The sequence below is a fragment of the Dysidea avara genome, chromosome 11 (genome assembly GCF_963678975.1).
Source record: "Dysidea avara chromosome 11, odDysAvar1.4, whole genome shotgun sequence".
NCBI lineage: Eukaryota > Metazoa > Porifera > Demospongiae > Dictyoceratida > Dysideidae > Dysidea > Dysidea avara.
Genome location: NC_089282.1, coordinates 26,030,744 through 26,102,832, shown reverse-complemented (window position 1 = coordinate 26,102,832; position 72,089 = coordinate 26,030,744). Strand labels below are relative to the sequence as shown.

General features: G+C 37.0%; 4 protein-coding genes and 1 long non-coding RNA gene across 8 annotated transcripts; 2 read left to right on the top strand and 3 right to left on the bottom strand.

The window, feature by feature from the left end:
- Nucleotides 1–2,670: 2,670 nt before the first annotated feature.
- On the top strand, nt 2,671–36,403 carry LOC136238545 (uncharacterized). Of its 3 annotated transcripts, XR_010693029.1 has the most exons (15): nt 2,671–2,782; nt 4,694–4,990; nt 8,547–8,909; nt 8,964–9,317; nt 27,612–27,764; nt 27,812–27,844; nt 27,897–28,016; nt 28,067–28,105; nt 28,155–28,421; nt 30,447–30,713; nt 30,762–30,806; nt 30,862–30,933; nt 32,986–33,174; nt 34,083–34,431; nt 35,919–36,052. XR_010693029.1 is itself a non-coding variant. In XM_066029092.1 (14 exons), the coding sequence occupies exons 4-14, from the start codon at nt 9,260–9,262 to the stop codon at nt 36,203–36,205; spliced, it is 1,530 nt and encodes a 509-aa protein (XP_065885164.1). In that variant the 5' UTR covers nt 2,671–2,782; nt 4,694–4,990; nt 8,547–8,909; nt 8,964–9,259; the 3' UTR covers nt 36,206–36,403. The 3 variants fall into 3 exon arrangements, 2 of the variants coding, with proteins under 2 accessions (XP_065885164.1, XP_065885165.1); XM_066029092.1 differs by lacking the exon at nt 34,083–34,431 and having other exon boundaries at nt 35,919–36,403; XM_066029093.1 differs by lacking the exons at nt 2,671–2,782; nt 34,083–34,431 and adding an exon at nt 4,244–4,628 and having other exon boundaries at nt 35,919–36,403.
- A 6,452-nt stretch (nt 36,404–42,855) lies between these two features.
- LOC136238543 (uncharacterized) lies at nt 42,856–71,808 on the top strand. 2 transcript variants are annotated; one of them, XM_066029090.1, is made up of 18 exons: nt 42,856–43,154; nt 47,274–47,555; nt 50,503–50,799; nt 53,099–53,461; nt 53,529–53,882; nt 58,908–59,045; nt 59,092–59,142; nt 59,196–59,267; nt 59,731–59,802; nt 59,849–59,887; nt 59,938–60,204; nt 64,226–64,507; nt 64,554–64,598; nt 65,099–65,173; nt 65,376–65,564; nt 67,338–67,418; nt 68,385–68,429; nt 71,381–71,808. In XM_066029090.1, exons 1-18 carry the CDS (start codon nt 43,097–43,099, stop codon nt 71,665–71,667), a joined length of 2,997 nt encoding a protein of 998 aa, XP_065885162.1. In that variant the 5' UTR covers nt 42,856–43,096; the 3' UTR covers nt 71,668–71,808. The 2 variants fall into 2 exon arrangements, with proteins under 2 accessions (XP_065885162.1, XP_065885163.1); XM_066029091.1 differs by lacking the exon at nt 59,196–59,267.
- On the bottom strand, nt 56,302–56,981 carry LOC136238980 (uncharacterized). Its single transcript, XR_010693305.1, has 4 exons — nt 56,919–56,981; nt 56,800–56,862; nt 56,689–56,751; nt 56,302–56,630 (listed from the first exon to the last, which is right to left on the bottom strand). It is a non-coding gene; the product is annotated as an uncharacterized lncRNA (long non-coding RNA).
- LOC136238979 (uncharacterized) lies at nt 57,346–58,591 on the bottom strand. Its single transcript, XM_066029701.1, has 6 exons — nt 58,291–58,591; nt 58,054–58,239; nt 57,934–58,001; nt 57,731–57,884; nt 57,615–57,683; nt 57,346–57,551 (listed from the first exon to the last, which is right to left on the bottom strand). Exons 1-5 carry the CDS (start codon nt 58,323–58,325, stop codon nt 57,647–57,649), a joined length of 480 nt encoding a protein of 159 aa, XP_065885773.1. The 5' UTR covers nt 58,326–58,591; the 3' UTR covers nt 57,346–57,551; nt 57,615–57,646.
- On the bottom strand, nt 62,448–63,865 carry LOC136239200 (NADH-ubiquinone oxidoreductase chain 4-like). Its single transcript, XM_066029927.1, is given in 2 exon segments — nt 62,448–63,169; nt 63,808–63,865. Coding segments are annotated over 2 exon segments (780 nt in total).
- Nucleotides 71,809–72,089: the final 281 nt, after the last annotated feature.

Genomic DNA, 72,089 nt, shown 5'->3' with positions numbered 1-72,089 from the left:
CAGGCAGAGGAATTCAAGTACCTCTACTCGCTATTGCGAATGAATTTATAAGAATACACATGTTTACACGTGTACACGGCCCCAGACCCCCGCTGTGGAGATTCTATACTTAGGGCAGAATCCCCCTTTTGGAAATCCTGCCTACGCCCCTGTGAATGCGTGCCCCAATAATCAATTATGCACTGAAAAGTGAGGTGGCCTTTACACTTCGTTTCTAGCTATGTTCCGCTCATTACAAATGAAGAACAGTACAAGAAACTTCTCTGCAGTGAATCCAGTCGCTACAGAAAATGTGGGCAAAAAGCATGACACAGCCAGACAGAGGGAAGCCGTATCGCGCTATCGCAAATCGACACCTTGTGTTTTCAGCGCCAGAAAAGAACTGGAACACAAAGGAGGACAAAGGTAAGTCCATGATACGTGCATTGTACATAATTGCTCTGGATAAAAATCCAGGAGTTCGGCCAATTGGTGTTGGTGAAGTTGTTAGAAGAATCATACTGAAGTAAAACTATCCTTTGAGTGACTAGTGTGGAGATACAAAAATCTGCTGGTTCTCTTCAACTATGTGCTGGTCAACCATCTGGCTGTGAATCTGCTGTCCATGCTTTGAGACACATTTTTGATGACAGTTCTACTCAGGCTGCTTTATTAGTGGATGCTTCTAATGCCTTTAATAATTTGAATCGCCACTTTGCTTAAGTCAACATTCCATCTGTTTGTCCTGTCTTGTCGAATATTGTCATAAATACTTATCGTACTGATGCCAAACTCTTTGTTGGGGGTGAGACCATTCTATCACATGAAGGTACTACACAGGGAGATCCTTTGGCCATGGCTATGTATGCCTTGGCCTTAGTTTCAATGATTAACCATATTAAGCAGGTGTGGTATGCGGATGATGCTGCAGCAGCAGGTCTTCTTACTAATTTGAGATCCTGGTGGGATATGTTATGTGATATTGGACCCCAATATGGCTATTTTGTTAACTCATCTAAAACATTTCTGATTGTTAAGGAGGAGCATGTTGTGCAGGCACATTCAATTTTTACAGACACTGGCATTCAAATCACTACTGAGGGAAAACGCTACCTTGGTTCTGCTTTGGGATCTCCTGCCTTTGTTGAATCATATGTGAATGGGAAGGTTAAAAAATGGTCTGATGAACTGTCTAAGTTGTGTGAATTTGCTACTTCACAGCCACATACTGCGTTTTCTGCTCTTACCCATGGAAGATGGATTTATCTCTCCAGAACTTTGCCCAATATTTCTGAGTCACTTTCCCCTTTGGAACAAAATATTCGTTTGCATTTCCTGCCCACCTTAACTGGTAAATGTGTATTTGGTGATCTTGAGAGACAATTATTGTCATTGCCTTCACGCTTGGGTGGTCTTGGCATTATTAACCCATGTGTGTCATCTGTTGCTCAGTTTGATTCTTCACAGAAAGTGACTGGCCCCCTGGTGTCTCTCCTTATTGAACAGATAACTGAGTTCACTGTCACTGAACTTAATTGATAAGCAATTTGTTTTGAAGCAGGAAATCTATCTCAAGAACCATCACAGCTGTGAAGAGTTGGCTTCTGCTCTTCATCCCCAGCTTTCTCTGGATCTGCAGCGTGCTAGGGAATTTGCTTGTTTGAAGGGAGCATCAGTCCAGCTGGTTGACTGCTTTACCAATTGATGAGCATGGGTTTGCTCTGCATAAGAGTGATTTCCGTGATGCTGTTTGCCTCCGTTATGGCTGGCCTATACTCCATCTGCCTACTGAGTGTATCTGTGGGACTTCGTTTACAGTTGAACATGCTTTTACCTGTTCCCATGGTGGTTATCCAACATTATGCCATAACGAAGTTAGAGATATTACAGCCCAGTTAATGTCAGAAATTTGTCCAAATGTAGCCACTGAGCCTACTTTGCAGCCTGTCTCTAGTGAACGATTTTTTCATCGCTCTGCAAATACTGCATGAATGTGGTGCTCGTTTGGATGTGAGAGCTCAGGGATTCTGGGGTGTTCGTCATCAGCAAGCTTATTTTGATGTTCGTGTTTTAATCCATTTGCCAGCACAAATCACTGCAATTCTCTTGCCAGTTGCTTTCGGTCTCATGATCGAGAAAAGCGTAGGATTTACGAACAACGTGTGCATGAAATTGAAAGGGCATCATTCACACCTCTTGTGTTCTCAGCTTTGGGAGGAATGAGCAAACCTGCAGAAACCACCCACAAAAGATTAGCCTCACTCCTTGCTACAAAGAAGAATCAACAATATAATGTTATGATCACCTTTATTCGCTGCAGATTATATCTTTTTCCCTACTACGTTCGGCTTATTTGTCTTCGTGGAAGTCGTTCTGCTGCTGGTCGGCCTCATAAAGATCTCACTGACTTTTCTCTTGCTGTGAGTGAGGGAAAGCTCCCTCTTTCTGACTGATGAACTATATGCAATTTTTGTGTGTGTGTTTGCCTGAATAAAAAAATAATTTAAAAAACCAACTGCGGTTGGCGAAAAGGCACGTCTCGGGACGAAGCGACGTCGAACAGTGAAAAAATCAAGCCCGTAGCCTTATCCATTGTTATGCTTGGCTGAAGGCATCACTTAGTTAGTCAGAATAAAATTCTGGGATAGTGAGCGACTGTCAAACAAAAAATTTCAAGTATTACGTAAAAAAAAAAAAAGTATTACGTAATTAAGGCGGGCTTGGTGTTGTTGTGTTGTGTATCAGCTGGTAACAGGCTTAAATTGTTGGGAGAATCTTAGCGTGCTGACTGGACAGTTACAAGGTACAAGAAAACACACGTAACACTACAAGATAACATAGATACAACACACTTAGCAACTGGCGCATCTGTAAGCGCATGCGTAGTTTTGCTGACTAATGGCGATATTTTGCTGAACCAAAAATCAGGACTGTCAAATTAGTTGTTAACATTTTATATATACAGACTATTAGTCTGGCTTCTTGTCTAGGTCCTGACAGAGCCATTTGTTAGAAATAATGTTTCTAGTACTTGTGGTATCAATTTAAAAATTGATTTTGTGATCACCATGTCTTGCTTTAGGCCATATTGTAGTCATATTTCAGCAACTATACACATTATTCACAGTTCCTCTTGTCAGTCCCTCACAAGTGATATTCTTCAAACCTTAGAATTGTTAGTAAGTTCTCATGGTTCTTCATTGGTCTGATTTTTGGTTCACAGTTTACACTAATTGGCATGGGGACAACTCATGTTTCCATAACAACATTTGAATTCCATGTTGATTAATGAGAAGTTAAGAATGCATAAATATTTGGTAACAATGCATTAAGAAAAATCAAACCCATAATCATGAAAAATGATCGATAGTGTACATGTGGGGTTTACGGTATCCCGTAACCTTAAATAGAAAATTTTTTAAAATTCCGTAGAAACTTGTTTGGGATCACTCTGAAGGCAATTTTTGGCTTGGCTATGCCTAACCAATACTGCTAAGCTGTTATGAAGGAAATTTGAGACTGGTTTTAGGGTGATATTTTGGGAAAGAAAGCCCAAAACTGCATGATCCGTAATATACAGTACGGCTCTACTACCGTACTGTCACTACTGTGTGATTAAGACTTTACAGCACAAGTGCTGAAGGTCCTACAGCCTGTTTAAAGTTGTTGCATAAAGTATTTTTGAAAAGGTACATTAAATGGTAAAAGCAACTTTTACGTAAGAAGTAAAAGTGAAATGAAGTCTGTACTAAACTTCCACACAGATAAACTTTGCTCTGAGGTGGTTTCTTTTCGGCAGTCTGAAATACGGGTGTGGCGACTCTTCTCAGACTTTGTGAATTACGGGTTTTACAGGCATTTAACAACTAAAAAACAAAGGTGCAACCCTCGTAGACTACCAGGAATAGCCGATTCTTTCAAGTTGAAAGGGAGCGTATCCCCTACATAAGTGAACAAAAATGAAGAGCAGCTTTGAGGCTTTGTTGAGAGAATTTGTACTATAAAACAGTTTAGAAGATACTTCCGTGCATAGTACGTTGTTAAAAGTGGTTTATTTAATAAGCGCTTCCTTAGCAGTGCATAGCAACGTAATTGAAGAATTATGTAAATTTCGAATTCCAAATGAGTTAGCTAGCTGCATGGCACCTGGTTTTTAGAAGTAGCACAACATCAACTTGTTTGCTTAGCATAATGTTCTACTGACAAACTAACTGCCTGCCTTCCTGATGCCTTAAGACAAAGGTAACTCGAAAGCTATGAGCCAGATTTTTTTTTTACTGTTAGATGTTGCTTCAATGGCATATCGTAGTACATACAACACATGCTTCATGGACTTACCTAGCTGTGTCCTCCTTTGTGTCCCATTTATCTTGCTGACAGTGAGGGTGTCAATTCATGGTAGTGCGGCATGATGGTTTCCTATGTAATGGGAATCGTCCAAGTTTTCCATTATAAGTGGATTGATGATCCTTCATGTAGTTTGTACTGCTGTGTAACGGGCTGAACATAAGCTAAAAGCGAATTGTAATGGCACTTAGCTTCAGCATGCGTTCAGATGCGAAATTAATTTAATGGCATAACTGGTGTCATTCTTCCTTTTGATGTGGTATGTACAAAAGAAAAAGAGTAGTTTGGCTATGCAAGACTACGTAAGTGTGTTTATCTAACAGAAATATTTTACTGCAACACAGTGAACACACTGTATTCTCTATAGGCACAATTCCGTATTTGTATAGAGAGAATTTCAATGAGGAGGAGATCATAATGGAAGGAGGATCTGTTAATCTAACAGTAGTTAATAATCATTCTATAACTAGTCACTGGCATATGACACATGCTCCATTACCTGATGGTCATGTGATCAAGTACTATTCTATTGGAGGAACAAACTACAGCTCACTGACCTTTAGTAATGCATCATATTCTAATGATGGTGGAGAGTATGTGTTTGGTGGATCTAATGATTGTGGTGATTCTGATGTCAGTGTTGACCTTAATATAAAGAAACCAGGTAATGTGTGTGATTGTAGTGTGTGTGTGTGTGCGTGCGGGCACGGGGGAGTGCGTGCATGGGGGCGGGGGCATGCGTGTGTGTATCTGGTGTGTGCATGTGTTTGTGGCAGAATAGCCAAGTAGTAGTAGTTAGGGCATAGGCCTGGCAATTGAAAGGTTAGATGTGACAGTGCTAACATGGTGGCTGAAGGCTTTGCTGCTTTGCCGTGTGGTATCTAGCGCTATGCTCTTGTAAAGAAACATGTCAATACATGTCAATGCCAACAAATTTCACATGTTGATAAAACAATTGGAAGTAATCAGTAAAAGCAGAGTAGATATTCATCTCAGCCCCTCTACTGTAAGGAGTCTTTTAATCAGATGGATACAGTATTTTACATCTTTAAACAGTTTGTAGGACCACTGACCCCTGCAGACCTTCAGCACTTGTGCTGTAAAGTCTAAATAAAAATTATATACATGCATACATACATAAGTACAGCCATTTAAGTTTCAAATGCAAAAGTGCATTAGGAAAGCAAAGTGTGGTGTTAAAAGTGAAGATGTTTACCCTCTCTTTAGACTCTATTTATAGGCTGTTTTGAGTGGGTAATAAATCTTATATACTCCACCTTGTTTTCTAATATACTCCACACCTTCAGGCATAATATAAAATATGCTCAAAACTAGGTTTATCCAATCAGTATGCATTTTCATGTGCAGTGATGTAATGAGGGTGCTTATTTTGTCACGCAAGCATGCATAGTTTCCATGGCATTAGAATTATCACAAGAAAACCAGCCGCTTTTGCCGATCCTACAGCAGAAACAGCTGTGGATGAGGTAAGTAATCTGAGTGTATAAACGTTAGTATCTAAATGCTAGTTCAGTAATGTAGTATACACTTAGGACCTGCAGGTTGCTTGCAATAGTTTGAATTCATGCAACTCAGTGGCAGATTTAGATGGATTTCTGGGGTTTCGACAGAAACCCCCTTTTAAATTTAGCTCAATGGCAGTCTCAATGCATAAACATTGTTGTACTGACAATTTGTCATATCAGACAACTATATACCACTGTATTTCAGTAGCATGCATGCAGCTGCACTTAAATAACACCATAAAACCCTTAGCAACACTTCACTTTTCATCTCCCACTGCGTTAGAATGATCGAGATACTCTAATAGAGCAGTCAAGTAACTACTCTAATAGAGCAATCGAAGCTACAGCTTGTAGTCACCATATTTGCCCTATAGTATTTACAGTTTAAAGCATTGGATTTATTGTAAGTGCTAACTAAAAATAGCCTAAAATCCAATCTCAGAGCTTCTAAAACCTCTAAAATTTCTGGAGAAATGTCATCAAATGCCTTATTCAGCTATACCAACTTACAGAAACTCCCTTTTAAAAATCCTAGATCCGCCACTGCAACTGGGTGATAACTAGATGTACAATTACATCAACTTCCAGTATCTGAGTGTTTTAACCCCAGCAATTTTATGCCACGTTGGTTCTTGCAACTCTGTAGATGTCACTATGATTTCTTTACATCTCAGGTATCCAGTTAAGCATGACAATCAGTATACTTTGAAAATATAGCACCACAAAATTCATGCATGTGAATCAATCCTGGGATCTCTTATGGATGTGAGGTCAATGTACTACCCACTGTGCTACCACTGCCAGCTACCTGGCTCCCTTTAGTTTCTACCTCAACATATTGAAGAAATGCATGCATAAAATTAAGCACATAACTCAAGTTACTACACTATTTCCCAAGGGCGGATTTAGGGGGGGTGCTTGGGGCACTGAAGCACCCCCTCCAAAATTTTACAATGAGCAAGCTAGGAAGCTTCTAGAAGCTGTAGTACAGGTGCAGTTGCATTTTATACGCATGTATGGGCAATGAAAGATGGAAAGAACATAGAGAATAGCTAATCTTATCCAAGAATTACTAAGAGGGGTTCAAAATTATACTTTTGGAGTAAGTCTTACCTTAGAAGTTGCTAAATCCGAAATACTCTAATAGAACAGTCAACTACTCTAATAGAACATCCATCATTAAAACTATAATTTTCAAGAAGTTACCAGAGTGTAAGCTGAAATTAAACCTATTCTTTTAGACCTGTGCACTGCTACCCTCACCATTGTACCAAACATCCTGCCATATACCAATCATTTCAGGTAAAAGATTTATACCTTTAATGTACTATAAATTGTATAAAACATCATTAATTGAAAATCTATTCTGAAAAATAACCTTTTCTGTCAAATAGTTTAAGTTTTTTTAGGCTCTGCTACAAACTTGATTCTTGGGTTGAAATGCTTCTCTTGCAAATAAAACAGTAGTCTTATATAATAGTGAATTTCTTAGCTTTTATAAAGTTCACAAGGTTGCAACATCTGAGAGCTGTTCGTTTTTGTTTCCCTTAATTGATCAAATCCCATGCTACATTTGTATAAATCTAGCAGCTTTGGAGTTTGCACTATCAAATCCCTTGAAGCTCAACTTTAAGCTTAAATGATACTGCAGCATTTATGCTGTCATGATCATTGTGTGCTAAAAAGTGGTTAGTTGTGGCCAAAAACTAGTTGTATCTGTAGACTAGTTGTAAAACAATTATAATGATGGATGGATCCATCATTTTAAAAGTTAGATTGAAATAGCAACCTGCACTTCAGAACAGTGGCTACATATGAAGGTAGATCCAATCCTGTGTTTTAAATATTCTCCTTGACCTTACATTCAATTAACTATACACTCTTATTCTCTTTGACAAGCCATTATTATACATTTTCTTAAAATCCAATAACAAGAAGCAGAGTGTAGCTATAGTTCTGTTTTTTAATTAAAATTACTGCCAACTGAACTCATTCAAATTAAAACTACTTCCAACTGAACTCATTTATCTTGTACCCACATTTGGTTAAAAATAGCTTCTAGATTCAATGTTGTGATAGCCATTTTCCAAAAATTTCCAGGGGGTCTGGGAGTATATATGCCACTAGATCTAGAGCCTCCTTATAGCTAGAGAATTATATACAGCTGAGTGCACATGCATTCCACACACTGGTGAGTCAGTTTACTTGCCCTCTCCACTCACACTTACCCTCTCTACTGTTTGGACAGCTAGTGTAGTTTGAGCCATGAGACTGTAAATTATGCTATACTTCAAAACACTAAATTTGATCATGTGCAGCTGATACCCATATGCTTCCACTACTAGTTCTTTAAGGTGTTAGTCTAAGATTGAATTTTAGCTACATGGCTGCGTCCTTTAGTTATATTGACAAGCTGTATGGGGAATAATGGTATCACATAAACAAAGTGACATCATTTTTCACTCAAAAGTACTACCAAATTCAATCTCAATAGGCCAAATTTGCAAAATTTCCCTGTGGGGGCATGCCCCCAGACCCCCCTAGATAAAGCATGCTCCGCATGCTGAGTGTGCTTCTCACACTGATTGTATCAACTTTCTTGCCACACATATAAATGTCCATGTTAGCACCCCCCCCTTCTGAAATCCTAGATCCGCACCTGTTTCCATCACCATTTTTATGTAAATGTTACAGATGTTCATTGTTTTCCTCCTGGGATTGCTGTCCCTTTGGTCAGTAAAAGTGTCAACAAGAGTATAGTAGAGGAAGAAGTGGTAGAGTTTAGTTGTGTATTTGGAGGGAATTATGACCCAACAGATTATACAGTCATATAGAGTGTTACACCTCTGAATGAAAATGCTACCTATATTGATGATGAAAGTAATATAGCTGGCTTTGAAGTGACTAAACCAAAACAGGATTGCCCTCACAACAATTATTCGTGTTGTAGATTCATTACAGAACTAAAGATCTATTGTAATATGCCATTAAATGGAGCTGCTGTAACTTGTCTTGTGTTGGTACTGGAACAACCCACCTCAGATACTTCTTATCTAAGTTAGTTTGTTTGTTTTCTGTTTTGCCACAACTGTCTCTTTTATTCATGTTAAGGTATTTACAAGAAGCCCACTGCTGTGAAGGGCCCTGATAGTAAAACACTGCACAAACATGACAGAGTGGAGTTTACCTGCAAGTTTGTTGCATCATCACTGGATCACTTCACCCATGCTGCTTGAAAGAGAAATGATGATCCCAATAAGTTACCCAATAAGGCTATTTTTACCAACAAAAGTTTACCTGGAAATGACACTCTATTTGTTTATTCACTAATCCTAGAAGACATTACTGAGAGTGATGAAGGCACTTACTCCTGTTATTCTTATTACAACCAAACTATACTGAAGAGTATGGGGATTGATCATGTTATCGAGTCTGAGTGTAAGTCAGCTGATTTGAAGATTAAAGGTAATCAACTTAATGTATTTGTTAGGTCACTGAGATTGTCAATTTAATTGTTTAGCCCACTAGCACAACTTGTGAGGCTAAAACCTAACTATAAGGTTTGCGTTTCCCATAAAATATTGACCAGAAACCAGCCTTGTAATATGTACCCTGGCAGTAGTGGTTAGGTACAGTGTATAGCCAAGCCCAAAACTGCCTTCAGTGTGGCCTGAGATACTTCCCATAAGTTGCTATGGGATTTCTAAGTGAATTTTATTGACTGACTGACTGGCCGACTGATGCCTTCAGACAAGCACATCTCAATAAGTACTAGTAATAGCATGGGTAGCAGTGAAATTTGGGATAAATATCACGAGTGTTGTATTGGAAATGGGGATAAATTTCACGAGGCGAAGCCGAGTGAAATTTACCATTTCCAATACAACAAGAGTGGTATTTATCCCAAATTTCACTGCTACCCATGCTATTCCCAGTTAATACCATACTCGCTGCATATACGCATGCTGTGCATTAGCGTTGCTATATACGCAATTTGTCACTATGTACTAAACACGTGTCAACACTAATTGTTAACATAAATTCTAGCCAATGAAATTGCAATTACAACTTTTTCACTGCTACCAGTGAAATACGGGATAAATTTCACTGCTACTATTGAAACTTTTGTATGGGCAGAGAAACAGGTATGGTATTATAGCTAGAACTGCATACAGACTTGATTTATTGTTTTCTCACTGTTACTATAGATGTCACTTCTTGCCTTTTGGAAACTGCAGTGTACAAAACAAAACGCATGCATTATGGTCTAGTGTTTTGCCTCCTTTGTGTCCCATTTCATTTTGCTTGCAGTGTGATGGTGTCGATTTGTGGCAGCACATTAATACGAAACCATTCATAACATTAATTGTCCCTCACACAAAATAAACAGGTTGCTTCTTCATGTATTGTTCTTCTTGTGTATAGGGCTGTATAAGCAGAATAGAGTAGTAGAAAGATTACCGAAACAACTACAGCAGCAAAATTGAGATACTGTATATAATGCAGTCATGGACTTGTACGTGGAGTAAAGTTTCTCTGAAATGGAAGTTAAGAGTTATTTACCAAAAGAATGTTAGGGTGGTAGCTACACAGTAATTGGTTATACATGTAGTGTTGAAGGGTTGCACATGCTATTAATAGAAGTGCACTGAAAATGTATAGGCCAGTATTTCAGTCATATTGCATGACTGTAAGCAATGCACTATAACTTCTGTACAGTAAGCGCTAAGGCTACACAATTTGTGCCATTCTATTTGTGATGTAATAAGGAATAAAACAGTACCTAGGGTTTTACCCTTTGGTGAATGCATGAAGCCAAAAGTAGCTGTGAATACAGGCTGTCACAAAACATGAAAACAAACCATTACATACAGGTATCTTCAGAAAATGGTTGGTAACTTCTTCACAGTGGGTCCTGTGGAGTTCTGGTAAAGGCCATTCGATTCTCCTTTCAATGACAAATTATGCCATATAAAGCTCACATGAGTCAAACATTTTATAAATGGCTACTGTGTGAAATAACAGGAAATACAGTCACAATTCTTCGTGGTGTCGTAATTAGTGAACGATTCTTATTACAACAACTATTTATATAGCCTAATGAATAAACTTACCACTGACATAAGGTTTTCAGTTGTAACATTGTCTGTGTTGGCATAGATAATTTCAGTAGGTATATTATCTATGGTGCTGGTTGTTTAAAAGCCATTGTTTAGGTACACATTACCTGTAATACAGGGCTTTTAAACCTATGCGGCTTTAATGAATGAAGTGATGTAAAACTCTATGTTAGAAAAGTTAGAAATAGCCCTTAGGCTTTACCTTGCTCCTTCAGTACTTATTCAGTAGAAGTATAAGCTTAAAGAATAATCGAATATTTGGTCATTCTGTTCACAACTATTTGAAAAGTAAAAATCGCTATTCGTTTCAGCACTAATAAGTAGTTCAATTATGAGCCATGTGCATTTAAATTCCTACGTAGCTGGCTATTACTGGAAAATTGTGCCCATGGGATGGTACTACAGATGTCAGCTTGCATATACACTCAGCAACTGTTAAGGATTCTTAATAGTGTTACGTACTTATGCAGAGAATGGTACGTACTTGCCTGACTGTTCTATTAGAGTTTCAAGGCTGGCTGAATACAGTGTACAAAGCGCTAATGATTATTCGAATAGTGTGTTAATGAATTAAATAGTGTCATGCCGACTGAATAGTCAAATAGCTGAATAATTGTTGTAGCACTGCTACTTATGGTCTTCATTTGTAGTCTCCATAATGGGCTGAGTATAGCTGAAGGTGCATGAAGTGTAATGGCCACTTTACTTTCGAGTCAGTATTTGATAGTTGAGGCATGCGTTCAGACAAAACATGAACTCTGGCACTATTCATTCTTTTATGCAGTATGCACAGGTTCACCAGTCATAAGGGTGAGTCTGAACAAGCCCCACACTAACAGGTTGATGGTACGTACGTCTCAACAATTACAAGAAAACACGGATTTACTGATGCTCCATATAAAGCTGGTACGTATGTATTTCTTATTTTTTGTGCATTGTCCTAATGATGATACAGCTGAATTACTTTGTAGGCATCACAGAGAACTTAGATTGCAAATGGAAAAAGAAACACCAGAAGAAGCAGAACTGAGAAGAGCATGCAAGAAGAAGGGAACTTGACAGACATACAGTTACAGACAAATAGAAACACCAGAACAAGCGGAATTAAGAATAACTACAAGACAACAACACGGCAGGCACAGGAAAGATCACTTATATACAGAACAGCATCTGTTCATCATACAACAGCGAAAAACAGTTTACAATGCTAATAATCCCCAACTAGATGCTCAAGAACGTAGTATATAATAGTAGTGGTAGCTACTCAAATAGATCATGACACCATCACTGCACAGTTCCCTGGCACGGTTTAATCGACCAAGTGTCATTGTTAAGACAGAAGTTCATGCACATATAGATTCGTTGCAATTTAATTAAATTGAAGTGTGTCGGAAATAGCTCACCCTTTACATACTAGCAAATTATCTTTTCCAATTTTGCACAATCTTGTTCTTCTCCACCTGCAAAATACCAAAACAAAACATAGCATTCGTATACCTAATCTTCAACCATGCACTAATACAGTTATACAATTATATGCAACTCAACTTGCTTAGGCTCACCCCATGTAACTACATCATATTTCTTTACTCTAAAGTGCAGTGGCGGTTCTAGAAATTTGTAATGAGGGGCTCAAGTGTAGCTATAAGGTTGACATGTACATGAGTGTGCAAACTCACCATGCATGCTTTGCATACATGTTCTAGGGGAATCTGGGGGCATGTCTCTCCAAGGAAAATTAGAGATTGCATTTGATATAACAATATTAGTGTAAAAGTATCTATAAATGACTATAGCTACACAAGAAATTCAAGGAAAATGGGAACAGGAATGGGATGGGAATGGAAAGCGGAATTGGAATGACCCATGGAAAATGCTTGATAAAAGTCATCATGCAATATACAGGTTGGATTTTGTTACAATGTTTATGGTTTCAAAGGAGTAGCTAACTTATTGATGACTAATCTATGTCAGCTATAGTCCATCAGTTCAAAGGCTAACAAAACATTATTGACTGCTCTATTAGAGTATTTTAATGCAGGTGACTTCTCTATTAGTGTTTTGGTCATTTTTGTGAAAGGATCAAAACAATGCTGCAAAGAAACATTGTACTGTAAACTCCAACCTGTATATTGTATGATTACCTTTATCGTGGGTGGTTCCTACCTTCCGTTCCCATCCCATTCCCATGTTTTTCGAATTCTACTTACCCCTACACAAGTAGTTGTGCAAACTTTTTGATCAGCATAATTAACTGCTATATCATGGAATTGACACTTATACTGCTTGCTGATCTATCAACAACTTTATTATTTTATGAGGTTGCACATGTGACTTAGATATGCAACATTACTGTGCCACAACAGCTGTTCGGCCTCAGTAATAAATAAACTGATCTTTCGTGCCTGAGGTTTGATGTATGAATAATTTTACCATGCAGGAATAAATAGAACTGTGGTACACCATTACTAGTTGTGTCATGTCCATAACTTGATTAGCATAATTATTATTATTACAATGTACTCTCACTTTATGGTTATTATCACAGACCATATAATACAGCTGTCAGATTAATGATTGCTGAAAATTTAAGAACTGTGTATTCTGATCATCAGAACTTTTATATCAATGTTTTATTGTTCTGTTCTCTATGCTTGCCCTGCATGTCCTTTGTGTGTCTTCTGCATGTATCCATGTCAGACCAAACCATGCAGGAAATGGAACTCAATTTTTTAAAATAGATTTTCATGTGATTTAATCATGTTGTGAAGAGTGTGCATGTTGCATGTACAAATCTTGATTGTACACTTGTTACATGTCATTAGTTGGTTTCACATCATGACTCTGTCACTGTTATTCCAAAAGAATTTGAGCTATGTTGATTAACATATTTACAGACTGAAAACTTATTCCAATAAGTGTTATACATGTCATACGACAACAAAATTGTCTTTGAAGTAAAAGGTGTTGTTTTCACCAGCAAAGCGACTGTAGCACAAAGCAGATTCCACTTTTTGGAAATTAATTTTATGGTAACTATATGTGTATGATTAAACACATACATATACTATAGTATAATAAATCAGTTTCGTTATTCATTAGGTTATAGGTTATCCTTTGTAAATTTTAACTTTTCTTTTATGCTTGTATCATGTTTTGTGTTGCTTTTGTTACTGAGTACTGGTTGTTCTGTTTATTGTTTTTTTTTTTTTGTACTCCGACAAGGAGGAATAGCTACAGCTGATTGTTGTGAGTTTAAATAATAAATAAATCAATCGATCAATCAGTAAATCATGCATATTGTTTTCATCCGAACATGCCCCAGCTATTGTTTGCTGAAATAGCAAAGTGACTGTTACACTCAGTTCTCACCCATTACATAGTGGTAAACAAATTGAAATTAGGTTAGGTAATCCTAAGGCTGCAGCACATGTTGCTGTAGACCTTCATTGCTGGTCACTGTAAAGTGCTAATAATAATAATAATAATAATAATAATAATAATAATAATAATAATAATAATTGTGGAGAGGTTACTATTATGAGAGGCATTTACCAAGGAGATAGCTTGTCCCCGCTGTTATTTGTTCTGGCCTTAATGCCATTATCTGATGTATTAAACAACACTGGCAAAGGGTTTATTTTAGAAAAAGATGGGCTAAAGCTGAATCATTTGTTATACCTTGATGACCTTAAACTATTTGCAAGGACAAAGAATGAATTGGAATCCCTGCTGAATATTGTCCATATATTCAGTACTTCCATTTGCATGTCTTTTGGATTAAACAAGTGTGCCACAGCCTCTGTTGTAAGGGGCAAACTTACTGAAAGCAGCAATATTGCTCTGCCAGATGATGTTACCATAAAAGGTTTAGATGTTTTTGAGTCTTATAAGTACCTAGGAGTGTTTGAAAATAATGTGATTAAGGACTCTAAAATCAAGTCAGTAGTCATCACTAACTACAAAAAGAGAGTGAGGAAAACCCTGAAATCTGCCCTAAATGGGAAGAACATCATCATTGCCATCAACACTTGGGCGATCCCATTAGTGCGTTATACTGCAGGAATAGTAAAGTGGACACAAGCTGAAGTGAGAAGTTTGGATGTGTCTACCAGGAAATTGTTAACAATGTACAAGTGCTTCAGTAAAACTGATGATGTCCATAGATTGTATGTCCCAAGAAAATTAGGAGGCCGTGGGCTTTTAGCTGTGGAAGAAGTGATGTACCGGGAGAAGTTAAATCTGAGTAAATATTTGGCATCTAACCCTGAACCCTGGCTTCAAAAAGTTTACATTAGCAGTGAGTTTGAGCTTAATGAAACCCCAGATGATTACAAGCACCGTTGTGTTCAGGAAAACCTTGAAATGTGGAAAGACAAACCATTACATGGACAATTCCTTCGTGAAACATTGGACTCTGTTGATATGAATTTTCAATGGAAATGGCTTTCTACCAGCAATCTTAAAAAGGAAACTGAAGGATTTATATTTGCTTGTCAAGATCGAGCGGTTCCTACTAATTTAATTAAAGTTAGAATTTTTCAGCAGCCCGGGTCTGTTAATTGTCGTCTTTGTGGTTCACAGCAAGAAACTGTCGATCATTTGCTCACAAGTTGTAGTGTCATTGCCCAGTCTTTCTACAAGAAACGGCATGATGCTGTTGCTAAGTTGGTTCATTGGGAGTTGGCAAAAAAAGGTGGCTTTGAAATCAATGACAAGTGGTGGGAACACTGCCCATTGCCCGTTCTTCACAATAATTCAATGAAACTCTTGTGGGACTTTACAGTTCAGACAGATAAACATCTGACACACAACCGGCCGGACATAATATGCCTTGATTTCACAATGAACTGCTGTTTTTTGATTGATGTTGCTATACCAGGAGATAGTAGAATTTCCCAAAAGATTTCTGAAAAACGGCAACGCTATAGTGACCTGAAAATTGAAATTCAGAAAATGTGGTCTGTAAGAGCATCTGTGGCTCCTGTTATCATTGGTTCCCTTGGCTCTGTTCCTGAAGGTTTAAAAGATCAACTACAAACATTACAGATTTATCATGCTAACCTCATCCCGAAGATGCAGAAGAGTGTCTTACTGAGTTCCTGTCATATTTTACGTCGGTTTGTGACAGAACATTAAAATCCTAACCTTTTGGCTAAAGTGTGGGATATAACTTATTTACATCTAGTTGTAATTCCAGCATTGCTGTGTGTATATTTAATAATAATAATAATAATAATAATAAATAACACTGTGAGAAGGAACTCTACAACCAATCCAGTCGATTCGGATGATTCCTGTAGCAAACATAGGGATGCCATCATGTGGCAGCAAGGAGAAATGGGATACAAAGAAGCACATTGATGCATGTATTATTGTGGTATGCCAAAAGGCACTTGTTGGAATGACATTATAACAGTGAAGTTATTATATACTTGTAGCTTTAGCCATTATGCTTGTTGGAAGGCATCAGGCAGTTATTCAGTAGCAAAATCTGTTTTTAAAATTTCTAAAATCCACATAGCAACTTATCAGAGCATTTTTGGTCACCCTGAAGACACCTTTGGGTTTGATTCTATGTACGTACCTAACCAATACTGCCAAGATGCCATAAAGGTATTGTGAAGCTGGTTTCTGGTTAATATATTATGTAAGGAGGTACAAACTTCCATGATCCCAGTACTACATTACTATACAATGAAAACTATTCAGTGCTATGTTGGTAGATCACACTGAGACTTTGAGATGGGTCAAGTGTCTGATGGTGACAACATGGAGCTCATAGGTGTGGGCAATAGAGATGCAACGGTATATCGATATATCGAGTATTGTATCATTTTAAGACAATATTGATGTATCGATACAAAGTCAAACCATATCGATATATCACATATCGTGATATATCGACATATCGTGGCTTGTTAACATGGCTTACAATCAAATTATTGTACATTGTGGTTGTATGTAATACTTCTCAAAGAAAAAAAACTAACTTATTTCCCTTAAAAACGACATAGACTATTGTTTAGACTCCACTTTGTATGGTGCAATATATCTCTGTATCATGATACACTAGAGGCAATATATCGATACATCTAAACACTGTATCGTTGCAACTCTTGTGGGAAATGAAGTAACCTACATAAATGTGTCCTAAAAAGAATTTGTCATATCCTTTCCAATTTCTACGAAAAGTTGTAATAATTTTATGGTCTGTGATAAAAATAATTTGTTACATCCTTTTGGGTTTTCTATGAAACTGAATCTAAACAGAAGTTGTAGAAGCTGTGAAACTAACATTATAACTGATTGAGGTAGTGATCATTTACAGTGCTTCTAAAAGAATTTGAGCTATGTTGATTAACATATTCACAGGCTGAAAATTTATTCCAATAAGTGTTACACATGTCATACTACAACAAAATTGTCTTTGAAGTAAAAGGTGTTGTTGTTTTCACCAGCAAAGTGACTGTAGCACAAAGCAGATTCCACTATTTTGGAAATTAATATTATGGTAACTATATGTGTATGATTAAACACATACATATATTATAATATAATAAATCAGTATCTGAGTTTAAGGATCATAAATTGTATTAGTGGACAAACAAACTGTTGGCAATGTTGTAAACAATTTTGTGGTATGGTAAGTAGTGACATGGATGATAGCACTTGAAGATTAATATTTTTACATTTCTCAGGATAGTTGTGTAACACACTATGTAATAACTACACAATTTCGTTATTCATTATTATTGACCATACATTACCCTATATGTTTGCTTTCCATATTACTACATACTATCACATTTGGCATAAGTTTCCACTACAGTCAATATAACTACAGTACAATACATCATACAGTCACTGCCTCACACTCCAAGTTGTATTGTTTATGGAGAGTACCACTATGTATGGTACATACCCACATTTGTTTCCCATCAGGAAATCTGTGATGTGATGTTGTGGCAATTAATGGTACAGTGTATATGAGTAATGCATTGTATACTACATTTCACACTCATAGACATTATCTGCAAAAACATCATCTGAAATCACTCTAATGTCCTCCCAGAGCCTCTACAGTGATGTATTGGCCTTGACATGTTTTTCTCCAGAAAGCACACTAAGACACAGTTTCTGTGAAAATTGTTAGCCAGATAGTGTAGCTTTTTTGTGATGGTAATTGACCTAACAGATGTACAGTTCCCTCTCTTGTGAATAGGTGTAATGTTAGCAAGTTTCCAGTCAGATGGTGCCGTACTGGTTTCTAATGAATTTCAAATACAATGACTGACCAGGACTATAGTGTGTATTAGAGATGATAATGAACTTGCAATTGTTGTTTGTTGTCAAATTAGTGGTTTATATGTATGACTGACACTATACCTAGAAATTACTGTTGTCATATCAATTATTATTTTTATTTAAATGATATTTAATCAGGGAAAATAGCGTCAGCCAAAGAAGGCTGTTTTTCAGCTATGCCCTGAGAGCACAACAAAAAAATACAATACAATATAAGTACATACATACACAACAAAACAGAATTACAGTGTACAAAATAATGTTTTAAAACCATTCACAGTTTTAGCACTGTATAGTGCTTTAGGTAATCTGTTCCATATGGCCGTACCCCTGTACGCCAAAGACTGTTTTCCATAATTAGTTCTAACACTTGGAACAAATAATCGGTGTAAATTTCTACCAGAGCGACCAGTAACATCCACAGCATATGAAAAAATCCCATGTAAATAAGGAGGGGAAATCTTGTTGAGAATTTTAAAAACCTGTACAGCTGTGTGAAAGGTACGCCTTTCAGTTAAAGATGATCGGAAGTTAAAGTTATCAGAGGAATGGAAAGATGATGTAAACTTAGAATGGAGTCTTTCCAAACGACGAGTACTACTAGAATTTGATGGTAACCGCACAGTATCACAATAATCCAACACCGGTAAAATATAAGCTTGATATAGCAACTGCAGAACTCTAGAGGAAGCCAGCCTAACCCGATTCATAGCAAAAAGTTTCCTTCTAACTCTACCAAGAACATAAAGTTTCCTTCTAACTCTATCACAGTATCACAGTAACTCTACCAAGAACAAAAAGTTTCCTTCTAACTCTATCACAGTATCAAGAGTTTGTACTGTGATACAAAATTTTAAGTTTGATTAGGGATCAAAGAAAAGTATGCCAGTGAAACAATACCTGAATATATATATCTGAACTGAATATATACAGTGTATACTAGTGGAAATTTAATCTCTACTTTGGTATATAGGATTAAATATCCACTAGTATATCTGCAGGTGTAGACAACTTTCCTTGTTTTGTCACCTTTCCTTTCTTTTGATCCCCAATCAAACTTAAATTCCTAATTCTTCCTTCTACTTGCTTGTATAGTTTTTGTAACATTATTGTGACTACTATAGTGAACCCATGCTAGAAGAAGCAATGGTGCCAGAAATATTGAACGCGCCTCAGCTATCATTTACTGAAATAGCACAGTGACTGTTACACTTAGTTTTTAGCCATTACACAGTGGTAAACAAAGAACACTATGAGAAGGAATTCTACAATCAATCCAGTCACAACGGAAGATTTGGATCATTCCTATTACAAATGTAGGAATGCCATGAAATGGCAGCAAAGATAAATGGGACTCAATGTAGCGCACATGATCAGTGCATGCATTACTGTGGTATGCCAAAAGGTACCTGTTGGAATGACATGTAACAGTGAGATTATCATATACTCGTAGCCTTAACCATTGTGCTTGTTGGAAGGCATCAGGCAGTTATTCAGTAGCAAAATCTGTTTAAAATTATTTTTTGTAAAATTCCACATAGCAACTTATCAGAGCATTTTTGGTCACCCTGATTACACCTTTGGATTTGATTCTATGTACATACCTAACCAATACTGCCAAGATGCCATGAACGTATTATGAAGCTGGTTTCTGATCAATATACAGTGGTGGATCCAGATGGGTTTCTAGGGTTTCGACAGAAACCCCCTTTTAAAATTAGCTCAGTGGCAGTCTAAATACATAAACATTGTTGTACTGACAATTCGTCATATCAAACAACTATGTACTACTGTATTTCAGTAGCATGCAAGCAGCTGCACTTAGCTAACACCGTATATAGCTATTAAACCCTCAGCAACACTTCACTTTTCATCTCCCACTGCATTGAAAATGATCGATATACCCTAATAAAGCAGTCAAGTAATTACTCTAATAGAGCAATCAAAGCTACAGCTCATAGTCACAATCTTTGTGCTATAGTATTTCAGTTTAAAGCATTGTAATTGCTAACTAAAAGTAGCCTATAATCCACTCTCAGAGCTTCTAAAATCTCAAAATTGTCTGGAGAAATGTCATCAGGTGCCTTATTCAGAAAACCCCTTTTAAAAATCCTAGATCCGCCACTGATATATCATGTGAGAAGGTGCAAACCTCCAGTACTACTGTATTGTACAATGAAAACTCTTTCAATGTTATGTTAAGTAACTGGTAGATCACACTGAGACTTTGAGATGGGTCAAGTGTCTGATGGTGACAACATGGAGCTCATAAGTGTGGGCAATGAAGTAGCCTACATAAATGTTGTCTTAAAAAGAATTTGTCATATCCTTTTCAATTTCGATGAAAAGTTGTAATAATAATAATAATAATTTTATGGTCTGTGATAAAAATAATTTGTTACATCCTTTTGTGTTTTCTATGAAAATCTAAACAGAAGTTGTAGAAGTTGTGAAGCTAACCTTATAACTGATTGAGGTGATAATCATTTACAGTGCTTCTTAACTACATTTATTTAGACCATATTGATCACCAAAATTTAGTGGTTAATAAGTTTCACTGACTTAGTGGCTCTAACCAGTGGCAGCACACACAAGTCTAAGAATGAACTAATAAATCAGTAAATTATTACTTGTGTATAGTGTTTTATTACTTGTGTATAGTGTTTTATTACTTGTGTATAGTGTTTTATTACTTGTGTATAGTGTTTTATTACTTGTGTATAGTGTTTTATTACTTGTGTATAGTGTTTTATTACTTGTGTATAGTGTTTTAAAATCTCTTTATCATGTGATGACTAGAGAAGGAATACAGATAAAATGAATTGGTTTTAAAGATACAGATATACAGGTTGGCATACATACTGTATATAGGATCACAGCACAATGGACACATAATGGAAAACTAAAAACCTGCAGCTGGTACTGTTACAGTTATAATTAACTGTGGCTGTTAACTACAGGATTATACCCAAAAATCATTATGTTTGCACAGACCAATCGAAACACATGCCCTGGAAACTTCTAGAAACCTCAGACCCTGCCCCGCAATTATTAAAGCATTTACACTACTGTAAAAGTACTGGACACCCAATGGATACTTGTAACATCACAATAGGTTTGAGACCACTCCCATTGATTGATTAATAATAATCAAGCACGGAAATCACACTATAACAACTGTATGCTATACAAAAATACTTAATTATTGTATTGAAATTATGTAGGGATATCCAAGCAGTACAAAAATGTAATGAAACAAGCAATGAAAGATTGTATTATAGCATAGTTACGTGAGAAAATCCCTGCATTGGCATGTTAGTCATAAAAATTATAACGGTCAATGTCAAAATAGGGATTTTCCCAAGCTGGACCAACTTGAACTATATTACTTTCATGCAATCTCTGGACAACGTATATTTCAGATGTTATTGAAAAAGTATGGCATGGTTAGTTACCTATAGTTTCTCAGCCTAATTACAGTACAAAACTACATATACAGCACTTCCAATTACCTTACAGTACAGCTATAGTACAGCATAGCATTCGTTTTGTACAGAAATGATTGTGGGTTCTACGTATCACATGTGCTGACAGTTGGCATTGATTTATCACGTGTATGGCAGGTGCCTTCTTTGATTCCAAACCAGCACACTTATATCACAATTCAATCTTCATAAATAATCATTAGCATTTCTTGGTTTGGCTTCTTTTACTGGGAGAAGGGTTGGCAGTGACAAACTAGGCACCTCATTCCGTGACAGGAAGCTGTACACCCATACATTACGTGGCACAATATCCATCTGGTTCCACATGGAGTACTTTGAGATAACAAATCATTCTCTAGAGTTCCTTGGATACATATACATGAAATTGACAAGAAGAAAACATCCTGACCACCTAGCAGACTCCTGCGTTTGAGTGTTAATCAAATGGCTACAGGTTCAAGGCTGCTTAGGTCCAGTCATGGATTCTCCTTTCTCCACCTTTTCAAACACACTTTCTGTAACAACTTTCAAGAGGCTGTAGGGCCAGGTGTCCTACAGACCTACAGCACTTGTGCTGTAAAGTCTTAATAAATAAATAAAAGTAAATAAATAAAATGGTGGCCATCTGGATGAGATCTTGAGTAGAAATCACTCCTCTTCAACAACCTACTCATCCTGTTGAAATACTGAGCAAACTCTAAGTCTCACTCCACATCGTGCCATTTTCGAATAGTGATTGATCTCGTGACTGTCTACCAGTATATTTACTAGTCTCACCCCCAGACCAGGGGCGATGCTATATATTTACGTGATGATCCATTCACTTATATTGCATACAAACCAGTATAGTATACTGCATTTCTGTAGCTGTGTAGCTATTCACTGTATCCGGCTAGCTGCCTACTCGTAAATACATTAATCATAGGATAAGGCAGTTGCATGGGTTCCCTGTGAAATTTGGAGGGGAGTTGCAAGTTGCTAGCTAGTTTTACTTTAAATTTAGCATCAATTTTAAGGCATTTTCAAGCCTTTAAAAGTGCAAAAATCCTGCAGCTCCTGGGGTTGCACCCCCAGACCCCCTTGAACTTCAAATTGCTATAACTAACTGTACACTGCATGAGCCTAGCAAGTTTCATGCTGTGTCCCCTGTGTGTCAGGTCTACAATTACTTATACATAGCTATAATATAGTATAGAAAGTCTGAAGAGCAACAGATAGCTACAGGCTTGAGATTTATATTGCTAGCTAACAATGAAAATTGCATATCTGAGTGTCCAATTTTCAAAAATTTCCTGTGGGGGCATGCCCCCAGACTCCCATAGAAGGCTCGTGCCTTGCACCTCTCAGAGTGCGCTTCGCACACTGTGTAGCAACTCCTCCCATTGGCCGCACCATGCATAGTAGCAACTTCAACATATACAATGGCCTGACCGACTCAATTTTCCCTCCTCTGGCCCTGCTGATGCACAGGTTATTTTGAGGCACATGCCACACAAATTAAAATTGTGGCTGTTATGGAAGCAATTTTCAAAAAAGGGGGTTTCCGTGGAAACCTTGAAACCCCCTCTATCTCCGCTATTGATTAGTATGATATATGTTCATAGTCCAGTGTCCCTTGACTATATATGGCATCAGCAAACTGGCAATAAACACATGGTTGCTGTTACTATATGGCTTTGTACTCATTATTCATTGCAGGTCTATAATGGGATCAGTTATACAATTTCCTTTTCATGTGTTCTATATATATAGGGGAAATTTCTCCTTGTAGTGACTTCTTTCTTCTTTGTGTGCTGTTACTTTTGTCTTTGTTTACTGTTACATTTTATACCTATGTTTAATCATGTTGATAGTTATACATTAAACACCTTATAGGGTGTAATCTAAATCCCCCTGGTGAGTAAAGGGAGCAATTAGACCAAACTTCCCTGTTTTATCATTCACTAAATATTGACGTAAACATTGTGTGAGGCACATGATGAAGAGGAAAGGCCATGCAAAACTACACGCTGCATGTGACTTGCAGAAGTGACTACAAGTATAGAATATGTATAAGTATTGTGAAGGATATAAAAATCCTTGGATCGCCCAGCCCTGGTCCATGGTCCCTTTCTCCACTGTTTACACCTACCCCCATTGAGTGGCTTAACCAGCAGCTGTTAGTCTTTGCATTTGTGTCGCCAATGAGAACTTTAATCTCAACTTTAGTGTTGTCTTAATAGTAATGCATGCAAGTGTGGCTGTTATACTATCACATGCATACGTAGTTAATCTATAATTATATAGACATTTGAAACTATACAAATCCAGTTGCCAACAGTCTATGACAAATCGATCAATCAATCAATCAATCAATCAATCAGTGTACTGAGCTTAGTACTGTTTGATACAGGTACATGAATTTTGTTTTGTAATGGGGCTGGTAGCCTGGTACACAGTCATAGGAACTACCGCAAACTTTGTATACTGAAGTACTGTACATAAGTGTGTGTATTAATTTCTTGTTTATTGTATATATGTAATAAGAATCAATCAACTAATAATGTATATAAAACACAACAAGACACCGTTACAATGGCTTTCTAGGTATGTGCAAAAACCTAGCTACGTACATGCAAAGCTCAACCAAGGATGTGTGACAACATCATGTTGGTTGTTGAAAATCTACCGCACATATAGTTCTAATTCTTCTACCAAGACTGCCTCATCTGAGAATGCTTGGTTAGTGCACAGTCGTACTTCAATATCATCCTTTCTTTCCATAGTCATTTGACGGAAGAACCAGGGTTGGTCAGTGTTAGTGCAGCAATTGTTGTTTAGAAGACACCCATCACCATCCCACAAGGGATCTGTGGTGTAATATAAGTTATTGACGTATGTTCCAGTGTCACCAGCTTCACAATAATAATGTGTACCTACGAATGCAGGAGGGGATGGTCCCCGATATCTAGCACAAGGACAGTTAAAAGAAGGGTAATTGTAGTCATCGCTCAGGCCTACTGCATATGTCCAGACATGCTTACGAGGTCTGCCTAGTGTAATGGATATTCCCTCAACATAGTAATTATCTAAGGAAGGGTTGCTCACTTCTCCGAAAGCAGATGGTGACCCTTTTTGATAGCCTTTCACTTTCCCACAGATCTTATTGTACCCAACTGTGTGAACATGGAAGTGTGAGGAGTGGCAGCCAGCATTATCATTAAGTGATCGACATAAATCCAAGCCATTTACTTTAATCTTCTTCCATCCATTGGGACAATCATCTCCATTACTAGTATCAATGTCAGCAATCTTCATCCATCCTCCTTTGTGACCACTACACTCTAGTTCCATATCGCAGTAGACAGTGTGGACATGATCAGTTTTTATAACATAATATCCTGATTTGCCATGACTGGCTGGGTTCTTGTCATATATGTTAGCACAAGAGACTCCAGGAAATTCAACATCAAATCCATACCTTGCACAGGTCCCATTTTCAGCTGTTGCTTGTTCAGTTAGCAACAGCAACATTGCAGCTAGCACCAAGGCAGTGGAATAATATTCCATCATGTTCAGCTCACTGGCTATCAGACACTTATGATGATACCTGAATGACAGCTGCTCTTTTTATAAGAAATTTTAAACAGGAAATCATAATTAAATTGTGTATAGTAAAAGTCCCTTTTGTAATGCTGTTTTCCCAGGCATTGTGACTATTGTCAGAGAAGTTATGTAAACCTGTAACCTCATAAACACATTTTTGCGACCAGTTGTTCTTGTTAGGTAGATTATATTTCAATTTTGTGTGGTCTAAGAATGACATGCATGGACTAACTATGTAGTATGAAATAAGCCTAAGGATGGTGCTGCACACGCCCACTCAGAGTTAGTATCAGAAATTTAACCACTACACATTGAGATTGTATCATGTATGTTGTGCCTTATGGAACTATAGTGGAGTCATCACCTCTATCGATGTCACATATTATCAGTAAGCTAGACATCAGACTAGTAGCATTTGCACAAATTACTTATCACTTAAATGTCTGGCCTTTATAAATACAAGTAAAGTTCTTGCAGTGCTGGTCACTGTAAAGTGTTAATAGCAATAACAATAATAGTAGCCGCAAGGAGACTACATAACCAGTGACTGCAAAATGATGATTGCATGATTGCAGTAATTCACTCTATTAGAGGGGTCAGACATGTAAAACGTCACCATGTACATGCAGATATCAACTGTAGGTAAAAAGTTGCCATGTAGAGAGTTCAGCTTGTCATCCTGTAGAGAGTTCAGCTTGTCATCCTGTAGAGAGTTCAGCTACCTTTAAAGTTATCCTAGAGAGTTTTGCTACAAACAAGTCATCCTGCAGAGTTCAGCCACCTTGTAGAACATTCAGCTACATGTACATTGTAAGTCTCTCTGTAGTGAGTTCAGCTACACTATATAGTATAAATGCCCTTCAACTGCATAGCAAATCACTATGTGGAACATTCAGCTACGTACTTAACAAGACATACTGCATGTAGTACGTTTGATTACACCAGTAACTATTAGAACATTTATCTCTTTTTAAAAATCTTTTAAAGATATATTGTAGTTTAGTAGGTTCTTCTGTAGTCTTCTCATTGCTGTAATAAAGCAAAAAGAAAGTCCCAAAGCCAGCAATAGGCCAGCTTGGGGCTTGCAATAACAAAAAGAAGTGATATCTATAGCCAAGCTGCAAAAACGTTTGCAGTCCCCAGGGTGAAAGTGAAAGGTGGTAGCCAAGAAATGGCTGCATTGTGATAATGCCAATCATTTTAAATGATCCTCATTGTTAAAAATGATTTACATCATTAAAAAATGTACAGCATTTGTTGAATGATTTGAAGAGTACATCATTCGAATGGCATAAACGATGTTTGAATAAGTGCATACGCAAACTGGCTCACACAGGTTGTTTGAGTTTACTGCAGAAGATTGCGAGAAAAACCATTTTTTGCCATAGAGAATTACACTTGAGGCACTTGATTCTAGCTCTCTGTATTTCTTGGCTACCAACTTTGATTTCACAACTTTTAATGAGTTATACTTGTCTTATTTAGTCAGTAAAATTCCACTAAATTTTGCTTTTAATTTTAAGCAACTTATTTAGTTGCACTGAAGGCACTTATAGACTCGATTGTAACCAATCCTGCCAAGTGCAGCGAAGGTATTGTGATACTGAGGCTAGATAGCTTTTCATGGGAAAGTACAGACGTTGAGGATCCCTACAATAGAGTACTGCTGTACTGTTGATTATAATTAAAGCTACTGTTGTGGATTCTTCATGACTATAACTCATATTGCCTCATATTTATTACACTGTAAAGATGTTTGATCCTATGGTAAGTACAAAATAATCACATTTAATGAAACAAATTGAATGCTATCTTACTTGTACCTGTAGATCAAAGGGCAACATCAAGTTGTATGGAGTACGTACCCTCCCTCTGGTATTTTTTAGAGGATTTTCAATGACCATAATTTAAACTTAATTGGACCTACAGGGCTCCCTCGATTATCCGACCTCTTTGGGACCAAGACGTGTTCAGACAATCAAAAAGTTCAGATAATCAAAGCCCATTCACTTATATATATATATACAGAGCCCTGTTCAAACACTCTAATGGAACATACATCTTAGACAAAATACTCTAATAGAGCAGTCATTTCTACTGTTTAGATAACCAAGTGCTCAGATAATAGATGCTCGGATAATCAAGGCAGCAATGTACTTGGTTCCTGACATAAGTCAGCCTTCAGTCTCCCTGTACAGAGGGTTGTTTGTGTTCTTTTAGCTAATTGTAATTCCTACCCTTTTCTGCATGTTTATTTTTAGGAAACATTGTTACTCATCTGATGTATGGAGGTGCAGGTGCAGGTGCAGGTGCAGGTGCAGGAGTAATTGCCTTTGTAGCAGCAGTAGTAGCAATATTAGTTACGTTGTCTGTTCTTGTGTATAGAAGATATCGGATAAACCCAACTGCTCAAGGTACTAGCATTATTTATTGCCAATTGTTTTAGTGTCGTGTGTTGTAGAAGTGGCTCCACTGACTTCTTCTCCAATCCAAGGTACAATAAAATGATGATATAGTACAATTTATTTATATATCAATGTGTGCAGCGCAAGAATCTGACAGTGATACTGAAGTACCTGATGGTGGTCGCACCAAACAACATCGTAAGAAAAATTATGGAAGTGTTTCATCCCTATCTTTGCTTAGTGCTATGCCTAAATCAAATGGTAAATTAATACTATTAATGACAGAAATCATGTTACGTTCTAATACATAGTTTCTGAAGCAAAAGAAATGATAATACTCCATCCCACAGGTTAGCAGCACCTCCCTCACATGTTAACTTATTAGTGTACACATTACAGATACTAGACCACACATGCAGGCACTGAGAGATCATGTGATCAGTCAGATTAGTGAAGATAAGCTACAACCACTAGCATACAAATTGGAACTACCACAAGAAGTGATAGATCAGTTACCAGTGGGTAAACAAGGATTTGAAGTGATGCTGAATGAATGGTTGAAATCTGGTCAATGTACATGGAATGATTTGGTAGTTACACTTTGTTGTCCTCAAGTGGATGAGCAGCAATTATCAGATCAACTGATAAGGAAGTTACAGTCTACTGGTACGTATAGTATGATGGATAGTATCAAATATCAGGGAAGGTGGAACAGAGTAGATGGTGGGGGTGCTTTGTCAATGAAAGCTACGTTTCAGTTCAACAGAATGCATGCAGTTGGAAGTGTACACCCAGGTTGTAGAAGTGCTGAAATGGAATTATAGTTACTGTCACTCCGCTGATTTGTATGGTACTCGGATGTTGTTATGGAGCCAACTGTAGAAGCATGCAAAGCTCATTTGAAATTGAAGGGACCTGTAATTGACAGGCAGTACAGTTCTTTCTTTCTACTACCAATACCATATATATTCACTTATTTTCAGTGGTCTCCTCTAGCATACCATTTAAAGCCACAATATTACATATGCCACCTAAATCCCTAAAGTTCTTGTTAGTTAAATAAGTGAATGTTTTCTTTAATAATGTTGGTGTATTATAATAACATAACTAGTAGAGATAATAATAATAATATAATCATAATTTTATAACCTCATATTAATGAGTATAATTACATGATGGGGGAGGTAGGAAATAAAATCATCAATTAAAGTACATTCTAATCTTGTCAGATTTTCCACACATCTGTGTTGTTATACAGTAGACCCTCGGTTAGTCGAACTCCATTGTGTCTCAGGCAATGGTAAAAGTGTTCAGATAGGTGAATATCTTTGATAACTGAAACTCCTGCATTTATATACAGAGGTCTGTTTAAATACTCTAATAGAACATACACACGTACTCAAAATACTCTAATAGAACAGTCATTTCCAATTTTGGATAAATGAGGATCGGAAAACCGAAAGTCTACTGTACCTTCTCTTGTTTCACTACTTTTGTCCCTTGGATCCCATTTTTAAATTAAATACCCTAGTTTCTTTAATATGTGTACACATGTGACTGTTCTATTAAAATATCACTGTTGCAATAAGGTGACTGCTTTATCGGTGGAGGTATCCAGTGAGATAAATCTTAGGGCACCATGATTACCATGCCCTATTCTCTGCAGATAGTTATAAAATACAGTTACGTATCTTCTCCTTCTAATCATTGCATCAGCGTTTCAAAAAGATATTTGTGTTAACTATATACATGCCTATAAAGAAATGTGACAATACGAGATATTTAACTTCTTGATATGGTTTTCTCGCATGAAGAAAAAGACAAGAAGAAGAACAATTGAAGATGAAAAATAAAGGCAAAGGGCAGAGAGTGGGTAATTGTTGGAACTCTAAAGAAGCAAAAATTGCATTGTTGTCTCAGGTTGTGTACAATGCATCACTAGCTTTTTGACTGTGGTCATGCAGGAATGACTGTCAGGTAAACCAAAATATTCTGTAAGAGTCTAGTGATGCATGATACATATTGATATATTGGAATATCACAATACTCTTTGCAATATTATCGCATAGGCAATATGTATCATATTTTGCAATAATTATCGCATTTATCATCTAATTTGTGTCTCTTCTAGGCCTCATATTTGATACAGTTCGTGCATACTATGTCAGTTGGTTAACTTGTTAGCTAAGAAGTTATGTTTGTAAACTAATTCTCAGTAATAACATTCAGTCATATAATAATTGCATGTCACAAAAACAATATCAGCCAACCCTACATCACAGTACATAATAATAGAGGAATAGTCATGGCAATACCGACACCATGTTTGTGTATTGATATTTTGATTGCACGATCATGGAAATGCGAAGGTCTGGTTTTGTACAATTTAACGATGTAGCTTAGTTGTTTACCTTGTTATAGTAACAGTACTAAATATTGAAACATTATTGTTCCAGACATTTAATTAAATTTAATATGAAGGAGAATATTTTTGCACTATAACAGTGTAGCTGGGTTGCTAACTGCTTTCCTGGACTCTTTAAAGCTTGTTATATAACAGTGCAATGGAATAATACTGTCGCTGGTACTTGACTATGAATATTTATTGGTAGCCCATGCATTTAATAGCACTTGGACACATTCTAATATTGTTTGGGTGTGTATATTAATTATGATTATTTTCTGCTATAGTTATCGAGGAGGAGTTGTTAAAGCTGACCCCAACAGAGAGTCAATTATGTCAATATGTGGTTGACATGGTAGCACCAGATTGGTGTGCACTAGCAGCAGCATTAGATGTTAACATTGAAGGCATCAGTAAACCAGTGACTGAATCTTGTATGGCTATGTTTTGTGAGTATTTGAAAAGGTCAAGACCTAATTGGAGACATATACTAAGTGCTATGACTGGGAGCAGTAGAGAATCTTGTGCCAAACTCATAACACAATTGTTGCCAGGTTAACATAATTTTATCATTTACACAAAGTGATTATTGTGACCTGTAGAAATTGTTGACCTCGAACCATTAGAGTGGCGTGAATACCAATCAAGTAATATTGGTGGTTTTGCTATGATATGTATACAATTATCTTGATATTGCTTTAGGAAAAGTGCTGGTGGATATGTACACAATATTATCTGAGCTGCACATCATACAAGCAAGGCCTTTTCCAGATGGTATGCATCAATATAATGTACACTACCTTTGTTTTGTGCTTGCAGATATCCCCCATGCTATATGTATTGTGATGTATAATTGTTATCATACACTGACATGCAGTGTTGGGGGTAGCGAGTTACATAATATTATTATTACCTTTTGTGGTAACTATGTACATAATATAATGAAATATGCTGTAAAAGCTAGTAATGTAACTTAAGTTACTTTACTTATAGATGTAATGTGTTATCCAAGTAAAAAAAGTTATACTTAAACACCTCGAATATTAAGTAATTTTATTAATACTTAGTGGCCTGAAGTAATGCCTATCCACAACGAAAGCAATGAGCAGTAACAAAGCCCACCTCAAACTAATGAATGAAGTTAACTGATCAGAAGATACTGTTACTTTCTCTTGAATACAATTATAACCAAGACTTTACACATTGTTCAACAACATGACTGTGTTACTGATCAGACTAGTATATTAATTTTAAAATGAAGTAGGGATCTATGCAATAAAAAGAAGTGAAACAATAGATGAATGATGGTATTACAGCATAGCTCAGAGGGAAGACTCCTACATTTGCATGTTATAACAATCATTTTTGTTCAACACCAAAGTAGGGATTTTCCCACCGAGCTAACCATCATTCATCTCTTGTTTCACTACTTTTTATCGTTTGGACCCCTACTTCATTTTAAAATTTAAATTTACTAGTTTGGTTTTTATTGTTTTAGCATACAGCTATACACATGTGACTGTTCTATTAGGGTGACTGCTGTATTAGAGTTTCTTGTGTCAGCCTTCACCTACCAGGGGTGGGTCACTATTTCATATTTTCATTGTGCTAGTATTAACAACTAGACCAATAATAACGCGGTGTGTATTGTGATTGAGTAAATAGATTGTTAAGAGGTGTGGTCTCGGTGCTCGATTGTTACAATTAATCAACCTCCAAGATCACGTTAATAGGCATGGTACTGAACCTATCATGAAGTTACAGGTATCTACAAGCGTAAGTGCTTAAATAAGTTTGCGGCATCTAAATATGCAACTCAAGGAAAGTGTTGATAGGGAAGTTAATACCTCAATATGGTTTCACTGCATAAAGAAGGAAGAAGACAAGGCTGATAAAAGGAAAGACAAGGTGCAGAGGGCACACACTCATCACAACCCCAAAAAGCACATAACACAGATGAGTCTGTTATTGTGGTATAAAATAGTAACTGTGCACTGCTTTGTTTGGCCTCCAGCCTTATGACTGTGGTCAGGCAGGCAGACGGCAGATGAAAATTCGTGATTTTTAAAAAATTCTATATCTGGCTGCCTGTAAGTGTTTTCTTGCTTTTCCTGTTAGATGGACTAATATTATTCCATAAAAGTGATTTTCGTTGTGAAAGGTGTTTCCTGGATGATTTTTAAAGGTGAAACTTTATGCGGCAAGCATTATTTGTGGGTGGATCCCTACGTCAACAGTACTATACTACTGTATGATTAGAATTATTCACATGATAGCTTAAAGCTATTCAAACAAAGTACAATATAAGATGTAATATTATTATTGTTACTTTAGTAATGAGTAATACAGTAGGTTGCAAAATAAAGTTAACGTTTCGTAATTGTAATTACGGTGTGATTACTAAGTAATTACCATGTTTGTACTGTAATTACGTTTTGACCGTAATCTGTAATTATGCAAAAAAGTAGTTTTTCACCAGCCATATATACAATATACTCATAGTTACCAATAGAGCATAATTCGCAATTACGCTTTGTAATTACGCTACTACAGCGTAATTAAAATTACGAAACGTTAACTTTTTTCTGCAGTCTACTGTATGTTATCAAATAGTGCTGTTTAGTATGGAAAATTTTAATTCTAAATATTTAAGTAGTTTACTAAGTATGTTGAACTATAAGTATTTTAGTTATAGTAATACTAAAACAACACTAAATATGTAACTGTAACTAAATGATTTCTGTTGCAAGTAATAGTAATAAGTTACTTTAACTACTGTTAACATGCCTAGTGGACTTAGTCAGTATTTAATTTCTTGTGTATTAGGTTGGCTGGTAGATTCATGTACACTTTTGGAAGCAGTCAGAGAAAAAATGCTGCTTAACAAGGGAGAAGTTGATGAGATATTAAATACAGCATTATTATCAAAGGATCGAAGTGCAAAAGTTGTTCACTTACTACGGAGGAAACTTAATGCATCTTTATATACTATGTTGGCTGAGAGATACAGACCAGGTAATCAGGGTATATTCATTGTAACGTTATTCGTATTATAAGCCGACTTTGTGTACTATCAATGAACCTTCTGACCTGGAAATTTTAAAACCAACATTAATTTGCCGTAGTTCGGTGGGGTAGACACACTGGCTTGCTCACAATGGACAATCAATTGTGGGACTTGGTATCCGTATATCCCCAGCACTTGTCTGTGCATATCAACAGACATAGGAGCAATGTTACCTGCTGTCACCCACCATCGAAGTCATGGGGTATATCTATAAAATAAATCCAGTGGGTAGACTCTTTCTGGCTAGGGTGATGTAGGTCACCCAGGTGGGGCGGCCTATTAACCTGGATCGACTTGGGTGATTAACCTGGATTGACTTGGGTGATAAACTGACCTACCTGTTGTCTAAATTAGTTTCCCTAGATGAGGATGGTTTTGCTAAGTTTATGGGCTGCTTAAAAGATGCTGGTGGACATCCAGGTCATTTAGACCTTTATGAGAAGTTGAAAAACAAATAAAAAAATGTAATGCTGAGCATAATTTACTGTAATTGTTTAATGTGCACACTAAGGTGGATTTTTATATGAATGTGTTCATTGTAATTACTTTAATGCGTAATGATAGCTAACTATATGAAAGTTTTCTATTGGCAAGTTTACTGTAATAACTATGTAATGTAGACATTAAATGTATGCTATTAAGAACCAATAATCACTGCTGGATATTTTTATGAAAACAGTAATTATGTCAAATTTTATTTTGGTGGGGGTTAACCATAAAACATACCATATAATAATTATTATCACTTTCACAAGATGCTTAGCTATGTGTAAGTGTGACAGCCATGAATGTTGGATAGCTACATTAATATTTGGTATAGCTATATTTAATTGTTGTAAACTTGTACTATGTCTAGGGGGCTGCTGAAGCACCCCCTCCAAATTTTTACCAAATGCTTGCTAGAGAGCTAGAGGAGGGTACAGTACTGGTGGAATTACACATGATGTGGGAAATGAAAAGACATAAAGAGCAAGAAGGGAAGAACAGAATCAACAAGAATCAGTATTGAACTTCCTGTGTACTAGGTTGGCTGGTAGATTCATGCACACTTTTGGAAGCAGTCAGAGCAAAAGAGCCTCTTAACAAGGGTGAGATACTAAACGCAGCATTGTTATCAAAGGATCGAAGTGCAAAAGTTGCTCGCTTGCTACGGAGGAAACTTAATGCATCTTTGTATACTATGTTGGCTGAGAGATACAGACTGGGTATAATCAGGATATTATTATTATAATTGTTTCATTGTAATGTTAGTCTACTATAAAGCTGATTTTGTGCACATTTAACAAAACCTTCTAACCTGGAAATTTTACTAAAACTCCTCATTTCTTTCTCTGTAAAATTAAAATATATTTGACAGTAAAGCAATACCTCTGCATTTTAAATGTCAGCATTTAATTCTTTTGTGGATAGGCTTTGGTATGGCTATGAGGTGTAATTTAGAATTGTTTTTATGACCACGTTGAACAAAATTTTGTATCTAGTAATCTGTGTACGTACTCTGCTTTATGCCTGTATAGTAGATGAAACAAATCACCAAATTTGATTACTTGTAGTTCAATAATTGATCTACTTAATTAACTTGGCCACCAGTACAGGATACTGGTGGACCTTCGACATACTTAGAAAGTGCAACCATATAACTGTTGTAATTCTCTGTGTTGAAAAACATTTAATAGATAAATAAAAATAAATTTAAATGGTTAGAGAATCTATATTGTTTGTGTAACCTAAATCTGTAAGAACATGGAATTTTGCATCAAACATTTGTATTTATAGTGCATACGAAGGTCAAACCTACTGCTAAAATGAATAGTAGTTTCAAATAGATGTCCAAGTATTCAGTTAAGCATGATTCTTTTGTTAGGGGGTAAAGCCCAAAAACTATTTTATCTCATCTAAGCAAGAATGAATCTTTCACTATGTCCACTATCAAGACTTGAGTCTCATCCATCTGAGCACAGTTTAAATAGTGCAAACAAATATTTGGTAGTATGTAGGGACCCGCCGATTATGCTGGAATAATTATGAGCATAATAGGTACCTGAAAGCATTGAGCATAATGCTAACATATAATAGGTAGAATATTATGTAACAATATGAATTCTTGCTTATAAAAATAAGTATCACAGAAAGATCGATATACTCTAATAGAACAGTCGGTAACTCTAATAGAGCAATCACATAGCTGACTGTTCTATTAGAGTATATTGATCTTTTCTGTGATGTGCTTTTGATAAGTAAGTTTGTGCTTCAGGCACTTATTATTTACCCATAAACTGGAAATTATTAGCAGAGCATGAGAACTGAGGCATAAATAATTGGGCATAATTTGAGCATAATAGGTAAGTATTGAGCATAAATGTAAGCATAATAGGTAAATTTTTGAGCAGTGCAGTATAGCATAATAGGTAAAATTATGAGCATAATCGGCGGGTCCCTAGTAGTATGTTAATGAATCAAATATGTAGTCATGCCAACTGAATAACCAAATACCAGAATAATCCTTTTAGTGCTAACCTACCCCTAACTCAAACTAAGCCAATCCTTAATATTTTATGATTAAAATTTGGCAGACAGCAGAGAAAATGTGAAGATTACGTCGCTTGAAAATTTGTATGTGTATGGTATGAGATTTGTATTGTATATATGTTAAAGTCTACAATGTTGATGTATAACCTGGTATTGTTCACAGGTACTGAATGGGGTAAAGTGTTGGAGAAGCATCGGTTTGAACTGTGTGAACGCCTGGAGCCAGTTGTATTTGGAATTTTAAATTTTCTTTATGAGATTATTCCACTTGAAGAAAGAAGCAAAATTAATACTCCACAATATACATCAGATTATCAGAAAGTTTCTATTATTTTAGCTGTAATAATTAATAGTAACAAGAAGGAGTATTTTGATAAGTTTTGTGACAGTTTGTGTGAACTCTGTCATACGCAATTGGCAGAAGAACTGAAATTTAAACTGCCTTCATAATATCAGTTATAAATGTTTGTATATACACATACACAGTCTTGTAATATAAGTAGATTAAGCTACATGATCATGACCGGCTGTTTATTTATTTATACTGTTTGTTTAGAATATGTGTTTGAGGTACATAGTAAATACATTGTGTATTAACATAAAGCTATGTACTGCTTCATTCTTACAAAATTATATAAAGGATTTCAACTGGAAACACAAAAAAACCATCCATTGATACCACTGGAATAATGTGGGATTGCAATTATTAAATTATTATGATGGTGCAGCCCAGAAATTTACTCAGATTAATTTTATAGCTATCCATTTCGGTACACTTCATCAGTGACTCAGTGTATAACTAGCTATACTATTAAAAGTTTGTAAGGCTGACAACATACATACCACATAATTATTACAAAGTTTGTTTTAGCCACCTGTTCAGAGTAGACTACTATTTGAATTCATGATTAGTTGTGAAAAATGGCTCCTTGCAGTGAAAGTGTCATCTACCCTGTGGTCGTGTACACAGTTGACAACATTAATTATTTTGTGACCTGGATCAAGAATTTTGATTGTTGAAATTTTCCATTAATGGCATCTATAAAAGAGCCTAGCAATTCCCAGGGGATATTAAACAAATCTGGTATGCCGACGATGTTTGCGCTTGTGGTAAGCTTGGAAGATTGTACCAGTGGTGGCAACGTCTCTGCTCAGTTGGTCCATTTTATGGCTATTTTGTCAATGCTTTAAAGACCTGGCTAGTTACTAAGGAGAATCTGCTTCCTGATGCCAAACAACTATTTGCTGGTTCATATAGTAAATGTGACCAGTGATGGACGTCCTTACCTTGGTGGTGCAATAGGCACTTCATCCTACATTCAAACTTCTGTCTTTAATAAGGTTCAAATTTGGACTGAAGAAGTAAAACTGTTGTCTAAGATCGCTGAAGCTTAACCACATGCTGCCTATTGTGTCTTTTTCACACATGGACTTTCAAGTCAGTGTCTATTTCTTTGTTGTACTGTCCCTGGCATTTCCCCCTGTCTTCAACCACTTGACAACGTCATCTGCCAGGTTTTCATTCCTACAATCATTGGTTGTTCACCTCCATCTGACTCATTATGTAAGCTTTTCTGCCTTCCTGCTCAATGGGGTGGTCTTGGCTAACCCGAACCATCCTCTATCTGTGACAGTGAGTTTGCCACTTCCATTAACATTTGTGAGCCCCTTTGTGACTTTATTTGTACTCTATCTCTTTCCTATGCTGAGGTTTCTTCCTTCCAATTGAACAGGAAATTTTTGATTCGCAAATCAAAGGCTGAGGGATATTCTGCTCTGTCTTTGTCTTTGCGTGAGAATTTTGAGCCTTCATTACAGTGTGCTGTTGACTTTGCTTCAATTAAGGGTGCCTGTAGTTGGTTAACTACCCTTCCTCTGCAGGAGTATGGATTTGTCTTACTCAAATCTTCCTTTCAAGATTCCCTTGCACTGCGTTATGGTTGGTTTCCTCTTAGGGCTCCTTCCCTTTGTGTTTGTGGTTCCTTTTTCTCTGTAGAGCACGTGCTGTCATGTCCAAAGGGTGGACTCCTTTTTTTGAGAAACAATGATACCAGGGACCTTACAGCTTCTCTATTGATTGAAGTTTGTTCCCAGGTCATTGTGAACCTGAGCTGCAACCTGTCTCAAATCCAGATGAGTACTCTATCGCTACTTCGAATACTCAAGATGGCGCTCTTCTGGATGTTGTCATGATTGGTTTTTGGGGTGGTCAATCAGAGAAATGCTTTGTCAATGTCAGAGTTTCCAATCCTTATGCTGCCTCAAATAAGTGCTCATCATTGTCTGCTGCCTATAAACATCAAATGGCGTGCTTATGGCCAACGTATCCGAGAAGTTGAATATGCCTCATTCTCTCCCTTGGTTTTTTCTGCTACTGGAGGTCTGGCTCATGAAGCCACTATCTTTTACAAACATCTGGCTTCTCTTTTGTCCAATAAGTGGGGGGATAATTAGCTACTCGGTTACTCTAGGCTGGCTCCGTTGTTGTCTTTCCTTTTCTTTGCTGCATTCTGCTATTGCCTGTATCTGTGGTGCTCGGTCATCATCCGGTCAGTTTGACAGAACTCCACCTCCAATGGATCTGGTTAGGGTGGAGTCACGTTAATGAACTGATATTTACTCAAAGTTTTGTTTACTGTAAAAAAAATTTAATTAAAACAGCAACAAAAATCTATAGAAGAGTACCAACTACATAATCATATTCTAGAAGTAAGAGATGAGCATTTGTATTTGGGTGTCCTGTTACACTAATCCCTATCATGGTCTACTAATATTACTAGAACTACTGCAAAAGCATCACAACTATTCAACTTTTTAAGATGCAACTTGAGTAACTGTACATGTTCTCCCTCAGTTAAAGCCTCCGCCTACCTTACTATAGTTCGTCCTGTTTTAGAGCATGCAGTGTTGGGACTCGGTAACACGTTACGTAATATTATTATTTTTGTGGTAACAAAGTAATATAACGAAATACGCTATGAAAACAGGTAATATAACGCAAGATACTTCACTGACAAATGTAACGCGTTACCTAAGTAATATAATTACTGTAACGAGTCTAATATTACGAAATATTATTACTAAAAGTAACAAAGTTACTAATCTCGTCAGTAATCCTCTGAGTAACGCCTAACCACAACGAAGTAACGAGGCCTACTGAATGAAGCTTATTCACTAGCTTCTTACTTATAACCAAGATTTGCACATTGTCCAACAACGCAATCATGTCACGTGATAAGGTGGTAGTTTCACACGTGACAGCTTAAGGCTGTGGACACAAAATAATGTAATATGTAATATTATTACAGTTACTTTATTTTATGGGTAATATGTAACTAGTTACTTTTACAAAGTAACTTGCCCAACACTGAGAGTATACGGCATCAGTATGGGACTCATACCAACAAAATGACATCTTATCCCTAGAAAAGGTCCAACGTATAGCTGCTTGGTGGGCACTGTCTGACTATAATAGACTTAGCAGTGTAACTGATATGCTAGAGATTTTGCATTGGCAGTCACTTGAATCTAGACAAAGAATTGGTCGATTACAAACATTTTATAAAAGGATCAACAACTTATCAGGATTATCCATTCCACCATATTTCTTGTCAATTCAACGTTCCACCAGACACCACCACACTCACCACTTTATCCAACCCAGCACACGGTCCAGTTATTACCAGCATTCTTTTTTTCCAAGAACAATCAAAGATTGGAACAGCTTGCCAGTATCTGTCATAGAAACAGAAAATATAGATACATTTACTAATTACTAGCTTATTGTCTATCTAATTGTTTGCTGTATATTTTATGTGTATGTGTGGGGTCAGTGTTGATCGCCCCCTGGCCGTCTGCCCAGTAACAATAAATCTATAGATTGTCAACCGTAAACGCCTAGTAAATTCTCGTGCTTAATCGCCACTTCTGCCCCTTGATCGATCGCTTGATTGCATCTTGATCCAAGGGGGTGTCACGTAGGTATGCGCTGTAAGTAGATTGCGACCGCGGTCAAAGTCTTGACCAGCCAAAATTTCCCTTTGACCTGTGACTAAGAGCCATTTTCGACCTTTGACCGGTGACTTAGCGACGATATTTAAGCACTTTTCGATTGTGGGTTGGAAGCTTTTACCCTTGACCGCTGAATTGGCACGATTTTGGTGGCCTTGACCTTTGACTTAGACTTTGACCGCGGTCGCAGATCTACCTACAGTTTGGCATTCCAGACTGATCTTAAAAATTTTGGAAAAATGGGCTTTTTATATGCTCAATAGATAGAGTATTGATTGCTGATCTCAGAAATATATAGTTTGTTGGGTTGGAATTAGCTACTTTGGCATGGACAGTGCTTAAAAACTGAAAAAAGGTACATTTTTTCTCCAGGGCTCCCCATACATTTTACAGGGGAAAATGGCACAATTGAATCAGGAAGCCATCTAGCAATCTGGACTATCTTGAAACTGCAGTTGCTTCTAGCTGCAAGTTTGTACATGTAATGAGAGTAACTTCAGGTCTTATTGGATCTCAGCGATCTTTGTATGCTTTGTGGTGAGCAAATATGTTTCACCCACTGCACACTTCTCAATACAATGGTGCATGCCCATAGGCAAGTGGCTATCTCAAGTTGGTAAAAACATCAAGCTAACAACTTATAAAGCTAAACAACTAAAGAGGTGCCACAATGATTGCAACAATACCTAAGGTGGAGTTGTGGTTTCAATTATGGCATTGTTATGTCGACTTTGAAGTGGTTTATACTTTTGAGCTGATGACACAACCATCAGAAAATTGCTCTGGAGCTGAAAATCGCTAACCCGAGCGAAGTAACTACGCACTTTACAGTAAGCACCAGTGACTACCTTCCACCCGACAGTACGTTTTTTAAAGTTTTAAAGTATCCTACATACATTACAAGGCTTGAAAAGATTACAAAACAACACAAAACTTACTTATATGTAACGCGCACGATAAAACTAAGATTTTCATGATGATCAGCGTGTGGACAAACCCCACAGCGATATTCACCCTCATTGGAGCTCGGACGACGGAGCAATCCCAAGTTAAACACGAGTTGTCATTTTGTGCCAGGGTTAGGCCCCTATTCGGTGATTATTAGTTTCTCATCCAGCCTTTCTAATTATTATGATGCGGGCGGGAGGGTATTACCATTATGCCATTATTTTATAATATTAACACACTGATGTACAGACCTTGTACAAATTGTCTTTCTTTCTTACTACAAACATTTCCTTCACCAGCTGATTCTAATTTTCGCGATCGCCAACTGTTTTTCGACAGTCAACTGAAAGCCTGCTTTGATGAAGTCGATAGAGCACGATTGCAACTGGCACTGCAGCAATTTGCTAAGGAAAACAACAGCTTTCCTGGTGATATATAGCGCATTGTAGCGTTCATCAACAAAAATTATAACAGTTTGATATCACGTGTTCTTCTGAGCATGCGCAGAGTAAATAATGGCTTACCATGCGGTAGCTTAAGAGGGATGCGGGCGGTGGATGAGAAACTAATAATCACCAAATAGGGGCCTTAGGGTCCGCAATCCGAAAAATCAACTTCTACAAATCAATCCCCCTATCATTGTGGGATGTTCATTGTAGTATCCCATTGCTTGATCCACCATGAAACCGGAGGCACGATTGTTGTCTTCACAGAAATATCATTTTCAGTATCTCACAAGATGCAAGATTTATTTTTAAAATTTCGTGCTCAACACAAAGGACCGGATGAAACTTGCTACTTAGCCAAATCGTATCCAGAGTTGTTGTAGTTGAAAACTACGCACAGAAATAAGTAAATGGTTTGCTGGGTGCCCGGCACAGAGTTGCTTTCTTTGAAAAAACAGACAAAGAAATACGAACTTTCGAATTCAAACTGCCCTACCACCCAGGGTAAGAGAAGCCAACTCTTCCTCATAGTGTTTCGATACGGTTGGGTGCATAGTCTGTCTATGCTGTTAGTTTGGAAAAGATCTGAGACTTCTCACCATCTGGGTGACGAGCGTCAAAATGTTTTACAGCATCAAAGAATTGTGTTGCGAATTCTACCCATTTCCAACGCTTCTGCAGCCACAACAATCATCAATTATAGACTAAAACTATGGCAAAAGATGTCCCTGAACGTTTGGTAACAGTGGTTGTCAATTATTATTTCATCCACAGCTTCCACGCCTCGCTCTGAAGCTATGCATCAAGGGAGGCAGCAAAATCGTCCAAATTTGACTTCACCTCTAATGCTCCACAACAGCTTCAAATCTTCACTAGATCACCCTACATCACCATTATGCTGCAAAACATCCCAAAACAAACTGAAAAATGCACAAAATCTTTCATTTTTTATTCGAGCTGAGTGGAGCTGCTGGTAGCTATACTGCATCATATGAAATCACAGAAACACCACCTTCTACTACTACTACCAAACGTTTTGAACCATCATTTATCATCATTCTAAACAAAATTAAGTGACCAGTGTGGCATCAGAAGTACCGGAAAGCACTTTGGTACCATTGAGAGAATCCCTTGAAATGATGCACGAAAAATTTGATGTTCTTCACCCAGATGGTGAGAAGTCTCAGATCCTTTCCAAACTAACAGTATAGACAGACTATGCATCCAACCTTAACACATCACTATGAGGAAGAGTTGGCTTTTCTTGTCTTGGCTGGTAGGGCAGTTTGAATTCGAAAATTCGTGTTTTGTTTTCTGCTTTTTGGGAGAAAGCAACCCTGTGCCGGGAACCCAGTGAATCATTTGCTTATTACTGTGCGTACTTTTTAACTACATTAACTCTAGATAATATCTAGCTAAGCAGCAAGTTCTATCCTGTTCTTTGTGTGGAGCCCGAAATTAAAAAAAATAACTTTTGCATCTCAGTCACGAAATACTAAAATCGATAGTTCTGTGAAGACAACAACCGTGCCTCCGGTTTCATGGTGGATCTAGCAATGGGATACCACAATGAACATCCCACAATCGTAGGGGGATCGATTTGTGAAAGTTGATTTTTCGGATTGCGGACCCTACCAGGGTTCTATTGGGGAATATACGGAGAATTTTTTTATTAAAAAATCTCGGATACTGGAATGCCTACTACAGTGAGTGCCTGTGTGTCACCCTCGGTGTCACCCCCTTGTGATCCCAGTTGTCAAGCCAGTTGTATGTTCCATTACTAGCGATTACTAGTGTTTACCATAGATACGAAGAATATACCAGATATACGATCCCTATATTATTATTTTACTGAACAAACAGTATGAGTATACTGAGAAGTGACTAACCCTTGGCCGAAAATGTGCTGCTACGTCTAGCGGGAAAAATTTCCAACATGAAACTGTTGTTAAACGAGCTGCTAACACTTCTTGTGTTATGTCACATCCAAGACGGTAAGTCATTCCTTTTATCATCAGTATCATCAGTAATTTTAGACTTAAGTGTTTTATATTATTATCTTTGTGGTTGTATAGCTTGTCTTGGCTTGTAAACATCTCATGTAAAAAAAAAAAAGTTACCCTAAAAAAAAGTTATAAAGCTCCTGCTAGGGGGAACTGTGAGAAGGCTGTATGAAAATTTAATAGTCAAAAGCATACTTAGCATTAAAGCACTAGGCTTATTACTTCTCAAGTTTTCCATAGCTAACAGGAGCTTTATAATATGTATATTAGCCCCTTTTCTGTTACACCTTTTCAGCCAGTCTGTAAGTCAAGTCATTAGGTCTAAGTCCCTGAAATTAGGTTAGGTAATCCTAAGGCTGCAGCACATGTTGCTGTCAGACCTTCAGTGCTGGTCACTGTAAAGTGCTAATAATAAATAAATAAATAATATCATAAAACTAAAAACCTTACCATCATTGTCTCGCCATTTACCGGATCACAAGTTATTCACCCCTAAAATTATTGGCATCTTTTTTATTGTACAAGCTGTCAATGACTGGAACAGTCAGTACCCAACAAGGTACCCAACGAGGTACCCAACTGTGTATTTTATTGTTCGCTAATGCAGTGGCTATTGTCACCGATCATCGGTATCATTATAGGCACCACCAAAAAGCTATTGACGCCGATCGTTGGTGTCAGTAGCAAAGTGCCACTAAATGCTATTGATACCGACCCAGCAACTCAAGCATCAAACACTCTAGTTGTATGAGGTAAGTTCGAAGCGAGCTAGGGTTAGAAGGAGCAAAGCGTGCGACTGTCCCAACAAAGCTGGGCCAACCCTAACTCACCTTGAACTCACCACTGAAAATTATACCTTAGTTAAAGTCATGTTTAACAGGCAAACTTCAGGGTTAGGGTCAGGTTCAGCCTTGGCTTCTTTTCACTGCTTTTCTTAAATGTAGCATCCTTTTCGACTAGCATTTATAAGGTTAGGAAAGAAGACAAGTTGGTAGCTGGTATGGTAGTTGAATAGTTAGCACGGTCAAGTAGGGAACAATTTAGCAGCCAAGGACGAGAATCTGCTTTAGTGCAACTTTATTTCTACATTTTGTTGAAATCTTTGCCATTTGGTGTCAATAGGCACTTATAGTCCGGTAGATCGAGAGTATAACTGAAAAAAGGGGTGAACCCGGAAAAAAATCGAAGAAAGCTGATTTTTGGTATCATTAGAAAGCAAATTTTTCATAGAATAACATATCCAAAATCCTCTAAAATCGACCTTGGGGAAACTTTTTTATGGCCAATTTAGTATTGAAGCATACATGTATGTGACTGGATTCAGGAAAGTGGATCTTCCACACATATCCAATTTACCAACGTTGACAACTCATAACTTCAGATTGGAAAATGGTATTGACTTGAAATTTGATCAGTAGTGAGCACCAGCATCACTAATTAGGTGGGAAAAATTTCGGATTGATATTCAACTTGAACACTAAGTTGTGGTTTCTCAATCGGATGTATTTGCAAACCCATTTTTGCAATCTGGTCATTTGTGACCAACAAAAATGTGCTATCCTTAAATTATTTTTTCATAAGAAACAGTTTCCTTAGCACTTCTGCAACTCTCTCTCCTCCACATTTTGCAACACACTAATAATCCATGTTTGCAACAGGAGCATAATATTGCTACCACATGGATTTGCAGTGGAAAACTGGAATTTATATTGTACAAAATTAATATGATCTATGGGACTGGTCCCATGTCTATCATCATCGGTTGCAGCCTTAATCCTTCTAGTTTCCAGCCCCATATTAGGTTCCCTCCAATGAATAACTTCTTGCATCAGCTAAAACCATTGATCCTGAAAGCTCCATCCAACTACAAGGGTTAACACACTTTCACAGCTCACATGTGTAATAACTTTCTGATCCCATGTACTTTGTTTTGTATACCTGAGACTCCTCAATGAATCAGACTGATTCCCATCAAACTCCAACATTTTCAACATGTGCAATTGTTGCATTATACAATCCATCATTAACTTTTCAATTGTTTGCACATCATTTGATTGCTGATTAGGCCGACTTTACCTATTCAAATGTTGTGGACATTGTATCACAGCCACCCCAGGCATGTGAAAAGAGGACCTACATAATTATGTGCCCAATAACGTCATCATTTTTCCAAATCTTCAAATGTTCCACAACCTCTGAATAAAAAGAGATACGTACTTGTCATGTTCTGCTTCCAGCGTGCACCAGTAGCACAAGAAATTCATTTTTGTCATCAGCTACAACATTCACTCTACTTCCTTCAATTGCAAAATTGAAGTGCGCATTGGACCATCAGTATGTCAGAATCTCCATGTGTGCAATCAGTGTGTAGGGCTGGCAGCATCCCCAGGTATGTTATGGTATGTGCAGGTGCAGATATTCAGTCAAGTGAATCTATGGAAGCATACAAAAGTCAGGAAATTTTCTTGCAAATGAAAAGAGCAAACATCAATTGATTGCCCAATATCTGAGAGGTCATGGCTAGGTTGTGCATCAGAGTAATTTGGATGCTGACACACTGATTGTTCAATATGCACTTCAATTTGCAATTGAAGGAAGTAAAGTGTGTTGTAGCTGATGACACTGATGTTCTTGTCTTCCTACATGGTGCACCAGAGCATAGCAAGTATATATTTTCTTTCAGAGGTTGGGAAACATTTGAGCATTGGAAAATTGATGACATTATTGGGCACATAGGTCCTATTGTAACGTCATAATTACATCTTCTCTTTTCGCATGCTTGCATGGAGTGGCTGTGATGCAACATTTGAACAGGGTAAAGTTGGCCTAATCAAGAAGAAAATGATGTGCAAATGATTGCAAGAACAACACACTTTCACAACTTGTACGTGCATCTACAAGTTATTAATTAGAAGGAACTTAATGACTAACTTGATCCATTACCATAATGGAGCTGGAAACTAGAAGGATCGAGGCTGTATGCAACTGATGATAACAGACATGGGACTAGCACCAGAAGTCTTAACTTAAATTTGTACAATATAAATGCAAGCTTTCTACTGCAAATCCATGTGGTAGCAACATTATTCTCTCAGTGTAATCATGGATTAAAGTATGTGGCAGTTGCAGGGGAGAGAATTACAGAAGTGCTGAGGAAACTGTTTACAATAATCGTGACAAATATATTTGTTCAGAACTTACATGATAGGCACCTTTTTATTTCTATAACCAGTCTTATTCTTATTTCATACAGTTAACATTGATTGCAATGAATTTCTTATGAGAAAATATTTTAAGGATAATATGCATTTTTGTTAGCCACAAATGACCAGATTTGCAAAAATAGGTCTACCAAATGCATTTAATAAACAACTTAGTGTACAAAGTGAATATCAATCTGAAATTTTCTGCAACTAATAAGTGATGATGGTGCTCACTACTGATCAAATTTCAAGTCAATACCATTTTCCAATCTGAAGTTATGAGTTGTCAAAGTTGGTAAATTGGATATGTGTGGAAGATCCACTTTCCTGAATCCAGTCACATATGCCTCAATACTAAATTGGCCATAAAAAAGTTTCCCCAAGGTGGATTTTAGAGGATTTTGGATATGTTATTCTATGAAAACGTTGCTTTCTAATGATACCAAAATCAGCTTTCTTTGAATTTTTTCCGGGTCCAACCTTAAATCTACCGGAGTATTATTGACACTAACAATTGGTGTCAATGGCCTCCGCCTTTTTTTTTTTTTTTTTTTTGCACAGATTCTTTTAGTAGTGTGTTTGTAGTAACAAAACTGGTAGCTATATAATTCGGCTCTCCTAATTGTGTAGTTATTGCACCTAGTTCTTGACAGTAGCTAGTCTTTTCACTTTATTGTGTAATTGTGATTTTGTATAATAATAGTTTAGTTACACAGTTTTGCCGCTAGCATGTAATTGTTGATTTTTGTAAAGACCAGGCTTTACAAGATCCATGAGCCTTCTTTACCTGTCATACTATAATATGGGCAGTACTAACCATAACCACATGCTATTTTTAAATAGTAACCATCACTGCATTTCTGTAATGACGATCACTTATGAACTGTACTATAACATTTTCCTATAGCATTGCCACACTCGTCATCACAAGCTTCCCGTCACATAAAAGTGACCATCACAACTAATATCACTTCAGATTTGTTGTGTAATAATCAATCAGTCCAGCTCAAATGTCATGCTGGTGTTATCATCACTCACCCATCCTACCAGTGGACCTCTAGTATGGACCAGTCAAACTGGATTAATAGTGATATCTTAGTGACTGCTAGTGATCACGTTGTCAACTATACTTGTACTGTTACTAGTGATGATCGTACAGGAGACAGTACCATCTCTATACTCAGTAATGGTGAGGGGAACACTATAGTATATCATATGAATAATATGTGGACAATAACTTTAATTGGTATATCATCCATGGGCTGCAATAAAAATTGAAACCCAGATACTTAGACCAGTTTTAGCAATCAAACTTGGTCTGGCTAACCAAAATAGGTGCAGGTTATTTATGTATGTCACTGGAATAATAATGGCCAGGTGGGTTATGTAATGGGGCATTGGTTTAAACTCAAACTCCCTTACACACCACTGCTACATCTCCTATAGGTTTTGCAGTGGTGTAGCTATATATGTGATCAATTGCAGTTAGTCCAGTTGATTGGTAAAATACACTAATATCAAGATATTCTAATAGAGCTAATGGCGATTCTAAATCAACAGTCACAAAGTATCTCACCAATTTTTTCTGTGTTTCATATACTTTATTGTGTTTCATTAGAGTATATATACTCAAATTATTGTTCAGAAACTAAATATTGATGTTGAGAAACCATTGCTAAAGATTAGGTGTAAAATACACAATGATGAATCTCTGATTGTAAGTCCACAGAAATTCTCAATGTTGTAATAGGATACAAGTTCCAAGGGATTTCCTGTAACCATGGAAACTTGATATAATAGCTAACTATGTAGTATTTTGTTACGTTCGTAATATTTCATTAATGTAACTGTAATAATTCAGTATATCTTACACTTTTGCAAAATAGCTGGAAGTTAGTTACAGATTTTAAGCATTACATTTTTATAGATGCTGGGCCCTGAAGCTGTAGTCAGTGTACCTGTATATACTATGTACTTCACCCACAATAATATTATGAAATCTCAACTTGCGTATTTTGCCCATACCCCAAAAAGTCTCTGAGTATATAGCCCTGTTAAGTGATTCACTAATTATAAAAAGCTGTATGTCTGTCTGTCTGAATTACATTCTTCATGATACTGCTAACTTGGCAACCAAAGCATGTATCAACACAAGACTTTAACAAAATTAAGAACTCATCATCTGGCAATTCCACGTTTGTTGTTACAAATTGCTACATGCTTTTGTTCATTATCTACAGAATATTGAAGGTGTTGGTGTAGAAACTACATTCCTGTCAAATCCACAAATAACCATAGAACTCTTAACCCAAAGGTCCATGGTTCAATTCCTGCCTATGACAACTTTTCCTCTTGTTGCAGTTACTGTAGTGCCCACTAGTGACACAACTGTTGCTGTTTAAATACCTTTCTGGTGCATATTTTTTCAAACTTAATTTTTTTTAAGTTTGTAGCATCCTGATATTGCTTCACAGCATACAGACTGTTGGAAAAGTATACATATAGTAGCACATTTGATAGTATTTGGGTGATTGTTCATTTGTCTGTGTGTTTATCTTGTGTGTTCTATTAGAGTAATTCCTTCTGTTGTATATCTTCAATTCTTTATGGTATTAACTGCTTACCTAAAATTACTTATAAATAATTAGCGTGTAAATGTGCATCTTTAAATTGATTTTGCTCAAACCTTCGCTTGCAGTATAGTCACATCAAATATTAATCCTTTAAATTATTTTTGTAAAAAAATAATTTCTCTTTGTTGACAAGTAAAACCTAAAATTGGTGCATACTATAGGAGCACTCTCATTGTCAGTCCAAATCCGATGAAGTGTAGATGATAACAATTATTAGTAACATAAAAGTATTGTTTAAATATGGTAAAACTATCAATGTCTAGGGAATAACCCCTTTGACATCTTCTAACGACCTACTACAACTGGAAACCCTTTGTAAATTCCTAGAATCTCCATACAATATTCATTTATAAGTGACTCACATAGTGAGACAGTTGTCTGACCACATAACTATAGGGAAATCTTGTGGTGTAGCTAAAACTACCAACTACATTTGATTATTAAAGACAAGGTTTTGCCAGATATCCATTAACATGTTATAGTAAATGTTGGTCAATAATGAAATACATCTGATATACAGAAAAAGTAATTGCTGCATTATGGGTGATGGGCAATGATGTAATGGTAGAGATTCTTATTTGATATACTGTGTATGTGAGCACCAACACAATCATGTGATTATCATGTGATTTTAATCATTTGATATTCACCAAGTTGTGATTACTGCTCTATTGTGTTACTGAATAGTGAATAAATTTATATCATTGCTATTGGCTTTCGTTTCACCATAGATAATATACCTTAACATGATTTCATGATCACTTGTTGGTTTTAATCCCAATTTCTAGGAATTAGTTGCCAACCAAACAATAACTGGATATTGGTAGATACCTCATCACATCATATGAATCGTGCCACCACTAGTTCATAAAGTTGTGTTGTTTTATTCATTTGCTTTAATTTAACTATCAAGCACTCAACATCACTATAGGCTAACTTCACAGTTTGTCTATACTTAAGCTTGTTTCTCCTAACATCCTGTCTAAGATATCCAGGCAGCTTCTAGGGTTCCACCTAATGCACATTTAAGGCTCCATATTATTCTTTCTAGCAATTCTTTGTTTCTTCATCTAGTATTCTGTAGGAGTGACTCCTGAAATACAGCAAATCACATCTGCTAAAGGCAATTACTAACAATCATAAAATTGTAGCATAAAAGATCAAGATATTCTAAAATGATGTGACTATTTTATTATTATTGCAGGGGTTGATTTTAAAAGAGAGGTGGCCATTCTTGTCACTAAGACCATTTCCCTAGCAACCTGTTGACAGCTAGGTTGTTACCATACATAAATGTTGAAACTTAAACATGAGGTATGTATGTTAGTATACATGAATGGTTTCCATAATTGCCACGTAGCAACAGTATACAATAGTGAACAAATTGGTGAACTTCCTTTAGTTCACTAAACTTTAGTCCTGCTTAACTTTCATCATTTACCAGTATAATAATTGTTTTGTTTTCTTGCATTATAAATAGCTAACTGAATTTCTTGTCCATAGGTTCAGTTCCATATTTGTATAGAGAGAACTTCAATGAGGAAGAGATCATAATGGAAGGAGGATCTGTTAATCTAACAGTAGTTAATAATCATTCTATAACTAGTTACTGGCATAGGACACATGCTCCATTACCTGATGGTCACATGGTCCATAACTATGCAATTGGAGAAACAAACTACAGCTCACTGACCTTTAGTAATGCATCATATTCTGATGATGGTGGAGAGTATGTGTTTAGTGGATCTAATGAATGTGGTGATTCTGATGTCAGTGTTAACCTTAATATAAAGAAACCAGGTAATGTGTGTGTGTGTGTGTGTGCGTGTGTGTGTGTGTGTGTGTGTGTTCGTGTGTGTGCTAGTGTGTGTGTGTGTGTGTGTGTGTGTGTGTATGTGATACCTCACAGATGAACATGTGGGTACCTCATGAGACATTGCACAGATTACAAGTCCTCATGTGAGACTTGAGATACACACACCTTCACCTTTGGGACATGTACAGCTTCCTATGGGTCACTCTGTCCAAAGTCTGCCACATATGTTAATGTCAAATAGGACCATACATACACTCTACAAAGGTAAGGTAACAGCTCCTGTGTTCCACAGTTATGTTGGTAGAAACATTCTATAACCGTCCCTGCCAACCACTTTTTGAACAGTCAATTTCACATTTGGGTAGCCAGAAAGCAACTGATTTAATATGGAATGATTCATATACCATAAGTTGTTAGACAAGTGATAGAATAACCTGTTTGTTTGCAAAATGCAGTGATTGTGAATTTCTTAGCCATCTAGAATTTTTGCATAAATGACAAGCGATGCCGTTGACAGTCAATTACACGTATAAATCCATGTATTGACAGCAAATCTGTAAAAAGGGGGTTAGGCTTTTAAAGTACCTTGGTTTAAAAACTATGGTGATGGATGAGAAATTACTGCAGCGATGTTATTGCTAATCAATTTTAATAATGCACAGCCAGTATGATAGTGTTGTACAGTAGTAGGGTTCCACCTAGCGTCTGCCACAATGCTGGCCTTAAAAACCATCATAAAATGTAACATAAAAGTGTCTTAAGGAAGAGTCTTAGTGCATCTAACTTCCAGTGTTGGGCATCACTTATGTAACATGTTACATAATATTATTACCTTTTGTAGTAACTAAGTAATACAATCTAAAAACTAGTAATATAACTCAAGTTACTTTACTTACAAAGAATAACGTGTTACCTATGTAATGAAGTTATTGTGATGACTTAAAAAGTAACTACCCAATACTGCTAGCTTTAAATCCAGCGTTAAGAGCAAAAAGACATTTGTAGAAAACTAATTATTGATTTTTTTCAAAAAGAATTGCCAAAACCTGATTCTTTCTTGCACCTGTCTGACCACAGTCACAAGGCTAGAGATCAAATGAGCCACCATTTCCTGCCACAATGGTACACTCACCTGTGGCATGTGTGCCTTTCCTGGTTCCACTCAGTGTTTGCCTTTTACACTTTTAAGCAATCTAAACCTTTCGCCACATCCTTGAATTATCAGAGCATGGTGACCTCCCTTAATGATCTAGCTGCAGTCAGTTGCAGTTGCTGTAGAAAACAAGTGTGTAGCTCACTCAAGATAGGCAGGGAGACTGCAATACTCTAATAATTAAAACAATCACAGCCACACTATATATCATACGTAGCTACGCTACATTAACAGGGGCGGGGTTTCAGGTTCTCTGGAATTGCAACTTCAGCCTAGCTGCAAGTTGAAGACCAAACAAAAAAAAAAAAAGAAAAAAAGGTCACTACATGGTTTTGAACGCTGTGAAGGTGATTTTAAATGCAGAAGTATGAAGTTTTGCCAATAGAAAAAGCCATAATATATATATAACTCTTTGTAACTTTTATCACCCAGATGAATCATAGGGACGCGCGCTATTTCAGAGGGGGTTTCTGGAAACCCCAGAAACCACCCCTGATTAAAGTGACATTATGTGTATTTTTTATAAATGTATTTATAACGTGTGTCTTCATATTTTAAAAATTGATACTTATGGTGCACACATTGTACATTTTAATAAAACTTGTCATATTATCTTGGAATAATGCTTAATGCTTTAGCCAATCTATTGCTAGAAACTATGCCAGTATAATTGGCACGAGCCTAAGTGAATCTGGCTGTATAATTGTAACTAATGGAGTGCACCAGATTGTATAAATATGAAATAATACATAGGGTCACCTGTGACATGTCAATACAATAAGAATTGATATGAAGAGAACAACCAGCTATAAACAAGAATGCAATACTTAATTTTAAAGTTTGTGAAATCAAAAGTAGTGGTGTTAATCTCTATAAAGTACCATACAATTAATATTGACAAATGGAAAATTTGACAAAATTCACAATGTCAGATGATGATATGCAAGAAATCACTGTCTCTTGTGATGCACTTGATGCATTATAAAATTTGACGAATGTAACCAATTTGTAAAACTAGTCAAAAGTTTTCTTTTGTGAAAACTTCCTGTTGTATGGTAAGTGTTTATGCTGCCTACTAGCATGATAGTACCATATGCTTTGGTTTCCATTACATTGAAAATATGTTACAGATGTACAGTGCTTCCCTCCTGGGACTGCTGTTCCATTGGTCAGTAAAAGTGTCAACAAGAGCATAGTGGAGGAAGAAGTGGTAGAGTTTAGTTGTGTATTTGGAGGGAATTACAATCCAGTAGATTGTACAGTTGTATGGAGTGTTAAACTTCTTAACACAGATCCAGTGTATATTGATGATGAAGATAACGTTACTGATTTTGAAGTGGCAAAGCCACAGCAGGATTGCCCTCGCACCAATTATTCATGTTGTAGATTCACTACAGAACTAAAGATCCATTCTAATATGTCATTAAATGGAGCTGCTGTAACTTGTCTTGTGTTGGTCCTGGAACAACCCACCTCTGACACTTCTTACCTTAGTGAGTTGTTATTTTCATAGTAAAGTTGTGGTTACCTACCTTTGAATTCATTCTATTACTTATTTAGCTGTTTACAAGAGGCCCACTATCATGAAGGGACCTGATAGCAGAACACTACACAAACATGACAGAGTGAAGTTTACTTGTAAGTTTGTTGCTTCATCACTGGAGCACTTCACCCATGCTGCTTGGATGAGAAATGATGATCCCTCCAATATACCAACTAATGCTGTTTTTTCCAACCAAACAATGCCTGGTAATGATACACACTTTGTTTATTCCTTAATCCTCCAAGATGTCACTAAGAGTGATGAAGGCACTTACTCCTGTTACTCTTATTACAATCAAACTATACTGAGGAGTATGGGGATTGATCATGCTATTGTGTCAGTCAATATGTCAGCTGATTTGAAGGTTGAAGGTAACACAACCTTGTATTTCTCACTTATACGTATGTTTATTAAACCAGTTGTGTTCCCTCACCTGACTACAGGCCAGCTGTAGGTGTGCGCCTGGTTTCCTGAAATTGTTTTCATCAAAAAATGTGTGTGTTTTGTTTGTCTTCAGTTCCACACCCACACAGGCAAAACTTTTAGTACTAAAAGTAGTCTTTCAGGGTTTCATTTATATGGAGATTACATTCTCACATTCTTGGGTACCTGAGAATGCACCAAAAGCAATCTGAAATACAAAAAAGAAAGGGTAGTTGGAAAAGGCGGATACGGTCGGACGCGGACACGGACGCGGACACGGACACAGACATTTTCAAAAAGGACTTTTACATTTATATAACAGTTATTTTTCATACCTAACGCTGTTTTTACAGTAGTCTTCGCCTCCAGACCCAGGCGTCGATCTTTTCATAGCGCTTATCCGTTTATAAGCGCACGTGCGAAGGACTAGACCAGCAGTCCACAGCATGCCAAAGACCATAATGGTGTTGTACACATGTTCTAAAGTCTAATACAGAGTTATATAGTTGTAGAGATTAGCTTGTATGCCCCATGCAACTTAGCTTAGCAGGTCAAATCCACAATCTTACGCCTTTTAGTATAAGGCGCAGGCGCTTATACCAAGTGTTGAGGATTTCAAGGACCTGGCCTACGAGATTAAGTTGGGACATGCTAGATTAATCTCTGTGACTGAATTAGATTTCTAGAGCATGTATACAACACTATAATGGTCTTTAGAGTACTAGTCTATCCTTCGCACGTGCGCTTATAAATGGATAAGCGCTATGAAAAGATCAACGCCTGGGTCTGGAGGCGAAGGCTACTGTAAAAACGGCGTTAGGTATGAAAAATAACTGTTATATAATGTAAAAGTCCTTTTTGAAAATGTCTGTGTCCGTGTCCGCATCCGACCGTATCCGCCTTTTCCAACTACCCAAAAAGAAATCCTTAGGGCATGTCATTCTCAGGTACCTGAGAATGCACCAGAAAAAATTTGCAATCTAAGCAAGTCTAAAAATGCAAAATTTTCCTAGTGCAGGGGTTCATGGGCAACAAAATTTGAAGTGATTTGGTTGAGCAATATGACCTTGAGTACTATTATAGTATGTTTTCACGTTGAGCTGAATCCTCAAAAACAATTAATAACTTACAGGCCCGTACGCAGGAATTTGAAAAGGGGGGATCTAAATTGAAGTGGTAGGCGATCCCAGATTCGGGGGTCTGGGGGTGCAGCCCCCAGACGCTGAGAAAGGTTTAATATTCAATGTCCTGAGAATAGCCTCAAATTGCTTAAATGCAGAAATGCATGCATTGATTAAATAAACTTCATTGTAATGACACAAAGACCTCTCAACATGGGCCCATCACACACTAATACAAACAAGAGATTACAATATGGTTGTAGTGCATGTACACTCGATCATTTCTAAGACTGCTCAGGATTGTTCATTTCAGCTATAAGCTAACCTTACATTTCACCATCGTCCAAACATGGATGATAACCATAATAAGGTTAATATTAAAAAAACTGACAGACTCACACACTTGACACTTTAGAATTCATATCATTGAATGCAACAAGCCAGGATTACTTGTTGTTATAGTTAACAGTCTATCAGTCGCAGTGTCTATCCAGTCTGGTGTTCATCATTGCCATTCCAGGCTCTTATTAGAAAATATGTATATGTCTGTATTCATGCATCATTAAAGTGGTTTCTAAGTACACAGATAACCTCGAAGCGCTATGGTTAATACCTGGAAGCCACATGTGGTTCAGCTGGTGTAAGCCATAGAAGGAATGTAATTATGATTATGATTAAAGTACCTTGTAAAGGCAGAGCCTGTATACCAGAAGGCCTTATAAAGGCCTAAGATGTTTATATTAACTGCACTATAAGTGTGTTTGAAAAGTTGGAGAAAGAAGAAAAAATCCATGACTGGACCTGGGCAGCCTCGAACCTGCAGCCATCCGATTAACGCTCGAACGCTTACAATAATGAATGCTAGAACACAGATTACAGTTGAAAAGATCATTTTACAGTAAAAATAAAATTTCCAGTTAAAATAGGGGGTTCAACCGAACCCCCCTGGGTACGGGCCTGACTTACAATTGCTACATCGCACGGGCCTCCTGTATTGCTTGATACATAGCGCTTCTCATTCCACTAAAAATATATTAAAAGCGCTTCATTCGAATGTAAGACACTCTAGTTATGACACTGTAAAGTTTTGCCATACATTTTCAATGGAGAAGCCCCTAAAGCACAGCCTTTTGATGTTCATGTTGACACATGTTTGTGGCAAAGCCAGACATCACACCCCCGCCCTCAACATGCATGATTTCACCATCCGTTATGTAATACACTTTTGCAAAAAAAATAAAACAGTTTTTGTGTGTGTAAAACAGAGTTGCATGAGTAGAAGAGCTGGGGCCACTGGATAAGTGGCCCACTTATCTTCAGGGGAAAAACCTCTTTCAGCCATTAAGAGGAAAAACCCAAATTATAACAGCTCAAGTACTTTTATCCAGCATAGGTGTACCTGCAAGTGAGACAAACAACATGTTTTTAACTTCACATTTACCACACAGCTGCTTATTCTCTCCTATTCCCATCTAGTCAGTTTGTCACTTTAATCCTTTTCCCATCACTTTGTGCACATGCCATACAAGCCGTTTCAAATCAGCACCTGGTTCTCGAAGTCACTTTCCCACAGAACTGTACAAAAAGTTTCACCAAATTAAATACTGTTTGTATGAATTTGGACCCATGATACCTTTAGTGACTTCTAAACACTCCTGTACTGATCAATATACACAATGTCTGGTATGTTTACCTTCTGCAAGCATAATAAAGCAACAATAACTTTGAAAGTGCATGCACTTACACTTCATCTGTTTTGTTTTTTTCATGTACTTTGCAGAGTTCAATCCCAGCCATCCGATGACTCCTGGGGAACAACATACAAGTTGTAACACTAGTACTGTAAATATCAAACAGTCTTACATCAGATGAAGTAGGCTCAGAAGAAGACTCAGACTCACTGTTGCTGGTGGTGGAGGAGTCATTAATACCACCATCACCACCATCACCATCTTCACTAGCTATCGCTACTATCACTGCTGACGTGAATGAGGAATCGTTCTAGAAGTTCCTGATGAAGTCCATCCTGTTCCCAGTAATGATCTTCGACTTCTTCTTGAACGTGCTTTATCAAAGATTGCCTCCTCTCAGATGTAACAGCTTCAAATCCTTGATAAACCAGTTCCTTATCTTCAGTCAAAGTAAACCTGAACAGATGCCAAACTATAACAATGTCCATAATAACGTTGATATACCTCTTGTTCCGCTTTACGTGTCCCTTCACTGACTCCAGGCTATCTCAATAGGATTCAGTTCAGTGTACAACTGGTAATCTGACTACTTCATGGCCTATTATTATGTTAGCCGAAAGAACTGGAATCACAACAGTATACCAGAAAAAAGCCATACCAGAAAAATTTCAGAGCCACAATGTATACACTTAACATACCTTTACTTCCAGCTATCTCATCTATAGCGTATCTTGGAGGAGTTTTTGCTCATTTGATGATTTCCCACTGATCTCTCTTCAGTGAACTTTCTGGATATGCTATACGTACCTGTGAATCATCGTACAGTCACATACTGAAACAGTGACAGTATGTACACACTGCCTTACGTTTCTTATCTAACCACTCTTTCAGCTGTGCTTTTCACCACTTTTGCTTTAGTTGCTCCTCCAAGTGGCGACTGCAGTTAACACAGTAATGTTTACAGTTGACAAATGTAACACCTACCTGTGGTAACTGGCATTGTCCATTACAATCAGACAATTGGCTGGTAATGCTGGAAGTAACTTTTCTTGAAACCATCTTTCAAAATTCTCTGCATTCATTTCTTGATGGTAATCAGCTGCAGATCCTTTCTTGGCTTTAAAAACCCAATCACAACCTGAAAGAACGACTGTGTTTACTGGATACTTCACATCATAGAAAATTACCGGGAACCCATCCATCTTTGCCTCCAGCATGTAAGATAATAAGGCGCTCTCCTTTACCTGATAACTTGCTATGTATAAATTAGGTTAAACAAGCAGAATTTTGAAAGCTATTTAACCAACTTGACTCCTCCTATAATCTGTCCAGTAGTCTTATCAGCCTCTACCCAGGCTCTGGACTTTCCATCATGTGCATTGGCCCAAGTCTCATCCAAGCACACCACTGGTTTTCCTTCAGTTCTGTTGCACCTCATTCGTCTCAAATGTTTATGACGCTGATGGACTATGCGGGGCTGCTCATAGTATACCCTGTATATATGTGTACTAAAATTAAAACACACAAACTGGTACAATGCTAACCTCTTGTCATTAATCGTTCTATGCTTGAATCCCATATCCTTTAACACCAGTGGCCTTCAGGTGAGATTCTTTGCTTCACATTGACGGAAACTTTAGACTTATCCGCTTCTTGTTCAAAGTAGTTCCATAGCTTCATGAGTAGAAACTTTGTTTGGCTGTTTAACCTCTTTCCAAGAGGGTTTCACTCCGCACTCACTGATTCCACACTGGACGCCATATTTTCGACAATTAAGTGCGCGCCTGTAACACGAGCTTACAAATAAATGCGTCATGAACATCATGTTTAAAGCCTTTGATCTTGTATGGCTTCTTAATCAACAACCCAGGATTCAGCTCAACGCTAACGTATTCCTATGCTTGCGTGACATATGAAAAATACAGCACTTGGGGGGTGTCTTGAGGCAAATACACCACTCAGCTTCATCTCGTACTGTATTAGCATCTTGAAACAACCCTTTGTACTGCATTATCCATACACACGTGCAGAAATGCTTTAACTATAACTTACAAACCATAAGCAAAGCTAATAAATACATAATTTATATTTAAGGTGCCTGAATTTTCTAGAAGTCGCACAGCATCAACCTGTTTTGCTGTTAATATCATCTTTTTCCTAGGTGGTTTAGGAACAGCACTAACTACTGCTCTATATGCAGGGGCTGCAGTATTAGTGGCAGCATTGATCATTTTACCAACCATCATTATATCATTCATTTACAAAAAACACACTGGACCATCATACCAGAGAATTAAAGGTATCAATACCATCAAATTTTGCAGTTAGAGTGTTTGATCTGATAGGAGAGGATGATGATGATGGAGAGAGACGTCCACTAACTTCTCCACTACAAGGTATAAAATGTATGCTTGTGATGGCTGAAATGTTTGTACAACTATTACACTAGAATCTGACAAGAGTGGTAGTGACACGTCTCATAAATCTCTTAAAAATGTTATTAAGGGTGTTCTAGCAATTGGTATGAACATGTTGTGTGTGTGTGTAATACATATACACATAATATTACCAGTGTCCATGATTGTTGTACTAGTCAGGATGAAGGAATAACAATGACTCTGTCTTAAATAAACTATCAATTGTAACCAGATTTGCAAAAAGGTACACAAATTCAAAGTTTGACCAGTTTTTTTCTTTTTGAACTTTGAAGTGAAACTTTTAATCATGAGAAATAATTGCATCACATTTCCCATGAGTGTGGCTACAATATCTGGCTGCATTTGATACTGATAGCAAGTTGATCATTTACTGGTATGTGTAAAAAGGTACTCTTTTGCAAATCCTGTCACAATTATGTTTTCTGATGGTACAAAGCTAGATATCTCCTTAGTGACTGTATGTGTGCATTCAATATACACACTCAATAGGAAAATTGTAGTGTGCATACAATTTTGATCATCTAACACGTGTGTACACATTTACAGAACCTGATACATTTGATGGTAACACATCTCAAGGATCCCGAACTGGTACAAGCTGCTCTTGTAGAACAAATGGTACTGTACTGTTCTGACTTATTACTAATGTATACTTGTTAAATAGGATTTGAACAATTGTCTGTGGAGGAACATAATCCATTAGGTTAGCAACACCCTCCCTCACATGTTAACTTGTTAGTGTACACATTACAGATGCTAGACCACACATGCAGGCACTGAGTGATCATGTGATCAGTCAGATTAGTGAAGATAAGCTACAACCACTAGCATACAAACTGGAACTACCACAAGAAGTGATAGATCAGTTACCAGTGGGCAAACAAGGATTTGAAGTGATGCTGAAGGAATGGTTGAAATCTAGTCGATGTACATGGCATGATTTAGTAGTTGTACTTCGTTGTCCTCAAGTGGATGACCAGCGACTATCAGATCAAGTAGTGAGGAAACTATCAGACAATGGTATGATACTATGTACACTGTATGACTGAAAATTGTAAGATATACTCCTCAGTGTCTTGATAGTTTGTATAATACCATGGGATAGGCTGTGGAAAGTGAGAGACTAAACGCCAGGAGGCTGAAACCCTCCCCTTAGTTGTTTGAGAGGAAGCCCTCATCTCAGAATGAGATCATGCTGAAATTATAGGAATTGGGCATGTAAAATATTGATATACTCTAATAGAACATTCAAATACCCTAATATTCTAAATGTAATATTACAATAAAGAAAATTGTCTGTGGTGGGCACGTACCTTTCAATTTGAGAGTCGTACAACAGTACCAAGTTTCTCCAAGAGTCTAAATGCTGTTATACTAACACTAACAAATTGTTGTTGAATTATTTTACAAACCAGGTGCACAAGCACTTAATGCTAGTATTGATTACAGCTATGGTGTTATTCAATTTTGTTTTGGATATTAATGCATTTTGTTATTCCATGTACATAATTCATTAATTACCACTATGTATTTCATTGTTAAGGAAGTGTAACTCTAACAAACCGCTTCAATTAAATAATGACAGTCTAGTGTAACAGTTATAGGCTACCAGAAATTGTGTATCCCTTTAAGTCAAAGGGAATGTCCAAGATTGAAGAGTAGACTCAAGGCTCTGTCAAGACTATAAAGATATGTAAGTCTGAGCGTTATTTGTGGTTTGAATTTGAAACACTCATACAGCATAACAGTACCAGACTCTTTTAAAAGGGGATTCCACTCTGGTATTGCAACTTCAGCCTAGCTGTAAGTCGAAGACCAAGAAAATAAATCATTGCCTGTTAACAATAGCTGCCTCTCACCAACTATATCTCCTTATTTATAACTATGTACGTAGCTTGCTACACTGTAGTGTTCTTCTGAAGAATACTGTGACTGCTCTATTAAAGTATCTCGATCTTGACTGTTCTATTAGAGTATCTCAAGTAAGAAGCTCTTCCAAAAGGGAGGTTCCATGTAACCCTTTGAACTGGATCTGCCCCTGCATAACAGGAAAGCTGTTCACAACGAGTTCAGAAACTATTTTAACCTATGGCACCACATTCGCATATACCCTACAGTAAAACTCAACTGCCTGTAAGTTTACTACAGGGTTTATAGAGCACAAGCAAAAATATGAACATTTCTTTGTTGCACAAGTAAAAATATTAACGCTTTTAGCAATTTCTTTGTTGCACAAGCAGAATTTTGAATGATAAACATATTAGTTAGTCACTACAGCCTCAGGAAAGCCATAATGCATTACCACAAATTGACGCCTTGCACTATCAAAAAGAAATGGTAAGCTCATGATGCGTACATTGCATTTATGCCAAAAGACAACTGTTGAGCTGAAGCAACATCTAGTAGTGAAAAAACTCAAGCTCATAACCTTAGCTGTTGTCGAGTTACACTAGTCTGAAGGCATCAGTAAATTAGTTTGTCAGTCAGTCAGTTAGCAGAAAATTCCACTAAATAAAAATATTAAAATTTTGTAGCAACTTATTGGTAGCATTTTGGGTTGCAGTGAAGGTATTTTTGGGCTTGATTATACCTCATCAATACTACAAAGTATCATGTAGGTATTATGAGGTTGGTTTCTGGTCAATTATATTTTTGTGAAAATGTGCAAACCTCTATTATACAGTACTTCTGTATTACAGGGAGCTAGATATTACAAGTATAATTAAGTAATGGCATTCAGCATTTCCTTTGATGTATGCAGGTCTCTTATTTACAAAGAAACCTGGTATCAGGTGTCTTACTAGTAAGACACCTGACTCAATAGTTGCATAATGTGGCCCACAGTTATGCAATTAGCCCCTTGTGGACAATTAGTATTTAGCACATCAGTAAACAGTAAAGGAAATGAAGCATAGGCGGCGGAAAGGGGGGGGGGGGGGGGGGGGGGGGGCTAGGGGGCTAAAGCCCCCCCTTGGTCTGCTGAGGGGGGGCTTAGCCCCCCCTCAGAATGATATCACACCGAAATTATCTTTCTTGGAGTGGGGCTGAAAACCGTGATAAAGATCGAGATACTCTAATAGAGCAGTCACTCTAATAAAGTATTCAGTGTGTAGCGAGCTATGTAAGGATTTTTATGTTGTTTATCAGCTAGAAATGGTAGCTGGTGAGGTGGAAAGCTCTTGTCAGTTGGTTGTGACCTTTTTTTTTTTTTTTTGGTCTCACCTTACCAGCTAGCCCCCCCTCAGCAGTTGGGTCAGCAGTTGTCAGTTGGTTCGTTTAAAATCCACTTGCCGGCAAGTAATAAACCCGCCCCAAATAACCCCCAAAAGGCCCAAAACCAATAACACCGGTGAAAAATAAAGAGAGGCCAAAGGAAATAACTTTAATAAAAATCGTACTATCCCATATCCCCCCAATTTCAATAACACTCCAGCTAAAAGCACCGAACCTGCAACCGGTGCCTCTACATGTGCCTGCGGTAATCATATATGAAATGGAAACAAAGGTATTTTAACTGCAAAACATAAAAAAAATAAAATAAATAATATACATTGATCTTTAAATCCCAATCCATAAGACTCCAAATAAAAATAATCCAAAGACCCCACAACCGAATATATTCAAAATATCCCTATTAATAAAAATACAGAACCAAAAAATGTAAAAAAAAAGAAATAAAATGCCGCTCTTACCTTTTCCTCTCTTGATCCCCATATCCCTATTATAAGAAACATTGGAATTAATACACCCTCAAAAAATACAAAAAACAACAATAAATTAAAACAAGAAAATGCACCAAATAATAACCCTTCCACAACAAATAAACATATTACAAATTCTCTCACAAACGTCCTAATACTCCGCCAACTTACTAAAATACAAATTATTGTTAAAAAAGATACTAAAATAAAAAACAAATAAGACACATAATCTATTCCAAACACAAAGGGTCCAATTTTCCCCGACTCTGGTCCTACACTTATTTCTCACCCAATAACCAAGTCTGGGTCAGCCCAGCCCCCCCTCATATAAATAAATAATAGAAATAAATAATAGAAATAAGTAAATAAAGTAATAAATAAATAATAGAAATAAGTCTGGGTCAGCCCAGCCCCCCCTCATATCAGCTACTTCCTCCGCCGCTGAAATGAAGGGATTGTAAATTACACTCAGATACACCATTATGTGGCTATATAGCTCAGTAGGGATTAGCTAGACCATCATGGTAGCTGGTTAATCAAAAAAGCCATTAATTCAGTTTGTGGCCTTTAGGCAGGAGTCTGTTATGCATTTTAATCTTCCAATTATTCTTTCTGGAAATTCTTTTTAAATTGATCTGTTATTCCCAAAATTATACCTGGAATTTGTGCAAAAGAAAGCATATTAGTTTTAGTTTTACATAAGTGAAGAATTATGGACTCGAACTTGACTGCTCTATTAGAGTAAAAGTGACTGCTCTATTAGAGTATTTCAATCTTTTCAACTGTTTTTATGCTTGCACTGTTTCAGTGGTGTTTTTAAAACAAATTTGCATCACACTACAAGAAAAACTTATAATTTTGCACTAATTATTCCTAGAACTCATCCGATTATTCTGGAATATTCCCTAATTCTTTCCACTACCTATTATTCCCGAAATTATTCCCGGCATAATAGATGAGTTCCTAGTGGCCTTCCCCATCTTAAAGCACCTAGACAGCCATGCTGTCACTGGCTATTCACATTCACTGCCATTCACACGTATCTATAATGCCCTTTTATCGATTTTACAAACCTCTATTTGTGCTCCATGGCTTGCATCACCTCACATCTTTTGATCACTGAAATGCCCTCAGTGTTTACAATGAGAACTCTCTATACTGACTCTACTCGTAATAGGTGTCTTTGAGGATTTAAAAAAAAAACATTGGTGATGTCAATAATTACCTCAGCTGCACCTCGGTAATTATTGACGTCACCTCAGGTTTTTAAATCCTTGAAGACATAGAAGTTGTCCAGTTCATTTGACACATTGTGGACACTTGTAATGATGTTGTTTTAGTCATCCAAGAGGAGTTGTTACAGCTGAAACCGATGGAGTTTCAGTTGTGCCGGTTTGTGGTTGACATGGTAGCACCGGATTGGTGTACAATAGCAGTTGGATTAGAAGTGGAAATGAGAGCCATTAACAATGAGCCTCCAGTGGTTGAATTATGCACAACAGTATTTCAAAATTATCTGAAGTGTTGCCAACACCCAACCTGGAAGCACATACTTGAAGTGATGGAGTCTGAGGCAGTTGGTAGGAAAAATTGTGCCATTTTTATCAAAACAATTTTACCAGGTACTTGTTCAAAATTTGTCATCATTTTTAAAATGCTTTTTAACAGAAATTGTTGATTTTGAGCCAGCTCATTGGGATGAAGTTAAGCAACGTAATCATCAAATTGTGTTGTTGTCACACATGTATACATACGTATAAGTGTCTAGTGTACTAGTCCCAAGTTATACCATGTGCACTTAACAGGTAATATGTGACCATGTGTACTTAATAATCATAGTCTACAGTGTTCATATGGTGGAAATCACTGCATGGTGTAAGCTGATACTACATAGAATGGAAGCAGAAAATCATAAAAAACAAACCAGGAATGTCACAGTACAATCAATGCTTTTACCAGGCATGTATCTAACAAGTATCACTGCCTGTAATATTAGTAGCTGCCATTTTCCTCAACTTAATCAAAATAATTATTTTATTAATTAGTTGTATTCAAATTGCTTGGAAAATGTATGGTGACAGACACAGATAACAATCTCCAGCAGAAGCTTCCAGCTGTCATTTATAAGCACATGTGCTTAACAAGTATAGTTAATTACACAAATGATATAGTTTGATAAGCAAATACCAGAGTCTATCGTATGTTCTTTATAGGAAAGTACCCACAACTGGACATGTTTGTGATCTTAACTAAACTATACATCATACCTGTTAGGCCTAAAATAAATGGTAAGTTTGTATGTATTGGTGATGATATTATGATACAAACTGACCATGTACATATGTGCTGTTAGCATAGTGTATGTTCTATTGGGATTGTATGAGTGTGCTTCACTTATCTGGGCAATTTTAGCCTTGCCTGAGAGCACTGGGGTCACTGTATTGTAGTTTAAAATACATCTTGTTAAATAATTAGTGTAATCCATTATAGGTTGGGTGGTGGACTCATACACACTTTTAGAAGCAGTTAGGGGGACAGTGTCAGTGGATAAAAGAGAAATCAATGAAATAATTGACGTGGAAATGTCACCAAATCGTCGCAATAAGAAGGTCATTCAACTGTTTGAGAAGAAAATGAATGCATCCTTGTGTGCTATGCTAGCTAAGAGATACAGACCAGGTCAGTCATACCAAGTGTTAGTAATGTAGTCTTAGTGGTAGTACCTTAACTTGTTACATGAAATGTATACTGATAATTAGCCTATTTCATGAGGTTGGTGTTTGTTTTATTTATGTATTATAAAACTTAAAGCTACAAGTGCACTTAGTTAGTATGAACAGGAGTGTATTTATTTATTTATTTATTATTATTATTATTACTAGGACCGCGTCACATACAACCAAGCACATACACCAACGTGACAGCCCCCCGGTGAGGCTATTAGGTAGTGAATGCATTATCCCCAAATCAACTCAATATGTCACAGTAGTGACAGATATAACACAATAGTGGCATCGTAACTAAAGGCCACCAGTAGCTAAGTGCCAGTACATCATTGGTGTGGTATAAATGGCACAGTGATGTGTACAAAGTATATGTATACAAAACATACAGGAGAGAACTATACATTATTGCAGTATTGTATGCAGCAATACATTATAGGCAACATCACCATGCAGATAAAAATTATTAGTCAATATACAGCAATGCATATCAACATCAACTAGAGCTAAGTAAGGTTCATCAGTGATGTAGCAATGGCACAGTGATGGGTGACACACTATAGTTATGCATACACAACTTTCAGGAGATAGCTACACAATGCTGTAGGCGTATGCAAGCCAGATGAACCAGATAAAGGAAGACAGCCAAGCCACTAGAGCCTAGTAGCTACGCCAGGTGAAGGCAAAAAAGATTAAGCACGTATTGAATTGCCTGACACCAACACAAAGAAAGTTCGCCATGCCAGCTGCACAAGACAAAATTGTTTACTTGTATTTTATATGTAACTGTAAGCTTATTGTAAAGAACGTGGCATATGTCAGTTTAATGTTTTCTTGTATTGTTTATTTACGTGAATGAATCCACTGGCAGCTGGCATGGAGACTTGAGATGTTACAAACATAAAAACTTACTTGTAATCTTCTTGTTTACACAAGTGGCTTCTGGCTCTCCTGCACGGGCATCACTAATCTTCTTCGCCAATCTTCTTCGCGCAATATGTAAGTAATTAAGCAAGGGTGTGGTACTGGGCGTTATATAGAATTACACGTATGGTCAAGTCATCAGCACAAACAGGAGCGACGATTATACGTTTGTGCCTTCATTCACAGGCGAATCTATCCCCGGTTAGTTCATGTCTCTAGGCCTCGTAGTTTTCTCAAACATTAATTATTAATTATTTATTTATTTATGACGTAATTTTAACCGCGTTTCGTATTATTCTTAGTACTTGGTTTATTATTATTATTATTATTATTATTATTATTAGCACTTTACAGTGACGTAGCAGTCCTTTGCACCAGCTACATACACATACATACTTACAGTCTACTAACTCTTTAGGTACAGTAGAACCTTGGTTATATCTGTGTCTCAGGCAGTGTTCAAATAAGTGAATTGTTTGGATAACTGAAGTACATACATTTATATACGGAACTCTGTTGATATACTCTAATAGAACATAACCTATACTCAAATACTTGGAATAGTCATTTACAATCTCGGATAAACGAGGGTACAGATAACAAGGGTCGATGTCATCTACTGTACTATTAAAACTGTCCAGTACTGTAGAAGCCATATCAAATAAATTGGTTGTAAAAAATAAAGTGGAAGTGAATACTCATGACCTCATTAGTAAGACCACCTCATTATTGGGCAACTAGCTGTGTTTTGTGTCATAGGAAGCCTTCTAAATACTTCTTTAATACATTTTGTGTTGTATTGCAGGCTCCTTGATGCCATCAGGTGTTGGTGGTGCTCAACATGTCAGTGTAGATGTTCACCATACTTATGGAAGTACTACAGTTGGTAAGTTATCATAATTGCTTTATGCTTGATAGGGGGCAGAGATGCACCGTGATTACTTCATTGTTGCGTTTGAGCAATAATTACATTGTTCAGTAGCTGATGTCAACAAATGGCCTTCATTAATGGTTTAAATTTGCCCATGGAGAACTGTAAATAATAAATTTTAAGTGGGGAACTTTTATTGAATCCAAACTAAAGTTTACCCTACCCAGTTTGTGAGTTCATATATGTTTCAGGTAGTACCTAGTTTCAGGCATCTCTTGCTAATAGTTTTAATTAGACAAAAACAATCACACAAGTTGTCTGTGCACATGCAGCACATTAATTCAACTTTGTTTAATAGCATGCTCATGCTACCACAACTCTCCAGGCTGGCAAGTTCATGATTGTGTAGTAGAGAATATGGATAGAACTGTTGAAAGTGGTCTAGCTAATCTGGTTATGGTCGGGTTCATAATGCTCTAATAGAGCAGTCAGCCACATAGGTTCCTCTAGTAGCTTGCATTGGTAGTTTCACTCAAACATGTTTCCAGAATTAATGTCAAAAAACTAAATAAAAGTTTTCTGATGGGGGTGCCTTCAGACCCCTCCATGTTTGTATCTACCCTTTCATCCATAACACAGATGATAATGGCCTGACCATGTTCCTTGTACCTTTCTATGACTCCAACGGATCAGAAAGCAATTGCTGCCTTATGGCTTACTCTTTACATAATGCCTGTTGAAAATCTGCCAAAATTTCTGAATGGTTTGACCAACTGCCATTCTGGCTATATAGGTCTGCGATACTTGTGACCATATATGGATTGGTATGAAATGGTAACAACATTAAAAATATTTCATAATTGTGGAGTTTCCTACTAAGCCTTTCCAGGATTATTTTTTTTACAGAAATCGTTAAACCTTATCTGAACACAGAACTCTACATAGTAGCTGCATTATTCATGTACTGAACTTTCCTTTTAGGTGGTTCCAGTTCTGCACCTACACTTGGGAGTGTTCCTCTTTGTGGTTAGTTGTACATAATAATATGTATTACAGTGAACTATTGGAGCAAAAATAAGTGGCTCCATTAATGAGTTAGCATTGTTACTGAAAACCTTATTAATGCAATCGTACAGAAGTGACCTCACTATTGAGGTTTTCAACAAACTAATAGATTTATTTTAAGCCATATTTTATACATTCAGACTTTTTTAATGTTTGTAGTGCATGAGATACTCTAATAGAAAAGTCATACATGACAAATTATCATGGCAAACAGATATAACCATGCAAAACAGTACTAAAGCTTTCATTAATAAACGTCATACGTACTGCTCTATAAATTTGACTGTACCAACGTGTTAGTGCAAGCCTAATTGTAGAATGCATTAAACATAATGGAAATGTTACAAAAAAAACATGATTTTTTGAGTGCTTGTTTCACAATAAAAATATGAGCAAATCTTCTCTAGGACTCAGATCAAGACACACGGTAGTGTGTTGTGCGGCCAAGAAAGCTGGCGACTACACCGTGAGTATATTAACAGGAAGAAAGAAAACAGCTTTTCATATGTACATAGCTCCATGGCTCCTTCTCCAAAGCATACCATTTTTGCATTATAGCTGTCCCCCAGGTAGGGTACGCCACACAGCAAATTTGATTAAATTCGCAACAGCCATTTGCGAGATATGGGCATTCAAAGTTTTGTTTTAATTTCTTCATTTTTTTCTTCTTATGCCATACAGGGGCTTCAATATCTTTTCACACACTTTGCAAAAATTGCTATAAAATGCAAACGTGTAACTTGATTGCCTCGATCTTTGGCACAAATGAAGAGCATGTAATGGTGGATTCACGTACCAAGTTTGTTGTGAATCTGAGGAATATTCAAAGAGTTATGAGCATTTATTCACATAAAAAAAGATCTAACTTCTGTCAACCGAGTATAGAAATAACTTGAAAATTGGTGTGTAGATAGGCTGATCATCATAGCGGTGCCTTTTTATACTTTGATAGAGTTACAGCAACAAAGTTATAAAGCAAAAACCAAGCAAGTGTAAAATCACGGTATTGAATTGACATACTCTAATAGAGCAGTCACCGCGGGGTAAAAAAAGTGTGCAAAAAATGTCAAAAAAAAACTTACCAGAGTTCAAACCAGGGACCTCCATACCTAACACCTGCATCCTTAACCACTGAACCACTGCTACCTTGGCTGATCACCTCACTTAATTTCTGCTTTATAAATGAAATTTCTAGTTGAAATCTGCTTATAATCAAACATTTGTAATTTCATAGATCTACCAATAGAAATACTAGACTGTTCTAGAACATTCTATGTATGTTCTATTAGAAACCTGCCAAAAGACGCGATGAACGTCTACTATGCCAAACTATGGTGAAATACGTGTGAGTTACTTTGTTAAACTAGTTTGTGTGCGTTCAGGCTGTTAATAGTTCGTGCAACGCTTGTTAATTACGAGTCCTAGTGTATGGTGAAGCTACACGACTAGAAAGTTCCATAAATCATTTAAAGCATAGCCTTGCTCGTGCTATATGAAAAAAAAAGTACTCGGCGCTTGGCCTCGATGCTAATAAAGCACTTGGCTTCGCCTCGTGCTTTATTAGCATCTCGGCCGCGCGCCTCGAACTTTATTTTTCATATAGCACTCGCGGCTATGCTTTAACATATACAAATGCAGTTTATACACATAAACTTTAGGTGATTTTCTGCTCCTCCTCTCCTGTTCTGAAGAATTGAAGAATATCGGCATATCGGTTACAGGAATAGGCAAATAATCGGTATCGGTAAATGCGAAAAAATGCATATCGGTATAATATTAGAAAAAATGGTGCGGCCTTAAAAAGCCTGGGTGAAAAAAGTTGTGAAATCAAAGGTGGCAGCCAAGAAATTGTTGCAACGATGTTAATGCTAAAAAATTTTGATAATGGCTGTGTGCATTGTTAAAATTTGCATAAGCTTGAAAAGTGCATACTTTATTTTGTAAGAGCCCTTGGATTTCTTAGTGAAATGGCACTGTTTTGCAAGCTTGACAGAGGCTCTTTTAACCCTTAAACCCGCAGCTGTTTTATAAAACGCAAGCACTGAAAACGCATAATCCAGTAAACTGGATTACATGCATGCCTTGTAAAACTAAACTCTATAACACAAAAACTGTTAAAGCTATCTAAAAATGACATACACCATCTTACTCACCATTAAATTTTGGTTTAAATGGTCCCATACTTCGTCACGTTCATCCAACCCAGAGATACTTGCTTCACTTTGAAAGAGTACAAGAACTATCTCTCCGTCTTCCTTCTTCACATAACAATGTACAAAGGGCCATAACTTGGCCGTACTTTGTCACATCGACTTTTGCTTGGTCTCATTTTACTCCTCACGTGATGGCGATTCAGTTGATATATAGGTATCACGTAATAACGTCACTGTCGGACGAGAATAGTGGCGATACGAACGTGGAAGGACTGAAAATGATTCAGCACATCATAGTGGGTGAGTTCCTTGTTTGTATGTTGAAAGTTTATATACTGGCAGATAGCTTACTCTTTGCCAATTAATAATATCTGTTTTTCGAAGTGATCAGATAAACGCTTCATGAGATATGCTTGTTTGTAACCGCCTATGTAGATTGGCAAAAGTATTGTGTATTTTCAATTCGTTTTTTATCAAATCCAGTTTTCTGGATTGTGTGGGTTTAAGGGTTAACACAAAGTACATTTTCTGGAAGTTTACATAAAACACTGAGCCCTGCATGTTTAATAATATACGTAGTGAACCCAATTTTTGTATTAAGATTATTAAGACACATGCGAAATTCAATTCCTAATACATATTATGCAATAATTAAAGCGGTGTACAATGCATGTAATACTCCTGGGAACTGTTAACAAGGTGGCCTTGTTATTGAATTGGGTACTATGTGAGTATCAACTAATGTTTTTCTTGCGACAGATGCTAATTGGAGTAGGACACTAAGGGAGAATCAGTTTGATTTATGTTGCACATTGGAGCCAGTCATATCAGGGATTGCTATAGACCTTACTGAGTTCATTGAGAGAGAAGAACGTAGCAAACTGACCACTACTGGGTATGCATCAGACTTTCAGAAGGTTGCCATAGTGATAACTGAAGTGATCAAGAGTAATAGTGAAGTAGTTTTTAATAAGTTTTGTGAAAGTTTATGTAAACATCGTCATGAACGTTTGGCTCAAAAACTGAAATTTGATTCTTCCATTTAAATTGTTTGTATTTTAATTTTATATTTTAGACATAGAGAACATAAATTATAGTGCAGTATTTATTGTGAGGTGTAACTGATACATACATAAGTGTGACTTGTTTCATCGAAAAGAGAGACCAAAAAATATAATGTTGAAAAGTTTTGCTCCCAAAATATCAATAGAAAATGACAAATCCAGAGCATTCCATAAGCATGAAAATAAAAGTGACTAGATCAATTATGTTTGGTTCTGGTATACATTTTGGATGGGTTGACAATCATGTTGTACTGTTGTTGAAACTTTATTTAAACAGATAACTAATCTTGCATTTAGTCGTTTCGGAGCATGCGTATTATACTCTAATGCAAGATAGCATGTGATCCACAGAAATTGCAAATTGGAGATCCATAAGTACAAATCAATGGTGCCATAAGAGGACA

What these genes read in the sequence shown, in the direction of transcription:
- LOC136238979 (XM_066029701.1), bottom strand. Translation starts at nt 58,325, where the DNA reads ATGGGATTCAAGCATAGAACGATTAATGACAAGAG. An exon ending in AGAACGATTAATGACAAGAG is followed by an intron (nt 58,240 to 58,290) that starts GTTAGCATTGTA and finishes ACATATATACAG; the next exon opens with GGTATACTATGAGCAGCCCC. An exon ending in GACAATGCCAGTTACCACAG is followed by an intron (nt 57,684 to 57,730) that starts GTAGGTGTTACA and finishes TGTTAACTGCAG; the next exon opens with TCGCCACTTGGAGGAGCAAC.
- LOC136238543 (XM_066029090.1), top strand. Translation starts at nt 43,097, where the DNA reads ATGAAACTGTTGTTAAACGAGCTGCTAACACTTCTTGTGTTATGTCAC. An exon ending in CCTTAATATAAAGAAACCAG is followed by an intron (nt 50,800 to 53,098) that starts GTAATGTGTGTG and finishes AATATGTTACAG; the next exon opens with ATGTACAGTGCTTCCCTCCT. An exon ending in TAAGGGTGTTCTAGCAATTG is followed by an intron (nt 59,268 to 59,730) that starts GTATGAACATGT and finishes ACACATTTACAG; the next exon opens with AACCTGATACATTTGATGGT.
- LOC136238545 (XM_066029092.1), top strand. Translation starts at nt 9,260, where the DNA reads ATGGGGATTGATCATGTTATCGAGTCTGAGTGTAAGTCAGCTGATTTG. An exon ending in CATAACACAATTGTTGCCAG is followed by an intron (nt 30,714 to 30,761) that starts GTTAACATAATT and finishes TGTGACCTGTAG; the next exon opens with AAATTGTTGACCTCGAACCA. An exon ending in GTGGCGTGAATACCAATCAA is followed by an intron (nt 30,807 to 30,861) that starts GTAATATTGGTG and finishes ATATTGCTTTAG; the next exon opens with GAAAAGTGCTGGTGGATATG.